We start from the raw sequence: 62,382 nt of genomic DNA, 5'->3' as shown, positions 1-62,382 counted from the left end.
GCCTCAGTGACTGTGGTTTTGTTTGTTTTCATGTTTGAATCCTTTTCCTTTTGTAATGCATTGTTTTCGTCCCCTGACGCATTGTGAAAGGATGTCTTTATGGTCACAGCTCTGACTTCATGAAACTTTCCTCATGCTCCTGAACTGGGAAGCTGAGACTTGTTATTAAGTGGTGTTTGCTGCCCTCATGTGGTCAGCGTACAAACTGCAATTTAAACGAGTAAGAGCAACCAGTTTCACTCTTTTCCTATTATATCCTCAGTGAAATCATGTGTGAATTTAGCCAAGCAGGAATACAGACAGAATTTGTTTACATTTACATCTTATTTGCAAGATCACTGAAATATTTCTTTCTTTCCCCCCACATTCACATCATATGAAGGTACTGAAATGCTGAATCCATATCTAAACAGTACGGAATGGAGTATCGCTCTTTCCATACTTTTGTGTTTTCATTGACTAATTTATTTACGCTCATGCCCAGTCGACAGGTATTTCAATATACAATAGCAGAAAAAGCACTTGTGAAAGTAATGTGCTTACAACTGGTTCACTCTGGTCATTGTAATAATGAGCCAGCCTGAAAATATCAAACAATATACCAAAGCTGTAACACTAGAACCCCTGAACAGGATGCAGTTAATAACAATCTAGTTACGCCTGTCAGTAAGGCTATGCCTGTTGATTATATTCATTCGTGTCTTAAATATGTCATATTTATCAGTTCTTTGTTAGATAAACAAAATACTAGAAGACTGAAGATGAATGTTAGATCCATAATTTGTTTGAGACACTGTTTTCATAGTTGTACACCACCACAGTAGATTTGAAATGGAAGAATATGTCACTGAAGCACAGGATTCCAGCTTTAATTCAATATTTGTTTGTTTGCAAAGATTATATTAACTATTTAGGAATTTAAGAAATTGATTTTAGTGGCTCAGAAATAATTGGACAATTAACTGACAAGCAGTTTCATGGCTAGGCAAGGCCTGTTCTCTTGTTATTCCATGGTAAATCAAGCAGTTATAATATAAATAAAGCAGAAATATTGACTTTGTATTTCATAATTACCACTGTAATTTTAAATATGAGACCCAGAGAGATTCCAGTTCAAGTAAGGGAGGCCATAATTAGGCTGAAAAATTATTAATAACTAAACAAACTTTAGCCATGGCCAAATAAAATAAAGCAGCTGAGACATACCGAACAACCAGAAAGAATAAATTATTATTATTATTATTATTATTATTATTATTATTGACAACACTCAAGCCACGAGTTGTCCTCGCAATCTTCGGACTGACTGATAGGAACGAAAAATCTTTGTTTCCTACGGTATGTTTTAAGGAGTGAACATGCGTCCTTGCGCTTTTCAGATCTTTAGCAGGAAGGCTAAGACGCTAAAAAATAAATAAGTAAATGCTTTTGTCTTTGGGGCTTCAGACGTCTATATGGAGTACTGTTGATTTACGCTTTTACACAGCTCAGTTGTTAGTTTGTGTACATGTCCCTGCTGTTGGCGTCTTTTGCGAAATTTGACGTTGTTGGTATATTTTCAATTTCATACACACAGGAAAGTGTCACGCATTAGTCATGTCACATGTAAAACAGTGTTCCAGTTATTTGTAATTTTGATTCTTTTTAGTTTGAGTTTGCCACATGTATTGATTGACTGATCTAGTTTGAGTTTATTCATCATTCTCTATTTTAATCTTTAGGTACAGTGAGACCAATGCATTGGTGTGTCCTGTATGTTCAAAAGCTTTTTCATTGCCATACACACTGAAGCAACATCATCTCATCCAATCAGGCACCCCTTCATCTGTAAAGTCTGGAGAGGGCTTTTACACAGGCCTGACTGTGACAAGACTCTGGCATTAGCAGTCATATATGGGGCCTCCTCCGGCTGTCCGAAAAATATGCCTCATGCAAATGATTGCCCAGTGACTCAGGGAAACATTTCTAATGTTGTGGGTCGAGTACTGTGGGAGCAAGCTGATTGTCCAAATGTGGACATCTGCAAGCACTACCCATAATGACTGCTTATTATTTAATAACCTTTGGATTCACTTACACACTCATAACAGACCAAAACAGTTAGAAAGAGGCAGTGAGTCAACTCAGATCTTTCCTGCAATGGCAAATATGAGAATGCACTTGGGACTGCAAAATAACTTTGAAACACCAATGTCATAAATGTCTCAAACCTTCTGCTCACTATCCAAATTACAGACATTTTCTTATTTATACTTGAAAGAAATCCTTCTTTATAAGCCTTTATAACTTATTATTAAAACTATAACCTAATAATAATTTATATCAACAAGAGCAGCAGTACATAAAACACGAAGGCTTGAAACGATTCTGCTGTGGGATCTGTAGAAGATCATTTCAGCTGGAAGTTAATTCGATACGCCATCACAAAATTCATAGGAGTCAAAAAGAATTAGAAAGTCTTCCCCCTGTGCGAAACAGCAATGCTGTGAAAATACCCAATTCAGAAACAATAAAACATTTAATTGAACCCAGTAATGCAGACTCAATTTCCCAGATTATGACTGTGAAACCAGAAGGGTGCAGTGAGTTTTGCAGCGATTACAATGGCTCTCTCCCTCAGGATGTTGCCTTAATCACATCAGGGGAAAGGAGCAGAGGGAAACCTGCCGTGCTACCAGCAAGCAGCGAATTAATGCTCTACATCAGTGCTGAATTTGTAGAAAATGTTTTCCTTCTACATTCAAGCTTCAGATAATTCATACAGGCCCTTTGGCTGTGAGATATGTGGAAAGAGATTTCATCAGAAAAGCCACTTGAGGTTCCACTGCCGCACTCATATGTGGTCTAAATACCACACATGGCAATCGCGTGATATCAACTGACCACACTGGCAAGTTAGCGAGTTTAAATACAAAGGTGGGGGCAGATTTCCCAGCTCACAGAACACTGCTGTGATACGTTTAAAGCCTAAAGACAGAGAATGACACAAATGTTAACACAGATGTGTAATATTAATAAGGTGAACCTGTGAGAAAGGTTTCCAGAGTGACTGTGAAAAATAAATAAAGTCCTAAATCAACACAAAACCCAGGTGGTGTACAGCACAACTGCTTCCACTGTTTTAAGTGTTTTCCGAGTGCCTCTAAATTACAAAGGCATGAGATAGTGCACGCAAGCAGGAAGCCATGTCATTGTCCTATATGTGGAAAAGCATGCAGACAAGCTTCTCATCTGAATACCCACAAAAGAACTCACTGAAAGGGAACTCAACCAAGCCCCTCAACCAGCAGGAGAACATCAGAAAACTGAAAGTGACACATGAAAAGCATTTTTTCTCAGGAATCACTGTTCATATGCCATCACAGAAAAAGTCTGCAAACACCCATGATACACTATCAGATTTTGAAGTTGTCCGTAATGGAATGAATGAAGTATCCTGCAGCACACGTGCAAAATCCATCATTAAAGTAAGTAGCCTTGTTAAGACTAACTCAGAAGGTGTTGTGTCATGTAAAAAAAAGAGAAGCTTCAATTATGCAGAATATGCTCTACAAACTTGGTCACTCATTGTGGGATTAGGTCATACAGGTGTGTTTTATTTAGCAAAATATTCCCACAGAAGGGTAACCTGATACCTCATGAGCAAACATGTAGGCACTGCAACGAAATTCCAAACGGTATCCAAAGTGAAATGAAAAATGCCAGCCTACGTCCAGATAAGTGTATTCAAACATGTATTCATTGTACAGATTTGGATGCCAAATCAAACCAAAGTCACTGTATGCTAGTACTTGTTACAAGTCATTTGCTAATAAAGAGGTAGTTCAGGGCTTGGAGGCCGTGGATGCTGATTGGCTGGCAGATCAAGAGGTAGCCTTGAACGAAGGGTAACGAATCGGGGAAAAAGCAAAGAGAGGCTACATACAATTTTAGCAATTTATTTCCCACTGAACTAGTTGTTGAAGTAGAGAATCAAAAATGCCAGCTCAAGTGTTAAGCATGAGAATAATGACTAAAGGAGTTAGAACTGTTTCAGGTTAGGGTTACTTGGACAGTACTCGTCCTGTGGTTTCAGGTTTTGTTTTTGTGGCAGACAAAAGTATCTGACAACACTTTATTTTGTGTTGTCAGATACAAGGGTTACACACAAGCTGCTTAGTGATGAATTGGTAAATTCAGTGGCTGAGAATCAGATCCAACAAGAAAATGATTGGTGTGCACCACTCAGTGTTTCTGAATGAGACAGGTGCACTGCGAGTTTTCTAAATGAAAAGGATCTTAAGCGGCACATTTGTTCAAATAATATTCAAATGACAGACCATCATTGTGGCATTTGCTTCAAAAAGTTTGTGTCTCTTTCTAAATTCGCAAAGCATTATGCTGTCCACACAGGACAGAGGCCACTTAGGTGTGGCATTTGTGGTCTTCCTTTCCCCCTCCTGCTTGGCAGCACTTTATTCAACATCCTTTGATAAAAAATATCTTCTTTGCGCATGCACATTCACTTGAAAATAGTCTATTTTGTTACGTGTTCCATCCCTTTTTTTAACCAATTATTTTTTCTTGCGTTGTCGCCAAAATAAAAAGCTGATTTAATTTTCCCAGCAGTTTCCATACGCAACAAATACGAAACCAGGGGGAACGGAACGGATTGCAAGCTTTCGTAATTAGGGGACGGTTTGAGGGACGTACCTTTTCAGGAAGTTAGTCGCACACAGCGCGTTTGATTGTGGAGGTACATAACCAGCAGTCCGACGGCAGTTACATTCATGCTGAAATAATAATAATAATAATAAAAAAGGTTAGTGAGCTAAATTCTGGTAACGTTATACCACTGAACTGGAGTTAATATTGAACGATTAACGAGTCAGTTGTGTCTAAATGCTACTAATTAGCTATATCACCTCATTGAGAATGCTAACAGTTACTAATGTCATGTTACTACTTTCTGAACTCGTAACTCTTAATTTGATGTTAATTAAAGTACAGGAAAGTCAGTTAGTTCGTGGTTATGAAACCTCTTAGTTTACTTTTTAACCGAGATTGTGAACTTTCTCAACAGTAAATTACCCTGTATTAGTCCAGCTATCGTATATTTACAAAGGCTCAAGTTGAAAACAGATACTTGTATCAGTCGATACTTTAAAACAAACGATTTCTGCGCTTTTTCTTCTTTTTCTCACAGTCGTCATTTTATTATGGCCACCATGGAGAAAGAAACCCCTGCTAAAAAGGCTGCTACTCCGTCTGTATCCCAGATAAATGCGGAATATGTCACGCAGGTAATCACAGCATTTATTTTCTGCATATGTGGTTCAGTACTGTGTTGTGAAGTTTTTCCATGATGCTGGTATGCTGAAGATAAAAAAAAAAGTGTCCTGATTTTCTTTTGTTGCATTCTTTGTCATGCTAAAAACATAAAGACAGCTTTGCATGGAGATAGGATAGGCCAAATGGCTGTAACTATGGCATATGTTCAATTAACAATTTGTTGCATCTTCCATGTTTATATTTAATACTATGTGTGATTTTTCACATTTCCCCTTTTCAGTTGTCTAACAAATATTGGGCGCCTCATGCAAAGAATAAACTACCTTTTGACCCTAAGGTGAGTTATTTGCGCTTTTGCAATTTAGAGGTGTTGGTATAACTTTTATTAGTGATAACCAGTCACCAGGGCTTTTGGCAAACAGTGTAACATTCAGTGATGAAAATTGCCACAGTTTGTGCTCCATTATAATGCAGTGCTTATAATTTGGATCAAGTTCAAACAAAAATAAAGTAAAGGTTGATATTGGAACTGCTTATTGGCCTAATTGTTATTTTAATCCTTGGTATCAGCCCAGAGTGGGAGCACTGTAAAGATTTGGTCATGTATCTAATAGAGATTGATTTATCATTTATCATATAGTTTCAGATAGTAAGTCAAGTCAGCAAACTACCAAGCGCATGTTTGTTAACGCTAAATTTCTGTGCTTTTATAATGCTTTGAATGTTCTTTGTGGGGGGGTTAGGTGATGGAAGATGTTTACGAGAAGGAGATTCTCAACTCCAAGTAAGTGAATTTTGAACTTTCTTCCCCTATGAAACACTTTTAAAAAAAATATAAAGGACATATTTCACTGTTCATTGTTTTTGAGTTATGCCCATTATATTTTCAGATTTGCCATTAGGAAAATTATGCTGCTTGAATTCAGGTAAGTTATTTTTACTGGATTTTCTTTATGTTATCATTTAAACAATCACTGGAAAAACAGTGATTTGACAACACTACTTGCTACATGGATATTAATTTGTTATTTCTAATATTTCAGCCAATACCTTGAAAACTACCTTTGGGTGAACTACACTCCAGAGGTTTCCAGCAATGCCTACATCATGTCCATTTGTTGCATTGTCAATGAGAAGTTCAGAGAAAATGTTCCAGCCTGGGAGGTAAAAAAAGCAGTAATTTGTTGAAGTTTAGCATAATTATCATTAAATGTTGTCTATATTTGATTGTGTTTGCCACAGCTAATGCAGGAGCTCAGCTTTTTACTTTTTCTATTGTTTGCTGTGTTTCAGGTTTTCAAGAAGGAACCAAGTCATTTTCCATTTTTCTTCAAATGTGTGATGGAAGCCGTTCTGGCAGATGAACAGGCTGGTCTTACTCTGAAGGAACAAACTGTGCTTCTAGTCTTTATGGACCACTGTTTCAACAGTCTGGTGTGTACCACTACACTGATATCTTATAACTAAATATTCAGAGAAGTTAGAGTTATTCTACTACCACAGTGATGTCTGTGTTATTGTGAGTCATCGGTTTATATTTTAAAGACAGTATTTATATATTATAAAATGACATGACTTGTCTATTTAAGCCAGGTTAGTGTCTTAAAATGTAAAGCCAATTACATGATGATTTAAATTAAGACACTTTCTTACACCATAATGGAAGCAATGTCAGCATACACTGAAGAGGTACAAGGTTAAAAAATGTTTGTATATCTCTTGGGAAATAGTTCTACACAACATTTTAATATGGACTTTCTTTACGTCCTAATAGTTTTTAAAAGGTTTTTAAAGAGCCCAGGTGACTATCTCTTGGACTTTCACCGTGATCATAGAATTATGATCACTGACAGGTCAGGTAAACATCACTGATTATCTCTTCATCATGGCACCTGTTAGTGAGAGTGATACGTTAGTGAGCAAGTGAACATTTTGTCCTTATAGTTGATGTGTTAGAAGCAGGAAAATTGGGCAAGCATAAGGATTTTAGCAAGTTTGACAAGGGCCAAATTGTGCTGGCTAGACAACGCTGGCAGAGCATCTCCAAAACTGCAGCTCTTGTGGGATGTTCTCAGTCTGCAGTCGTCAGTATCTATTAAAAGATACAGGGTCATGAGCAGCCAGGGTTCACTGATGCACGTGGGGAGTGAAGGCACCGTGTGGTCTGATCCAACAGTCGAGCTACTGTAGCTGGTTCTGATAGAAACGTGTGAGAATACACAGTCCATCGCAGTTTATTGTGTTTGGGCTCATCAACTGGACAACGGAGCAATGGCATAAGGTGGCCTGGTCTCATGAATCACATTTTCTTTTACATTACATGCATGGCTGGGTGCGTTGCTTACCTAAGGAACACTGGGTACCAGGATGGACTATGGGAAGAAGGCAAGCCAGCAAAGGAAGTGTGATGCTTTGGGCGATGCTCTGTTGGGAAACCTTGGGCTCTGCTATCTGTGTAGATGCTTCTTTGACATGGACCAACTACCCAAGCATTGTTCCAGACCATTTAGGTCCATTCATGAAAACTATGTTCTCTGATGCGTGTGGCCTCTTTCAGCAGGATAATGTGCTCTGTCACAAAGCAAAAATGGTTTAAGAATGGTTTGAGGTGTTGGCTTGGCCTCCATATTCCCTAGATCTCAGTCCAGTTGAGAATCATGTCCAATCCATGGAGGCCCCACCTCATACCCACAGGACCTAAAGAGTCTGTTACTAACATCTTGGTCCAAAATACCACAGCACACCTTCAGGGGTCTAGTGGAGTCCATGCCTCAACAGGTCAGGTCTGTTTTGGCAGCAAAAGGGGTACCAACACAATATTAGGCAGGTGGTCATGATGTTATGCCTGATGTACTGGTACTGGAAAGATAAGTAAGAATTAATGCAATTATCTTTACTGTCCACTAGATGGCAATAATAGACAGGACAAGTCAATTTGGGTGATCTCCATCTGTATCCTCTGCAGTTGCATTAAACCACAGGCAAGCACTGCGGATGTTTCACTTAAAATGTGCTGTGATAGCCTGCTGCCCTTTGATTGTATCCCATAAAGGCCTCTAAATAATTTAGTTGGAGACTCCTACTAGGGATTGAAGTATAATATATTTTTTTAAGTATAATGCACAAAGCATTTTGACAACCCCCACCTCTCACACTTAATCTTCCCTCATTTTTTTTCTTTCTCTCTCTCTGCACTTTCCTCCCAGGAGGTAGATTTGATCAGAGAGCAGGTGCAGCAGCTCATCTCTCTGCCAATGTGGATGTGCCTCTTACCAGTAAGATGTCAAACTATTATCGTAATTAAGAAGCTGTGGTGTTTATTGGCACACCAAGTAATGTTTGATAATTCTAAAGGAATGAATTGCTTCCTTGCTATGAGACTAATCCCTCTTTACACTCATTTGTTACTCATTTGTTTCTGTGATTTTTACAGTCCAGACTCCAGCACGAGCTGAAGAAAGTTCCAAAGCTGCAGAAGTTCTGGAATCTAATCAAAAAGAAATCTGATAAAATGGATGCTGACACAGCTGAGCAGTAATGATATTTGTGTTCAAAGAAATCTATACAGATTTAGAGAATCTGTTTCTAGGTTGTTCTGATTTACTTTCTTCGTGTTTCCTCAGGGCAAAGAAGGAGAGGACCTTCCTCTCGGCTCTCATTAAAAAGTTTCACGGAGTTCTTGCGTCAATTCCACCAACAGGTAAAAAAATGCTTGTATATCTCTTGGGAAATAGCTCTACACAACAATTTAATAAGGACTTTCTTTACGTCCTAATAGTTTTTAGAAGGTTTTTATAGGGTCTAGGTGACTATCTCTTGGACTTTCACCGTAAATAATTGGTCAGATCCATAAATCTCAAAAACATAAATGTGTTTAAGCATTCTCTTTGTAAAATTAACAGATACATCTGTGTGCATGGCCCTCTTTTATAAAGCTTAGTCATAGTAAGATTGTACTCACATGCACAAGCTTTATTTCCACTCTGGTATTTATCCATAAATATACACTCCTTTACTTAATCATTTGCATAATTAAATGCTGTTTGCACCTCGAGCTATTAGACACAGCAGTGAATTCCACAGCAAACAGAAGTGCTTTTTCACTGTAAGTGTAACTAAGAGACGGAGATGTTGGAGAAAAAGAAATGTGTTCTGTTTATTGAATCATGGTTTAAAGTAAAACTGCTGATCTGAGAAATGCAAGCCAGATGAAAAAGTGGACTTGATTTGCTATACAAATATGAAAATAGAATAGAATAGAATAGAATTCAACTTTATTGTCATTGCACATGCACAGGTACAGGGCAACGAAATGCAGTTTGCATCCATCCAGAAGTGCTTTAGTGATATAGATATATTACAATATATATTAGCAATAATATAGATATGAGTATATTACAGAAATGGGTCTATTATGGTATGTTATAATGTACACGGTATGAAGTATGTTGTGAATATTCTATAACTATAAGTATGTACAGGCTGTAGTGAGTACAAGCTATGTACAGGATATGAACAGGATATAAATATGAAAAACTATACAGAATATGAAATAAATAACTTTACAGAATCTGGGATATACAGCTATACAGAAATGGGAACTATGCAAGTTGTAAACAGTTGTAGGATTAAAGATTATCGAATGTACAGAATGATTATTTACACAGAGCTATACAGTAGTGCAGTTAAGATAAGTGAGGGTGTAGATAGTTTCTACAGAGGCTATATAAAGTGCTGGTGGTTGTGAGTGGTGGTTCAGTCCATGTTATTATTGTGTTTGAGGGTACAGTTGTCCATTGTGGGTGTGTGTATGTTCAGTCCATGAGTTTAACGTGGGTCAGATGTCAGGAGGCAGAGTTCAGGAGTCTGACAGCTGTGGGGAAGAAGCTGTTCCGGTACCTGGTGGTCTTAGTCCGGAGGCTCCTGTGGCGCCTCCCAGAGGGCAGGAGGGTGAAGAGTCCATGTGATGGGTGACTGGGGTCTTTGATGATTTTCCCAGCCCTTTTCAGACACCGCTTCCTGTAGATGTCTTTTATGGCAGGAAGTGGTGCTCCGGCGATGCGCTGGGCAGTTTTCACGACCCTCTGCAACGCCTTCCGGTCCGAGGCAGAGCAGTTCCCGTACCAGACTGTTATACAGTTGGTCAGGATGCTCTCGATGGTGCAGTGATGGAAGTTCACCAGGATGTCTGAGGACAGGTGGTTCTTCCTCAGAGTCCTCAAGAAGAAGAGGCGCTGGTGAGCCTTCTTGACCAGCTTGGAGCAGTTGGTCGTCCAGGTGAGATCCTCGGAGATGTGGACTCCCAGGAACTTGAAGCTGCTCACACGCTCCACAGCCGTCCCCTTAATGTGGATGGGTGGATGTGGGTCAGCATTCCTCCTGTAGTCCACGATGAGCTCCTTGGTCTTCTCGGTGTTAAGCAGCAGGTTGTTTCTGTCGCACCACTCAGCCAGACGATCCACCTCCTCCCTGTAGGCGGCCTCATCGTTGTCACTGATGAGGCCAATCACCGTGGTGTCATCTGCAAACTTAATGATGGTGTTGGAACCATCAGCAGGTCTGCAGTCGTGGGTGAAGAGGGAGTAGAGAAAAGGGCTCATCACACAGCCTTGTGGTACACCGGTGTTCATTGTGATGGTAGATGAGCAGCGGTTATCCAGCCGGACATGTTGGGGGCGGTTGGTCAGGAAGTCCAGTAACCATTTGCAGATGAGGGAACTGATACCCAGGTCTGTCAGTTTCCTGATGAGTTGTGAGGGGTGGATTGTATTGAATGCTGAACTGAAGTCTATAAACAGCATTCTGGCGTAGGTGTTGTTGTTGTCCAGGTGTGAGAGGACAGAGTGCAGTGCGATGGAGACTGCATCCTCTGTACTCCTGTTCCGGCGGTATGCGAATTGGTGGGGGTCCAGGGTGGGGGGGAGACAGGATTTGAAGTGTGCTAGGACCAGTCGCTCTAAGCACTTAGTGATGATGGGGGTGAGTGCTACTGGGCGGTAATCATTGAGGCAAGATGGGTTGGAGTTTTTGGGTATCGGGACGATGGAGGTGGATTTGAAGCAGGCCGGTACCACAGCGTAGGCCAAGGACAGATTGAATATGTCTGTGAGCACTCCTGCAAGCTCCCCAGAACACGCTCTGAGAACACGCCCGGGGATGAAAAAATTACATTTCTTTATAAATACGAGAACCCCGTGGTACGATATTGTCACAATTCATTACTCATGATATTTTTGTTATTTTTGTTGCAAAATGAAATTGCCAAGCATGCCGACACTGTCACTAAAACCTGCCATAAATGTTGCCAAAGTTGGAGTCGGTCTGCAGTTGAATGGGGGTCAAGTTGTCAGTTGCATGCAGTAACTGGAAAATCACAAATCGCATATCTGTTGCTTTTTGCATCGACATAAATTCCCATTTAACTGTTACTTTTGTGCTTACGAAACCTTTTGTTCTATTAGCAGCATAACCAGAATACAACCAGCTTGCAGCCGGTTGAGCTGAGTTCCCTTGAGTTGTGCTCACTGACAAAAACTCATTAAGACTGGCAGTGTCAAGCTGATTTGTCTACATTTATCAACTAAATAGCAATTATTTGCAAACCTTTGACAATCTAGGACGTGACCAGTGTTGGATGGTTTTTCAGTTGAGCTGATTTAATTAAGTTTGCTAAGCTAACTCAAGATGGTGGTGCATGAGATGAGCCCTTTTGTTTGCTATTAGCAGTGTTTTAATTCATTTAATAAAATATTGAAAATTTGGTGTTAATACAATGTTGCCACAAAGAAAATGCGATTCTATGCTGTATCGGTGCGTGTGAAAAGCAGAAATGGCTAATTTGACACAACATAATGCATTATGTTTTCCAGCTATCCTTTCTTCTCTCTCTTTCTTCTCTCTTGCCTTGATGCAGTTTTTAAGAAGAACAGATGAGATTTTAGTGCTTAAAGGTCAAGGTCATCATGACCTCCAATGCATGAATATGCTGACTATAATGAAATTCCACACAAAAGTCTAATAAGATAAAATGGTCAACTAATGCTTTTTTTATACCCAAAAAGGTCAAAGGTCACTATGACACCGTAATGTTCTGCACAAACACCCTTCTAGTTTTTACAGAATGCCATATCTCAGGAGCAGGAGTGAAATTTGTGAGAATATTTAACATTTGATTAGATACTGGATTGTCTTCATATAATCTCTGTGTGTTATATGAGTCTGGATAGAAATGGATGTAAACTGTTGCCAGTTGCAGCACGCCTATTCTTTCTTTTCGAGTCGTGCAGCTGCCCAAGGAGGATGTGCTCCAGCTGCCACACAGCCAACGGCGCTCACCGCTATGTTGTAATGCAGGCCGACACACAGGCCCCCCACCTGAATGCTAAAAACAGAATGTGTGTATTTGTGTGTTTAGATAGAATCAAACCTGACAGATTAGATCAGAATCTAAAACCCAGTAGGATCCACATCACTCCAATACTTACTGCATGGCTCAACTTCTAAGTGTACACACACACTTACACACCAGCATGCCTAATGAGAGCTGGGGACCCAACATGCTGCTGTGCGAGCCGTGCAGCATCTCGTAGCGAGGCTCACACACTCAGCATGGCACTTTGGCGTTGTCCATATGCGTTTGCTGTCCTCGTGTCCTTGTTGAAAACTACACATCGCCCTCTACAAAGCAACATCTAATATTTCCTGTCTTTTTTGGGTTTGTCTATTCATCATATTTTATCTTTTGCTGTGAATGTGGATTTCCTGAGCCAAAGTTATAACCTGAATTATGCCCTCTTATTTTCCACAGGGCCTGTACCCATGGACCAAGTGCATTACTGCGAGAGATTCATAGAACTCATGATTGATTTGGAGGTAAAGCACAACCTTCTTAATCATACATTTCTCAGCCATGTTAATTTTTTATTTATGTTGAGAGATAATGCATTCATTCTTAGACTTGTTTCTATGGGACTTTCAGTACATGTTTGGGGACATCCAATTCCCTTTTTAGAAAAATGATGTTTGAAGGAACAATTTATTTAAAATATCCTTGTTTTGTTTTGGGGGGATATTTTTGGTTTGTTGGTGTCTTTAAATTTATAACAGATTGCAGATTTGAATTTATTTTCCAATGTCTGTTTTCTGTTCTTAATTTAACTCCCGTGTGCTCGACTGTTGCCTGGAAACTTGAGGAAAAGGTCTTGTAGGTGAGAGATAGTTATTTAAAAGTGTCAGTTTCTTTCGGCTGTGAGCTGCAGCGTTATTAGATGTGAGATCTACAAAAAAAAATGTACTCCACCAAATCTCAATGAAAATCATGGTGTACTATTTGCAGCTGTTTTTTTTTTTCTTCATATTTTGAGGCGGGGGAAGCTTCTCCTGGAGAAAAAGTAAAAACTAAGAAAACTTTATTTAGTTGCCGTAGATGCCATGCAATAGAGTGTATTCAACTGTGGAAATCACGATGCGTTTTTGTCACAGAGTCAGGTTTTTTTTTTTTTGGGGGGGGGTTTTTTAAGGTGATGAAATAGCTTTTAAAGATAAGAAATATTTTTGATGTATCCATTTTTTAAAAGAAATAATGAAGTGACGCAGAACTTCACATAATTATTTAATTCCTGACTAATGAAGGTGGTGTTAAGACACAGTGTCACGTAAGATTTTTACGCCTCCTGACTGGGCAGACCTGCTGTTACTAGTGAGTGAGCACAATGGATGTCATCTGGCCCTCTGCTGACAGGCTGGCCTTGCTGTTTCTGGCAGTGGCTACTAGCTGGCCAGTTGACTGTCCCTAGACTCATCTCCTGTCCTTCAGCACTATCATTGTACAAAGACTCAGTTGCCTGAAATCCATACTTCTACTCTCTGATGACAATATGAAAATGATTGCAGAGAAAAATACACCTATTATCAAGCCAGTTCTGTGTTGACTGTCAGAACCGTGTTGAGATCAGAGATTGCTGTTGCATATAAAGGGTATCTGTTCTTTCTCTCTTTAGGTCTTACTCTTACTCCAGCACATGCTGCCTTGAACATCACTTTTCCATGATTGATATAGATATTTTGTTTGTGTTTTGCCTCACAGTTTTGTATTTCATATTTGGTTTCACATTAGTGTTCATTTTTCCCCTTTGCAGCACTCTTTATAGTGTGAATCTGTATGCTCTAGTCACTCTCTCACTCAAAAGTGTTCTTTGTTATATTCTCACCAAAGCAGGTCTGTTATCTCATTTTGACAGGTCTCCTCTGTTCTTGCCTTTATGTCATGTTCCTGTGCTGCAAGCATCAACCACATAAATAATGAATATAGACGAGAGTTAGACAGTTTTTGCCATATTGTCTTCACATCTTTCTGTCAGAAAGCGAAAAATAAGACAAACTGTCTTATGTTGAAAAATAACCTCAAGACGAAAAAACAGCAATCAATAAGATGCCTTGATAATCACGATGCTGAAAAATATGGTTGTTCGCAAACCAGTAAAGTTTAGTTTAGTGTGGTTTACTTTGTTATCGTTTGGAGGTGAGGATTTATTTCCACAAACATGGTTTCATGTGTGTATAGGCACTGCTGCCCACCAGGCGTTGGTTCAATACAGTGCTGGATGACTCTCATTTGGTGGTCAGATGTCACCTCTCCAGCCTCACAAAAAGAGAGAAGGAGGGGCATCTCTTCTGTCAGGTACAAAAATAAGCAAATATGCATTAAAACTTGTCAATGACAATATTCATGTTCACAAAGAATTAATTGTTATTTCCTCATCTTTCTAGTTGCTGGACATGTTGAAGTTCTACACTGGTTTTGAAATCAATGATCAGACAGGAAATGCACTGACTCAGAAAGAGATGACCACTTTGCACTATGACAGAATCACCTCACTGCAGGTAAGAATTATATAAAATGATTTTCAGATATATGATTTCATTTGCATAAACTATATGGATAAAAGTACTGGGCCAGCTACACAGCAGGAGCTGTAGGTGTAATGCTTTGAAGCTTCCAGCACACAGTGCTGATGTTAATACCAGTGGTGGTTTAGAGCTGTTGAGTTATTGAGTCTATTGGCGTACTTTTATGCACCTCAGCACTCTGGAACCCCGCTCGGTAACTTCATGTGGACTGCTGCTTCATGGCTAAGTTACGGTGTTTCCTAAATGCAGTAATACTACTTACAGTTGAATATCGAATATCAAAGAGGGAAAAAACTTGTTGCAGGGGTAATATAATACTACATACAAATGGATGCACGGTTAGGTGCTTGAGTTATACACCTGTGGTAATGGGACTGAAAAAAACAGAATTCCATGTAATGTAATGGAATACTTTTGATTTTCCAGCATGCCTCATAAGCATCTTTAGTTTTATATATCAAAGTAACTGTTGCAGAGAGAAATGTATGTACCAGAGTATCAGATCATTTTTTTTCATAGTTGTAATAAGAAATGAACTCTTTCCTCATCTTATGCTGAATGTGAATATAATGACTGAATAAATAAGAATGAATGTAAAGTATTCAGGACTGTTGATTTTTCTATATATATCTTTATAAATCACATTTTCAGTAACTATCTCAAGAAACTATTTCATGGAAAAAACAGTTATGTATTATAATGGTGATGTGTATCTAGACATCAGTGTCTCATAGCACTGCTTATTGGGTTCTGTCTTGCAGAGGGCAGCCTTTGCTCATTTCCCAGAGTTGCACGACTTTGCTTTATCCAGTGTCGCATCAGTAGACACCCGAGAATCCTTGACCAAACACTTTGGGCATCTCAGGTAATTAAAATCATTTAAAACAAGTAGCATGTTGTAAATGATGTGATGGGAGGATATGCATCATAACTGCTAAATTAGCTAGCAATGGAACATTGCTTTAGCTGGCATGATTGCTAATGTGTAAATATTTTGCATGTTTATTAGAGGCTTTCTGTGTTCATCATTCTGCCTTATTTTCAAGTACCTTTTGACCTCGAAAGCTCAAATTCTCCGCGTATAGGTCCAAAAGAATCAGCTCCTAGCGTATTGCTACCATGTTCAGAGGTTCTCCTGAACACCATAAAGTACAAGTTACAATTGAAACAAAGAAGGAAAAAAATGTAATAATAATGAGCAATATAGTAGGATTTTTGCTTACACAACAATCCCACCAGCTGAGGCCCATGTCCATGATTATCTTGCTCCTGTGTTGTAATATAGCAGCTCCACCATTGCTGTCTGACTTCCTGCTAAATGGCAGCTAGTGAACCCTTGAACAGGCAGCTGGTACCAGCCGGAGAGAGAGGCACGCCTCATTAATCTAATCGATTTGCAGTGGCTTGAGAATAAACTCTTGGAACAGCTGTGTTTGTCAGATCATATTAGCTTGCCAAGGAGCCAAAAAGCACCCTCACTTTGATGAACTGGCCTGTGTGTGTGTTTTCACTTGTTCACATGTATATGAGAGTGAAAAGAAACCGATTCATTAGTAATTTGTAATTACTTTAAGATTTTATCTTTCTTGAAGTTGACATTTTCAAATTACTGACCAAAACTTTTTTTAAGGTCTTTGTGTTTGGCTCGGCTTTATTCTATTTCACCAAGTGATTACTATTTTGTTTTTACTGTATGGAAGTTCTTTATTTGTGATAGTTGTTTAAACAACTCAAAATTAGTCTTAGCTGGCAATGTCTCCATATACATATTTCTTTCCACATCAGTGGTGGATTATAAAAGCTTAAACCCCATATTAAATTTCTTTGAATCAGGCAAAGGGATATGAGCCGAGCTGAGCTGAATCAGGTAAAGACTTAGCTGAACCATTTTGTGCATTTCTAGGAGCAGGAGCTCTGCTCCATTTTTCCATAGAATTAAGGTTTTGAATATAGCAGGACGGCATTGTTCACTGCTCCACAACTGTCACCAAAGCAGCTCCTGGGTTACTCCAAATATACGATCAGATTTAACGAGGCACTTTTCATCCAAACAACTCCTGCTAATGCCAGTTTTTTCCAGCAGTACTACCCATGGGCTAAGCTCCCAGTCACCTGCCGCTCTGAATTTATCCACTAAGTCCCCAAAACACACAAAAGCTAGCTAGCCCACACTTATACACACCCATACTATTACATATATACGCAAACACAAATAAACACTTTTTTTCAGGTATGTGACAACAGGTGAAGTGCCATTTGTGGCCATAAATGAACTGAATGATATTGAATTCAAACAGAAAAGAATCCTAATTGTGACAAATGTTAACCTACACTGCACAGCATATTAAAATAAGGAGTGTGATTGGTGCTCTGGATTATAGTCACTGTGGAGATGTTTGTACAGATGTTTAGATCCTTTTTATCTGTTTTTTTGTTTTTTTTTGTTTTGTTTTGCCTCTGGGACAGCTATGACCAGTTGCATTATGGTTTTAAGTAGTTCAACCATCAGTACCACCTATCCCTGTGAATGTAATATCTCCACAAAATGTGATGGAAATTCTTGAAATTAGTTGTTATTGGTCAAAAGTCAAGGTCACACAACACATTTTTGGCAGTAACATGAGAATTCTTAGGTTTTTTTCCCCCAAAATCTCGCTCAGAAAAGTGTGTAGACATGATATATAGTAAACTTTAGAAAAACTCCTGTTATGCCCCCCCCCCAATCTGCATTTCTTATAGTAAGTTGTTGTGCTGCGTTTATTTTGTTGCTAGGGGAAGGAATGTCCACATGATCCATGGCAGGACATCCAGTGGGCCACCAAACTGCATCATTGGCAGAATTGCCACCCCACTGCTCGAGCGTGGCATCACAAGTAGCAAAATGCATGCACATACACGGCTACAGTTGGTCAGTCCACGTGTGGCTGCCCAGGCCTGTCAAAGTGTGTCCAGACCTTGTCCCTTGTTGGGCACCAGACCCTGTCTGTGTCACAGTGTGTCAGCCTGATTAAAATAGGTTGTATGCAGAGAGCCACACCTCAGCCTTCCAAAGCGGAGATGGGCTTTGATTTTCATAATCCTGTCTCATCAGTGCAGCTCGACCCCTCAACATACATGCTGACAGAGCAGGAATGCAGTGTCAAAGCAAACAGAAGCATTTTGTGCCACAGTGCTAATAAGCACTAATAAGACTTTGATGAGGCTCCTATTCTAACACGTTTACAATGTTACCATTTAGTGGATTGAAAACCATCCATGAGTGCCAAAAAATAAATAAATACTAATTTGGAATTGTCAGACCACAGGACAGTTTTCCACTTCACCTCATTTTGAAAAAGTCTGTTCTACTGTAACAAAAGGTGGCAGCATTTCTTTGTCTTGTTTATATTAGATTTTTCTCTGCATCATAGACTTTGCAGTTTCTGCACATTTACTCATGCAGTTAATGACACTGACAATTGTTGTAGGAGCATACCCAAGCACATGGAGGGATTCCACTGCAGAATGGTGTCTTATTTTAAGTAATGCAAGATCATGGCATTTCAGTATTGTGCAAGGTAGATTATAAAATCACTAATGTCTTTGCAGCTGTATATTAATAAACACAATTAATTGTTGAGGATTTTCCCCAACACTGTTGCACCTCTCTCCATCTTCTGAAATATTATCTTTGTACTTCTTTGAATAAAACAGGGATTTGTGTAGATTGTATATAGATGTTGGACAAATAATAGTAAGAATGTATTCTTAATTGAGAAATCCTATGGTTGGTATTCTTATAATCTTTATCACTCGAGTCTTTACCAAACATTAGACAGGATTTAGTTAATATTTACTTATTGTCATACCTGCTCTAGACAGAAGTGTTGCTTCTTTTTCTGATTTTTCTGTCTCTGTAGTCCCAATATGCTCCACAAGGTGGCCTCTTATTTGTGCCTGCTGCCTGAACTGCCTGAAGGGCAAGACACCACTATTGAGAAAGCGGTTCTGCTTGAGTTGCTGGTAAGTGCACTGTTGGGTTTACTGGGTTATGTATGTGAGCATATCAGTGTTTTTTTTGTTTCATTTTGTTTGTTTTAATGACATGTTTCTTGAAATTTAAAAAATAAAATATTAAAATATTTATTCCAGGATTTGTAGGCAATGGTTAACGCCTGAGACTTTAAATTAACCCTTTAAATAAACCTATACATCAGGCATTGGTTATATGGCAACTGAGAATATAAAAGATGTATCACTGGTGTTTATAAACAGTTATTTTACAAAACATTCACTGGTCATTTGGCAATACCGTATACTAGGATTGGATTTTACATTTTAAAATAATTAATCTCATTAACTTCAAATACATATTTGTCTCTCCAATACACACTTAACTGTTCGTGGCAGACCTCTTCATCAAAGTGGTTATTTCAAAGCACAATTACACATAAGACGTGACGGAGAAGAGCTGTGTCTTATTTATCTGAGTCAATTTTTGCAGGAGACTCTTTGAGGGCTTTCATTTGTGTGTGCATGAAGTTACGCCCTAAAACCAACATCCTTGCACAGATAGATTAAAAAACAAGTGTTTGCAGGACTGTAAGCTACAGCAAAACAGTTGACTGAACACAGTCATTACAGACAGCATATAGGATGAACCAGTTATAAGGATAGCAGATGACAGCATTTTTTTTACAGTTTATTTTATTGTTGATATTATTTGTCCTCCCTTTATGTCAAGGAAACAAATAAATCCTTAGTATAAGTAACTGTTTTAAATTGTTTCAGCTCTGCATCACATCTTCAGACATCTACTCAGTGCAAAATGTTTCTGACACATCAGATAAACATCAGACATCTGTAAACATTGTGTTATTTGCATGGCCAAGCAGCTCCTGTAGGTGTAGGTGGCACAGTACTCTTTTTCCATATAGTGTAGATAAATGAGGCACAGAGAATCAAGAGTTCAACAGAAAAAAAACCCATTTAATTTGAAAAATGAAACTATATTAAAGGCCTATAACTTTATGTCTAAAGGAGGAAGTAAGATTCCTAAACATTGGGCCGATAGGGCAGTGCAGCATTTGCTTATTGACATCTTCTCTCCAAACATGTTCTCAGTGTCATTTTTCTCTCTTGCTGTTTGCCATCCACGTACAGGTGTCTTGTCATGAGCGCAGAATCTCTCAGATTGAGCAACTTAACCAGATGCCCCTTTATCCAACGGAGAAGATAATCTGGGATGAGAACATTGTGCCAACAGAGTATTACTCAGGAGAAGGTGTGTATTATAAATGAATGTGTGAATTGTTACTGAGTTAGTATGTCTGTGCATGTATCTATGTGAGTTGACATGAAATAGAATACATGCTACTATATCTGTCTAATCTGTGCCTCATATTTGCATATACTAAATATATACCCACATTCTGTGATATTCTGTTATATATGCAGTGTTATAACACAAGGTCTCACAGACGTTTACATCTGAACATGCAGACATCAGTTATTAGTTTTGTTCTGTCTTTTCAGGTTGTTTGGCTCTACCAAAGCTAAATCTCCAGTTCCTGACACTCCACGACTACCTGCTGAGGAACTTTAACCTCTTTCGTCTGGAGTCCACCTATGAGATCAGACAGGACATAGAAGATGTGATTTGGCGCATGAAACCATGGTGAGATGTCATCAATTTTGTTGGCAGCACAGAACACTTAATCTATAGTGCCTTATTGTTTTCTTGATTAAAATATGCAAACATCATTGAAAAAGTAATAGAAAGACATAGTTTGAAAAAGGAATGATAAACATTGGTGTTTCTTTTAATGCAAAAATGAAGCATTAAATAATCTATAGCATACTTTGTGTTTTTAGGTTAATTAATGAAGAATTGTATCCTCTGTCTACCTGTCACGTGGTGGCGCAGCACATTGACAATAATTTATGGCATTTGGTTCACCACATTTTAAAACCCATTGCTTAACATAATAAGTGCTCCCATTATGTCAAGTGATGTAGCAACTTGCTTGTTGTTCCTGCAGAAGTAACTAAGTAAGCAGTAGTGCCATGTGTTGCCCTAAATCCAGCTGATTTCCATTCTTGACAACAGCCCACAGCACTTGTCTTAAGTTCTTGTTGTGTTTGTCTTTCTAACAGGCAGTCAGAGTATGGTGGAGTGGTGTTTGGAGGCTGGGCGAGGATGGCTCAGCCAATCACCTCTTTTTCCATAGTTGAGGTTGCCAAGCCCAACATCGGAGAGAGCTGGCCTGCTCGTGTTCGCGCAGATGTGACTATCAACCTCAATGTACAAGACCATATCAAGCATGAGTGGGAAGGTAAAAGTAGCGGACCATTATAAAGTCAAACAAACTGATTATGAAATTGACCCTATTTCAATAGATTAACTACACATTCCATATTACCTTGGTATACTTTTAGTTTTCCTGTTTTTCCCCTCTGTACAGTTCTACAGGGGTTTATAATCACCATAAAGTCTTCCTGTACTGCTGTTTTCTATCCTGTCAGGCTCATGACCCTTTTTTCTGACTTTACCACAGAGCGTTTGTTTTATTTCCTGGTCATTTTTCTTACTATCTCTCAGTGTGGTTGATGAGGCAGCTATAGATAATGTCAACAGGAGCTTGACAGTTGTGATTCACAGGGAACATAAAACACACACCGAGGCCTCTGACTGGCTCTTTGCTATAGCTTTCCGGAAAAAGATGCCAGCTCAATGTTCCTAAGTAAATGTATGCCAGTGCATTTGGATTGATTACTAGCGAAAATGAATGCTATAGGGGGAAAAAAGTAATCGCTATATTTCTAAAAAGGTGATTTTCTGCTGGATTTAAAAAAAGCAAAATATATATATATATCACAAACTGAAAACTCTGTTCTCTCTAAAACTACTTTTATAGTTTTATTTATATTTTGTATTTCAGTAAGTGTTAGATATTACATCCATTCTTTACTTCCAGTAGCTCTTTCCCTAGAGCTTCAGGTTTTAATGATCAGGCAAATGTTGACATGGTGGTTCATCTTCTTCCCCCACCATACTACATTCTCCCATCTTTTATCTCTAAGTCATTTCCTTTCCTCTTTTTGCTATAAGTCTAACACCCATAAACCTTTTTCCCCCCCTGCAGGTCTGCGGAAACATGATGTTTGCTTTCTGATCACGGTGCGCCCCATGCTGCTCTACGGCACACGTTTTGACCGGCGTCAGTCATTTGTGGATCAGACTGGCCTTGTGTATGTGAGAGGCTGTGAGGTGCAGGGTATGCTGGATGACAAGGGGCGTGTCATCGAGGAAGGTATGCTCATATGTGTTTGCGCCTGTATACGTAGGCTCACACACACACAGCAGTGACACCTGACATCCATCCACCTATCAGATCTGTACACCGTCAGCCCTAGCAGCTAATCCTCAGGAGAGGGTCAGACTGGTGTTGTCATGGTGACTGTCACTGTGAAACCTGGCCTTTTTCACCTTAAGACTTCATTAACCTGTGGTCAACAATGACACCTGAGAGCTGCTGGCTCTCCTCTTTGTTCTACTTATTGGATTTAACTGAAGGGCTTGCTCTGGTTTGCTTTATCTATAAGAGGGCACTTAATGTACTTGTCCTGCAGAATTAAGTAATGTGGTACATAAGCTACAATCACCTTAGATGAAAGTATTGCCAACAGCAGCAGATTGTGAAATTAAAAAAAAACATTTCTGCAACAGTCCTTAAAGTAATCTTGGCTGATTCCGTTTTTGGTTGCAAGTGTGGGAGTCAGAACATGTGTACATGTGTTGAAACATCCTTCCCTTATTCTTTCATGACGTTTTATATATGCAGAGGGGAATGGCTTTAGAAATAGACATGCTGGGGAACATGTCCTGCCAATGTTGGCTTGTTTAAACTTTCAGCTTCCCAACAGGGATAAGTGGTACTTTGGCTTGCTGTGTGGAGGGGAGATGTCACATAAATCACTGGGCATTTGGTGAATGTACGGGGGGGGGGACACAGGGCAACGTGTGCATTTTGGGACACTCGTAGCTAACTGACATACCATTTTATAAAACTGCTCAAGTGTAGAACATTTATATGAGCTACGATGGTTTAAATGTATTTTTAATGACTTGAACAATGTATGTCCCTTTATATTAAGTATTGAGTTAATCCCACCTTTTAATAACTGACAACTTAATACAAAGGCATAAATATATTTCATAACAGCTGAGACACCTTACTCCAGCTCGCTACATTGTTACTGAATAGTGTGGAGGGTGTAGCTTCCACTCTTAAGCTATCACCACACTCATTTTGGTAAGGTGGATTTTATTGATCCCCACATAACTGTGCACATTTGCACATGGGAACACATGTCAGAATTGGAGTGGATTGGTTTCTGCTATGTGCCCTGCAGCTCCACACAGATTCTATTTAGAAATCTGTGATAGCTGCACACTGCACCACACAGGCCCCCTAATGGGAATAGGCCTAAAGCCCATGGCCAGTCAATCAAGTGTAATGTAATTCCTCTTCCTGAGAAGGCATTGAAAGTCTTAGCTCTTTTTAAAGGGTTTTATTTTTTAATTTGAGAATATATGAGTTTAATTACTTTGACTTGCTCACAGTGACTCACTTAACATTGATCTTTATTCTTTTTCTCTGTCCTTAGTTTTACTTTCCTGTGTTTAGGATTAGGATAAAACTTTCTAACAATGTTTCTAAAATGCTACACTGTTTCTGATTTTTTTTAAGGTTATTTTTTTCATTATTTCATTGCTATAATAAATAATCCTTGGTACTTTGGTTTAGGTCCTGAACCAAAGCCCAAGCTGCGTGGAGATGTCAGAACATTTCGTGTATGGCTTGACCCAAACCAGTACCAGCAGGACATGACCAGCAGTATTCAGAGTAACACCGAAGACCCATATGAGACTTTCAACATCATCATGAGACGCAAACCTAAGGAAAACAATTTCAAGGTTTGGATTGCTTTAGCTTCAGACCTTGAGTTCTGCTTCTGTCAACATCGCCCTGAGTGATGTATCACTGTCTTTAGTGTTCTAGCTCTGAGATTGGGGCCAGGGTGACTCTGAGGTTGCCACACAATGAGTCCTTTTCAGTGGTCCCTCTAACTCTCGTCCAAGGCTTTTCTTGTAGCAGTAAACTCGCAGTGTTTCAAAATGTTGAGATGCTTTCTGTGAACTAGCTTGACTGGGGTACACAGTCAGTGTAACGTGTTCTTAGAAAGTTAACAAAATGCAAACCTCAAGTTTTGATTTCAAGACCTGTTACACAGATTTCACATCATGGAATTCAGGTCATGATAAAATCAAACATGTGAGTACTGAGACCTTTATTACTGGTTTTATGTAGCTTGGCGTCATTAGATTGTTAACTGGCATGAAGAAAACACCCCCCACCATCTCTTTCTTTAAAAGCTTTTCATTAGAGCATTTCAGATCTGCTAATTCTAATTCTGCACATCAGTTTCTGTCTTTCACAGCCACAGCAGTTACAGATGTTTTTGCTTTTTTTCTGAATTTGAAAAGCGCAGCAGCTAACAGATATTCAGGCAACATCTCCATCTTTGAAGCATGACAGACCTAAAAGTAAACACGCTTCCCCGTTTGATGCACAAAGTATTAGACAGTTTGCAGCTCATTAAAATATAATTGACAGACTTATAAATTATCTGCTGTCCCATCAGTCTGCCACAAAGCTATTCTTACCCAGCTAAACTGTTTTTGTGTCTGTTTTGTGCTCAGTGTCATCTGTAACATGTTTCTCTCTCTCTGTTTCAGGCTGTGCTAGAGACCATCAGACATCTGATGAACACAGAATGTGTCGTCCCAGACTGGCTTCATGACATCATCTTAGGTTATGGTGACCCGGGCAGCGCACATTATTCAAAAATGCCCAATCAGATCTCGACGTTGGACTTCAACGACACCTTTTTGTCATTGGACCACTTGCGTTCATGTTTCCCTGGTAACACCATAAAGGTCACTGAGGAGAACCCTGAACTTCAGGTTCCCCCATTCAGGTGAATTTTAAAAGAAAAATGTTTTGTTTGATCAATCTTAATCAGAATCTGTTTGCGTAACCATATTTATATAATTGTTTATATATTATTAAACATGTCATAATACATCATATTTATCCTTCTTATTCTCTCTTTTGCTGTATCAGAATCACATTTCCCACCTCAAACACAGCAGACAAAGGAAAGAAAAGAAAGGCTGATGAAGAAGTGGAAAACAAAGAGGAAGACAAGACCTTGATTGTCGAACCCTATGTTACCCCCAATCGTGGGCCATATCCCTACAATCAGCCCAAACGGTGAGAGATCAATACTCGAACCTTTCCATTTATCATTTAATAAGATTTACTGTCAAGTAATTGTACAGTGCACTGATTTGTTTCTGTAATGCAATTACACCTTCTACTCACATTGTATATACTAATATATTCTTGAGTTCCACACCTATTTATTTTTATAATCTTATGCATATTAAGTCCTTAACCTGTTATTCAAAGACTTCATGTCAATATAAGAAGTGTGGAGGTGCAAATCTCTAAGCTATGCGCATCGTAGGTACCCTACACTGAGCTACTAATCTATTCTGATTTCCGTTTCCATGGTATCTGATGTGTTTAGGATGTAATATTGTGGTGCTGTTTTGGTTGGTGTTATGCATGAAATGAATGGGGAATAGAAGGGGCTGTAATATTCCTGTACTAATTACAACAACCCAAAATAATTGTACTACATGAAAAGTTGAGATTCATCCTGTGCTTCCTGAGCATTTTCAGTTTTCACTTTGATATTCAAATCTTGATAGCAACAGCATGTCTGTGGGGAGGCCCTGACTTAGCAATCTTTCAGTGTGGTCTCCAAATGCATCTCAACACTTGCAGCACAAAGCATCTCTTAGAAAAACAAATGAAGTCATTTGAATGCAAATAGGTTTATGCTTCCAAGGGTATTCAGTATCAGATTACTTGATTCATAAATTTCAAGCATGTACATGTCTTACAGGAACACAATTCCATTCACTTCTACTCAAATTGAAGCCATTCGAGCCGGGATGCAGCCAGGTCTAACAATGGTAAGAATCCAGTGTTTGATTTTAGTTTCAAGATTGTGTGGAAGCTATCTATTTAAAATGATATTTTCTTATTATGTATTTGACAAAAAAAACAACTAACTCATCCCTGTCTTGTATACTTATGGAAAACATCAAATTTCACTAAAATTCTCTGTGTACTTTTGAGGAGTACATATTGACTATACCAGCGAAATAGTCAAAATAGGATTAAAGCCACCAGTTGACATGCACAACCACAAAAATTTCACCCCAACCTGCTATTTTTATGTTAAAAGTTGTTTAACACACTGTTGTGACAAGAGTGCTGTTCTGTTGTGGTGACTGGAAACTGGCAGTGGGATCAGAGTTATTTATTGCACAGCTAGCTGAGGTAAATATGGCAAGAAGGCTATCACCAGAGCCATAAAACAACTCTGTATGCATGCCTTCATCTGCCACTCACTTCACCCCTTCTAACCTTCCTTCTTGGCATATGTCACAGTCATTAGCAGCCATAACAAGCACACACTACCTCCTGGTCTGCCTAGCTTTCATGTAGAGAAACGAAGGAGCTGATTACGCACTGATTTATGCATGAATGTGTAATTGTGCTTACTAATTTTAGCAGATATTACTCACCTGAGAGACCCACACTAAGACCAACCTGTTTCATGAATATTAATTTAGTAAATTTAATGTGCTGTTCCCCCCCAGGTAAGTAAATTTGGAGCTTATTATCATGATAACCTGTAAACCAGGAGAGGCTTGAAAATATTTATTCCTTCTCTGTTCCTCCTACGACTTTCTTCTTTGTTTCGCTAGCTATGTTCCCTACCTTTATGTGGATACCACTGGCTTAGGTCTACCTTTGTAATCTACAGAAACGTTGCCTTTGCAACCTAACTTCCAATTTCTTATTTTTTTTATGTCCTACAGTTAAAATGCTTAATTTCTTCTGACATAATCCCATTCTTACTTCGTTCCTCCAGGTTGTGGGACCACCGGGTACTGGAAAGACCGATGTTGCCGTTCAGATCATCTCAAACCTGTATCACAACTTCCCTGAGCAGAGGACCCTCATAGTCACACATTCAAATCAGGTCAACACTCCCCTCCATATACGCACACAGCATAAGATAAGATAAGATAGAACTTTATTAATCCCTCGGGTGGGTTCCTCTGGGAAATTCAACTTCCAAAAAGCACAGCAACGACCGAAGTTACAGTTACAGAATTGTTATATATATATATATATATATATATATATATATATATATATATATATATATATATATATATATATATATATATATATATATATATATATATATATATACACACACACACACACACACACACACACACACACACACACACACATATATAAATACAGAGACAAATATAAATAAAATATACAAAGGGGATAAATAGAATAAATAGGAATAAAAAATAAAAATACAAGTGAATTGCACATTTCAAGTATTGAGTCTATTGCACTGTTGACTATTTACAAAAAGTATTGCACAAGGTATTGTACAGTGAGGTGAAGAGGCACTACAGCTTAGTTGTTCCCCCCTCCTTTGTCCTCCTGTTTCCCCTCCCTCTCCCCTCCAGAGAGGAGTTAAACAGTTTGATGGCGTGTGGGACAAAGGAGTTTTTAAGTCTGTTAGTTCTTGTCTTGGGGAGAAGCAACCTGTCACTGAACAGACTCTTCTGATTGTTTATGGCCGTGTGCAGAGGATGCCCAGCATTGTTCATAATGTCCATCAGTTTCTTTAATGTCCTTTTCTCTGCCACTGTCACCAGAGTGTCCAGCTTCATGCCGACCACAGAGCTAGCCTTCCTGATCAGTTTCTCCAGCCTGGATGAGTCCCTCTTTGCTGTGCTGCTCCCCCAGCACACCACAGCATAGAAAAGTACTCCAGCAACCACCGACTGGTAAAACATCCTCAGGAGCTTCCTGCAGATGTTAAAAGACCTCAGCCTCCTGTGGAAGTACAGTCGGCTTTGGGCTTTTTTATACAGGTGCTCTGTGTTGCATGACCAGTCCAGTTTATTGTCCACCCACAGCCCGAGGTACTTGTACTTGTTGACCACCTCCACCTCCTCCCCCTCTATCTGAACCGGCAGTGGACCTTCTCTGGACCTCCCGAAGTCCACAACCAGTTCCTTAGTCTTTGAGGTGTTGAGTTGCAGGTGGTTTGTGTGACTCCATGCGACAAAGTTCCTCACCAGACTTCTGTACTCCTCTTCCTGATCATCCCAGATACACCCCATGATGGCCGTGTCATCTGCAAACTTCTGAATATGGCATAATTCAGAGTTGTAGCAGAAGTCAGAGGTGTACAGGGTGAAGAGAAGAGGGGACAGCACAGTTCCCTGTGGTGCTCCTGTGCTGCTGACCACTGTGTCAGACGTGATGTCCTTCAGCCTGACGTACTGTGGTCTGTCGGTGAGGTAGTCGGAGATCCAAGCCACCAGGCAGGGGTCCACCTCCATCCTGTTCAGTTTTTCCTGAAGCATACAGGGCCGGATGGTATTAAAGGCACTGGAAAAGTCAAGAAACAGGATCCTGACCGTGCCTTTTCCCCCATCCAGGTGTGAGTGGGCTCTGTGTAGGAGGTACAGGATGGCATCCTCCACTCCGACACCCGCCTTGTATGCAAACTGTAGTGGGTCCTGGGCATGTTGTACCTGTGGTCGGAGGAAGTTGAGGAAGAGCCGCTCTAGAGTCTTCATAAGATGTGACGTCAGTGCCACCGGTCGGAAGTCATTCAGCTCATTGGGCCGGTTCTTTTTGGGGACCGGGACGATGCAGGATGTCTTCCATAGGGCGGGCACTCTCCCCAGTCGCAGGGAGAGTGCATCTCCACGTGCAAGTCTGATCTCTGAAAAGTTTCTAGAACACATCGATCAACTAAATGTAAAGTTGTCAAGAGAATTTAAAGCTTGTTCTCAGAACTGCCCATTAATCAGGCAAGAGTCATATTCTAACCATGGAGGAGAAATTAAAAGCTAAGCTCCCTTGTGCCTTGGTCTTTTCCCCTCAGTATTTAATCATAAAGTAATCTTTAGCTGCTTTAAACTAAGGGGAAGCATGACAGAAGGAACCTTAAACACCAGAAGTATAGTTTGATGATAATTATTTTCCTGTATAAGACACTGCACACCCTCCCAAATTATTTTACTGACTTAACATAAGTATATTACATACAAATGAAAGAGATTTTTTTTCATTCCACATCAGGCTTTGAACCAACTCTTTGAAAAGATCATGGCCCTAGACATCGACGAGCGCCACCTTCTGCGTCTGGGCCATGGAGAGGAAGAGCTGGAGACTGAGAAGGATTTCAGCAGGTGAGCAAAGAAGATAACAGACAAATGGGTACAGCTAACCAAACAGTACTGCATATGTGAAAACTGAATATTTCTTGAATGCACCATCACTTGTGGGAAATCATGTCTCAGAGTTACAGTGTATCTAAATTGCAGAGGCAACTCACATCCATTAATGCCATCTCCCACATACACCGTAGGTCTGAGTCAATGCACTGACAAGGCTGCTACACTCTCATATGTCAGGCTTTGGACCTGGTTTATTTTCACTAGGCATTGTTGGACTCTCAGTCCTTTCCACCAGCCTAAGGGATCTGTCTCAGCAGCCATGCACTTAGAAGCAGTACATGCCCAAGTAACCCATTCATAGCTATTCTGGACCACAACAGTTGATTGGTTGGTTCTGCCCCAGTTTTTAAAATAAATTTTAATAAGATAGCAGCAGGCCATGTAGAGAGAATTATATGGATTTACCACTGTTTGGAGCATTTGCATGTTTCCCTTAATATTACAGGATATTTACCGTACGCTGTGATAAAAAGCACCTGGTGATGACATGTTGTGAGCTGGCACTATAGAAGTCAAGTAAATAACTTAATACATAGTAAGAAGTGTTTAAATAAATAATTAAGATCATTAGTGATAAGTCAGATGGAAAAGTAGCAGTAGTAATGTCCTTAATCTACTTCAAGAATAGAAAGATCTGTTTAATTAGGAATTATCAACAGTGTAATAAATTCATAAATGAATCAAAATACCCAAAACTTAGGAACGTTTATTTTTAAATCAGTGGTGATTTGACATTATCTGAGTATAATCAAATACATGCACCACCCAGGCTTAACACTAGCTGTAAATGCAAAAATGGAGGCAGGACACAGAACACACCATAGATAAGACTCACTGGTCGTCATAAGGAAGTCCCAGTGTTTCCCAACTCTCTTATATATGCTTGTTCCTAGTATGTCTAATGCCTTTAAGGATAGTGACTCAGTACTATTGAGACGTAGTAAGATAGCATGATAGCAAAAGTAGGTGGGGGTCATTGTACTCATGGCACACTTCAGAAAACCAGAGTATCACAAAATACTCAAAACATGTACAGTTTTATATAATCACTAATGTATTTAACACTTTAATAAATGTACCAGCCGGAAACTTTTTTTTCACCACAGGCAGCGCTCTCCTGCCACCTCCTGAATATAAATAGCTCAGTGTCACTGAATTTTAATACATTTTTTATGCTGTTACTATTTAAAGTGTTCTTATACCCTACAATGTTAATTACCATCTCATCCATCCATGGCATTGAGCAAATTGCACCCTATAGCTCTCAGCTTTCCTTAAGGAGCGAGGGAGGAGTTACACATGCCTCTCATTTGCTGTACCCTTTGTATGACTGCTGTCTACTGGGAGTGCATGGCTGTAGTATGAATGATGATTTATGGAAACTGGGCATCCGCACATGAAGGCAGTCTCATGCGTTCTTAAATTATGCAGCAATTATAAAAGAAAGAGCTCTAGCTAGCTAGCAGCAGTTGACATGTTCCCGCTTGCCCAGTTGCCTCACAACAACATGCCGACTCCACACTTCTTCCACCCCACTGACACCAGAATGAGGAGAGAGCCAGAGAGTTTTAATTAACACTGTACATGAGATAAAAAATAGACGGCAGTGCTTTTCTGAGTGCTTAACGAAGAGGGAAGCTACAGCCTTAATTAACAATGCCTCCATGCATTTCATGAAAAATTTTGTGCCATTTTAATGAGTTTTAGAAGGGGGATCTTGGTGATGGCTTAAGGAAGCCCTTGTTTAGTTTTGGATGGTCTACATTTGTCTCCCAGGTTGTCAAGATCATTTTATGATTCCAATTTAGGGCAGAAAATGAAACACACCATTCTCATTCAGATGTTTTACATTTATCAGAGTTTACGAAAACACTAAGACAGACTTGTAGATTAATGTACATTGCACATGCACTATACCTTTGTATCTATTTTAGGCTTTTGGTGAGTGTATTACAGGTGTGTCATCCTAAGAGGCAACGTCACTTCTCACTTTTATTTAATTTTACTAAGGCAGAGCAGTGTGATCGTCTTTGAGTCATCTGCTGACCGAGAATCTTTGGAGAGGGTCTAAAAATAGTGTTCACCTCTAGTGTTACCCGGTAACCCCTCCTTCTTCCTGTCTGTTGTCTCACTGCCATCTGATGACATTTTTCAGCAGTATTGTTTAGCTGCATAATGAGATGTATGTTAGAACGTAGAAAAGGAAGTATATCCCCAGGTGACCATAATCAGACAGCCAATATTCTGCACAGTCAAGTCAGTAATCACAAGACCCTGTCTCACATGTTTGCCATTTGCAGTCTGAGGTTTTCTTATTGCTCAATTGTACGTTTAACTACGCGCTGCTATGAGTCATGCATGCAGGTCACGAGACATGCTGGTTTAGGTCATGACCATTGTTGGATTTATGTAGAAAGCAATTTGTTACAAATTACTTTTCTGTTTCTCCTGGAGATTGGAGGGTATGGCTTTTTAAATGCCTGTTAAAAATACACCCTCAAACCTTACACATACATAAAACCCAATCAGGATGATATAAATAAGATTTATTATTTAAGTTTTACTACAAAACCAGCAGTTAAATTGAAAGCCAGCGCTAACAGAAAAATATGGACGAGCAAACAGATGTTCCTCTGCTATGTACAACAGTTTTACTCATCTCTAATTCTGTTATGTGGTACAAATTAATTTTCGGCCATTGAACGTTAGTGTAACTAATCAAACATACCCTAGTTATTATGCCATGTTTTTTTTTCTGGGTGTATATAGGAAGTGTGATTTAGATTAAATATCACTCTTGTGTCATGTTGTGATAGCTTGTTATAGCTGGCTCATTGTTTCAACTGCCTTCTTATTTTTACAGGGGTTAACCATTTAGATTGTTGACTAACACTCCTGTGCTCTCCTCAGATATGGAAGGGTAAACTACGTCCTGGCCAGAAGACTGGAGCTTCTCCGAGAGGTGGGAAGGTTACAGGAGAGCTTGGATGTCCCAGGAGATGTTTCTTATACCTGTGAGACTGCTGGACATTTCTACCTCTACCAGGTAAGACTGTGAATAGCTGCAATCTAAATTAGCAAGTATAGGCAATTGTCCACTGCAGACATCTGTGTTTATCCTCCAGTGTCAGAAACACCTGTAGGAACTCAGGGTAGGGGGGAAAAAAGATCTGATACTTTTCACTGCCCCAAAAAATTGGTATCTGGCCTTGATGTTGATAAACTTGCAACAAATGGTAATTTTTAAAAGACAGTAATCAGTGAGAAACAGGATGGAAAACTCAAAACATCAGCATCAACATTCTAAAAAACTACTGTGCTGATAGAAAGCAATTCAGTTTTCTCAATTGCTTTATTGTTTTGATATCACACACACACACAGTTATGGATATGACTTGTGTTGTTTTGGTGCACTCAGAAGTTGAAGTCAAGGGCAAAGCTGTCACAGGATTATTATATAACCTCATGACCACGCAGCATTTGAAACAGAAGGGCCTGGTTTTTGAGGCTGTAAATGCTGTAAATGTTGCCGTGCCATGTCTGTTCTTGCAGAGAAAAGGCAGTACATGTGTTTCTGTGATATAGAAAAAAAATTCACGTGTAATGTTGGATGTACTTCTAACTCTGATCTTTTATTCATTTTGTGTGTGACTTAAGTAAGGGGAAAAACCACTTTCAGATCCATCCTTCTATTAAGCATTAAGCACCATTTGTGTAGAGATTTTGAAATTGATTTTCAGATGGAGTTAAGGAGATATTTTGCAGAAATAATTAGAATGGATTTCTGTAACGACCATCCTCCTCCTCAGACAGTTGATGAATGAAATGCAGACATTATTGAAGTTTCCATTCTCCTGGCAATCTGCTCTTTCTGTCAAGAATATAAATATTTAGAAACGCTCTTAATGCTTTCTGTTTATTCCTGTCACCTCATCATTACTGTCCCCTCAGGCTGCAGGAGAATTTCCACTGCTAGCAATTACCTACTACAATTTCCCCAGTTTCAATAGAACAATTCCAAAAATAAACATTTTTGACACAGAAGTCCAAGGTTTCACCTTCAGTCAGGGCTAAATTAATGTTGTGTAAAAATATTCTTGTTTACCCCTCTAATTAAAGACTGTAATTGAATCTCAGTTGTTCAGGTAAAATCTATTGTGTAGGCATCCAGAACCAAAATGATCAAAATTACGGTGTTACTGTTCAGACATTTTCAGACCCAACTGTATAGTTCTTTGTCTTTTGAAGATGTTGTCAGGAGGTTGTTGGTGTAGTGATAACTTGACCGTGAGCATACTTCCTTGATTATTCATGTGAATGTGAGTGATTGTTGATAACAGTGACTTTGTACATATCATTAAGGTTTCCATGGTAGTCCTAATAATCTGTGCAGACAGATACTCAACATGCAATTAAGCTCAGTCCTCTAGCAGACTCATTAATGCTATCCCTAATGTTGTTTTTTTAAAGGGGTATTTATAGAAATAAGCTACCCTGCTGTTTGGGTTTGGTTATTAGATACTCAGCAGGAGCACCTCAGCAAGAGTGAGCCTATTGCTTCTCATTTGTTCATTTTTGCTTGTTTATCTATTTTTCTATAGTCTGAATTTAAGCTTAGCAGAGCCATTTAAGATTGGCAGTCCTCCTCCTTCTGCTGTCCAAAAACAAATGTTGTATGAGAACATACAAACATCGCTCATGTGAGAAAATACCCCTGGTCATTTTCTGAATGCCGTGGCTAAGTAAGGCTACTTTTTGAAACCCTTAATTAGTAATCTCCCAAATAAAATGCTGCAGACCCTTAAGAGTTTATTGGTGTGAACAGGTGTGATTTTCCTCTCAGCATAATCTCAGGACCACCTGTCATGCATAACAGCCCACTTTAAAGCAATTACAGCTTGCTAGAAAAGATTCACTCTATTGAAGGTGACAAACACTTGCAACTCAAACCCGAATAAGACATAGATGCCTGATTCTCGGGTGTATACTAAATATCACTACTGGGACTCTTTGAGAGGGTGTTCTGTGACTGTTGTCTCTCCCCATAACAGGTGATATCCCGCTGGGAAGAGTACATGAGCAAAGTAAAACCAAAACAGGGCAAGAACGTGGAGGTGGAGGCTGTTGCTGCACACTTTCCTTTCCACAAGTACTTTTCCAATGCACCCCAGCCTGTGTTCAAAGGTCGGTCATATGAGGAGGACATGGACATCGCAGAGGGCTGCTATCGCCACATCAAGAAAATATTTACCCAGCTGGAGGTAAGAAGATCGCAGGGCCAGCAACTTTACAAGCTTTACCTGCTGTATTTGATTATTTTCATACCAGCTGTCTTTCCAGGTATTGCACATTCTCTCTTGCACAAGTAACTGCCTACCTGGCCCCCACATTAACAGACTGTTGTCAGCTAATAGTGACAATCCACAATCCTGGATGTGTTTATTCTGAGTTTAAAATTCCGCCTTGCATGTTATGCCTATAGATATGCTCATGGCTCTGTGTTTTTCCTCTGTCACTCTTTTTCACACCCCTTCACGCTCTCAAACACAGCTGAAAGTCTGTTATTATTCCTTCTGAGCCCATCAAAGTGTTTCTGTAGGGATAACAAAAACATTTCAGATTTATGGGAACACCAAGGTGGTCTCCGAAAAGCAATAAAAAAGTTATTGGCTAGAGGTAATATCCCAACATGTGTTGTGACCTTGATTTATCTGGCTGGCCTCTGTATCACTGCATCACAGCACCTCCTCCCTCCTCCCTCCTCCCTGAGCCTCACCCATGCTGCAGTGTAATCTGTACACCCATTAAGAAGTATTGCTCTGTGTGGTGCAGGGTAGCAGAAGCAACATTGTGCTGAATATGCTTATCTGTCTACCTTTTCAAATGTAAAAGCAGTTTTGAATAAGCTGTCAAAGGAATATCCTAAGAATGTATTGCTAGGCAAACAGAGAGAGAGAGAGGGAGACAGTGTGCCTCCTGCGTTCATGTATAGACATCTGCTGTTTACTCCTCTGCAATTCCACCGTTTCATTCCACTTTTTAACTTATTTTTGGTTCCCTTTTCCTAGTTTTTTTCAACTTCTATGAATTCTAACAATCTTAATATCACTCCTCAACTCATTTGGTACCATGGGGTTTAAAAATAGACTTCATCAATATTCCATGTTTTGATTAGTTTAATATTAATGCTAAAATAGTAACACATTAAATATTTATACCATGGTGCTGTCCGAGTCTCCTCTCCTCCATCCCTACCCTCCAGAGCTAGTGTACCAACCTGAAAATAGCTTGCCTGTTTACCATTACTCCTCTTCTGTGCATCCCCCCACAGCTTTCTGTAGTGTCATCATATCACCACCCTGAAATGAACTGCTTTGTTTTTTGGGTTACAAAATCCTCCAAATTTTCCTTTATAGTGTAACCCATGTAAGAAAATCTCTGCTAAAGTGCTCCTCAAGCCACAGCTACTGAAAAACAAAATACACCCCACATACTTCACAGGAGAGCCCTGCGGCTGGCTAGTCTCTATCACTGCATCATGGAAAAAGAGGACACTCACTTCTAATGAGAGAAGAAAGCAGAGGGATTATGTTAATTATACATTTCATTAAAAAGTGGAGTACTGTAAGTTTCCAGTCATTTAGATGTCCATCATGACTTTGTTGAAGTTTAGAATTGTGGTTCATCTTCCGGGTGTCACTTTGAATTAGGCAATTCAGCAAAGAAAAGTAGAGTCAGTTGGAGAAATTCAAACATTTGGATGAAAGATAAGCCACTCAGTGTATCGTGATGTGTGCTGACTGGATTTCTGAATATTGAAATGTGCTTTTTTTAAATTTAAGATTCTATTATGTTACAAGAGATTTTTATATTAGCCATCATCTGTCATACTAATTGTTCATTAAAGTCATCCCCCACACTAGTATGAAAAAAACCTTTAAAAATGACTCAATACAGAATAAATGTCAGCAATTTTAATTCTTTGTGATAATATTTTACTTTTTTGTTCCCTATCAATCTGGTTTATAACATAGCTCTGTGACGTCATTCCTGAGTATCACTTTTCTTCTATCCGAAAAGGAATTCAGGGCCTTCGAGCTGCTAAGAAGTGGACTAGATCGCTCCAAATATCTGCTAGTGAAAGAAGCCAAAATCATTGCCATGACCTGCACACACGCTGCACTCAAACGTCACGACCTAGTGGAGCTGGGATTTAAGGTAGACTTTTGTCAGTTTAAAAATACATTCCCAATAATCTGGTTGTATTTTGTCTGGATGCAGTTAGTTTATTTATTGAAGTTACATCAAGCTGTTCCTTTCTTTATTAGTATGACAACATCCTGATGGAAGAAGCTGCACAGATTCTGGAAATTGAGACTTTCATCCCTCTATTACTACAGGTAACCGAAATGCTAACTTGTTTTGACTGTTAATCTTGACTGAAAAATTATTCTCACAAAACCTGCCAGGATTTGTCATTGTGACTGGTTTGTGTAGTTTAATCTTTACATCAGTAGCCTTTTCAAATTGACTTTCCCCATTAAGGTTTTCCTAATGGGCTCCATAAAAATGGTGTTGGTCTCTGGTAGCTATGACTAACATTCTGTGTTGTAATTTCTGTTTACGGAAAAGATCATTAGGCACACCAGCCTATCCAGCAACCTTGCCAGAACTCCTCATTATCTCTCCTCACCACTGTGCCAGTCAGAGGCTTTGGCCAGGATCATTGTCCTCCACTTCCCTTTTACTACCAGCTTTTCAAACACAACCAGTGATCACACTTTAAAACAATCTTAGACAATGGGTGGGATATTAGATCTTTGTGAGGTCCAGCTCCAAATAACATCACTGCATTTTACAGTATGACACATTATATGTTTGTTAGAGTAAGCATGCCAGATGATGATTTGGAAATTAAAATGTAAACCTAAATTAACTGTTGCACCTTCACTGATCACTGTATATTGTCACAGTATCTCTATTTTATTATTATTATTATTATTTTTTACTGCTTGATCATCTTATGTTCCTCTATCTGCAGAACCCAGAGGATGGCTACAGCAGGCTAAAGCGCTGGATCATGATTGGCGACCACCACCAGTTGCCCCCAGTCATCAAGAACATGGCTTTCCAGAAGTACTCCAACATGGAGCAGTCTCTCTTCACCCGATTTGTGCGCCTAGGTGTGCCCACAATAGACTTGGATGCACAGGGCCGTGCACGTGCAAGGTGGGTCACCAAGCAAAATACAATCTCACTACCCACAGGGGCTCACAAGGATTAAAAAAAACGTAATGTTTAAATGTAATTCGGAAACAGTTCTTTAAACATAATTGAATAGTAATTTAATAGTAATTATTCTTTCTATATACCTTTATGCTTTACAGTGCTTTATTTTATGGATGCAAGTCAGTGGTCTTAACCTTGATTCAAAAAAACTCAGACTTATTAACTTATTGCTTCAGAATGTTCAAGTTTGCATTAAACCTGAGCAGCTAAATCTAGGTAAGGCAGTCTAAGCAATGACCATGAGACCTCTTACTGTTGTTGCTAAAAAAAAAAACTTTCAGACTGGCCACAGCGATGGCGAAATGTCCAAATCATTAGCAAACAGTTAAAGATAAATCAGTTCATTTTAGTATATTTAGTTATTGAGCCTTTGTCAAAAGAAATGTTTTTGCTTGGTAATGGAGAAAACATTTGTGTAGTAATGCCGGGCAAGCAGGATGGTCAGGCAGACTCTGTTTAAACAGCCAGAGTTGGGAAATGATACCTTTACTGGATTTACTGAGAAGAGCCCATCTGTTCTCTGACTGCAGACTGCAGAGCATAGCAACATAATCAGAATAACACCTGTTATCATGGTAACATGCACAAAAATGACAACACCAATGAAGAAAGATCAAATGCCTGAAATCTGGCGTTTTGTGCATCAGTTGTCTTGTATGAAGCAAGAAGGAAAAAAAATCTGCTTGTTCTCTTTTGACGTGAGAAAAAAAGTCCAGTCCAGATATTTGGGATGTTAGTTCACAGGACATAGCTCAGCCCAAGATGTGCTGCATTGTTTAAATAACTGAGCGAGGTTATTTCTAACCCCCAGAAATTGAATTAGAATGGAGAAATTGCAATATTTTTCTTTATTTACTGTAAAATTGATCTTGCATTTCAGTTTTAGTTGCATTAAACACAATAAATATATCTGCCTTGCCTTAAGCTGTGGGAACCCTGATTGTGCTGATTGATTAAAATTTCCAGTGGTCCTGTCAGGGAAACTGTATTACAGTAACACAGATGTGACCTAATGCGTGTTTGTGTTGCTATCTCACAGCCTGTGCAATTTGTACAACTGGCGCTACAAACACCTGGGAAACCTGCCTCACGTTCAGCAACTTCCCGAGTTTCAGGTGCCCAACCCTGGCCTGACGTTTGATTTCCAGCTAATTAACGTGGAAGACTTCAATGGGGTGGGAGAATCTGAGCCCAACCCTTACTTTTATCAGGTTAGTAGATCACACGAATGAACACACTTGATGTAATCCTTGCACATCCTTGTATGCCATTTGTCCAACATATTGCCAATATCTTAATACTAATTTTAAAAATGTAAAAACAACAAAGTATGAGCTACTTCAATTGAAATAACTGAATACTCCAAACAGAACAGCATTATTATTTTGTGTATATATGTAGCACAGGTACAGAAATTGTTTGAATAGCTGAAATGGTTCATGTTACACAAGCTGTGGAACTACACTCCTTTACAAATAAACACATTCACACTTCCAGCAGGAAACAGAAGCATATTCTCTCTAGCCCCCATTTCCTCTAAATTGGTTGTTGTACAGCAGTTCATTCATTTTTAAATTTCACTGGTTCAGCTACCAGTCCATATAATATATTCATCACTCTGCTTAGTGTGCAGCTAACATTGGCTGCCCAGCACAGACCAGGCGGTTTGTCCTTCACACCGGAAGACAGACTGTGTTTCATCCTGACATTGCTGAGGCACAAAGACTGTGTCTGGGCACAGGGCAGGGTTGATAGGGGTGTTTACTTTTGCAGTGCACCAGCCCAAGAAGTAAAAAAACAAAAAATAAATTACATTTCTCCAAGAAGAGAAATAAAAATAGTATCGCTTATAGAAATGTAAGATACTGTAAATAAAACATATACTTAAAAGAGTTTGTAGTAATCAGAGCCGACAGCACTGGATTTCAGATAAGGTATCGTGTGTAATGATTGAAATATCAAATTGAAGCTTTCAATTTAGAACCTGCATACCCATTAAGTGGATCATATTGCTTCATGAATCTTGCAACTACATTCACGCTGTGCACACTCAAGTCCCTAAAGCTTCTTATTGTTCTTAATTCAGCACCATGTGTGCTTCTCGCGGTACCAGGTCACATGAACCTCAACTCTATTTGCCAGTTGCCATTTTGAGTCTCCTCAAGGGAATCTCCTCAATATCATTCGTTATGCTTGACAAGCACACACACAGATGCACTTTCCTGGAAACCAAAGGGGATCAATTTGACACTAGAGGAGCAATTGTATCCAGTGTACACTGAATACATGTCGCAGCTGAACAAACACTGCCACAACCACTGCTTTGTGGTTGCGCGTGAACTGTGCAGAACCCATACACAAATACTGTGTGCACAAAATATAGTACAAAGGGTCTTTTTCCCGTGCTTTGCCTCATTTGCTAAAGCTCTTTCCCTGTTGAGTCTCAGCCAACTGAGACTCAACCTCACTGTTGTCAAATGGCTCATGAAGAGTAAGATGCCTATCTAAATCCACATCTTCTGTTTGGAAATTGCCTCCCTCAGCCACTAGGCTTGTTAGTTATAGAAATTTCTGCTCTACAAGCTACATTTTAAATTGCATAAGAGCAACCTGCATGGTGGAGTTTACTTACAGGTAGCCTGAATTTATGCCTCTCGATATCAATAATGTTCTTGTATCTACTCTAAAGTGTATCTGTATGTAACCCTCTCTCCTCGGTGCATGTTTGATCATTCTATCCTATCTAGTCCTTTTGCAGTCACGAACCACTGGCTCAAATTTCAATGGCTTAGGTCTGACCTTGTAATAGTTGCCAGCTTCTTTTGGGGTTTAGGCTTTAGATCTGATGTATGTTAGACATGCAAATGAAAGACACAAATCTGGAAGCGTCACAGATTTTTACTTGAATGTCTATTTAATTGTGTGTGTGTGTGTGTGTGTGTGTGTGTGTGTGTGTGTGTGTGTGTGTGTGTGTGTGTGTGTGTGTGTGTGTGTGTGTGTGTGTGTGTGTGTGTGTATGAGATATGCATTTTTGCCTTTTGCTACATGATTGTGGTTTTGTAGATGATCTGTGATCTGTAAATGCAGAGGGTTAGAAGTAACTTTGCTGGAGAAGTAAGTTGCGATTTTTAATTATCTGTGCCATTTGTAGGCAGGTAATAAGGGACTAAGAATAAAGGATGTCATTGTTTTTGATGTGCTAGCTCAGGAACTGTTGATGAAGCTGCATACATTATTATCAAAGATGCGAGGCAGCAGTCCACATTTAATTGAAACTGAATGAATAATACATGGCGCTGCCTTTATTTCTTTTCTTTTTTGGGTTTTATTTGAAGGACAGAATGTAGCCTTGGAACCAGGGTGCACAGGCTTGGGAATTTGTTGATTGTTAATTTGGTGAATAACGTTTTACATGTATTCACATTGGGAGAAAAACTTTGATGTAGTTCTAGGTCCTTTGTAATTGGAAATGAAAGAGAAATCATTATAATCATTATATCAGATAGGTGTAGGTAGTAACATTGTAGCCATTGTCAGTGTGGTTATTTGAATGTGTGTTTCTATCTATGAAGCACAGAGAGCTCCTGTGTTGTGCATAGTGACAAAAAGGAGAAAAAACACATGTTTGTGAGCATTTTAAATGTACGTTAGGTAACCTTTTTCAGCAGTTAAATGCTTTTCATTGCCAGTTTCTGAGTGATTGCAACATAAAGAGACTGTCCCTGACTCTCCTAGTTGCCTCAGATTGACTGGGGACTAATGTCTGTGTAAACGATGGGGTTGTGATTTTCCGTGAAAATTCCAGAAATCTGATGTTTACACTTGCTTCTGATCACTTCAGTGCCTCTCGTCTGCTCACAGCGTAAACAGAGAGCTTCAATAGCAAGTGGTAGCTTGGACTCCAATATCAACAAACAAGTTGGCTAATTATTCTAAATTACTTAAGCTGCCAATTTTGTTTTAGCTAAACTTCACCACATTTGTGCAACATAGCAAATTTGCAGCCAAACACTAGCTTGTTAAATGTATCTTGCCTGCTTCACTATGTTATATATACTTCAATATGTATGAATAACATTCCCTTCTATGATGAACAAGCAGTAGGCCATTTCACTGTAACTTAGTTACACAACATGTTTCTGGTGCTGACAGCTGTTTCCTGTCAAAGTAAAATTTGTTGTCATTATACTAATACTCAGCTTATATACTGGTCTCATAATGATGTGCAAAACACATGATGCACAGTAGTATACAACAGTGCAGGACAGGCTTATTTATGTATCATCACTTTTTCGGCTGATGCAAGCAAATGGTGTGCAGGCATGTGTTGTGTGTGTGTGACCAAGAGGCTGCAATTTACTCAATAGTCCCTGGTGTCATTATAAAATATGGTGGTCTGAGGTTATCAAAACCTCCTTTAACATGGAATTCATTAGGGACTGAGTTTCTTCTGGAGCCAGCTATAAGTGGCAGTTTGAGGGACTGCAATATGTACCACTTTAGCACAAGTTTCATTTTTCAGCCCCAGAGGTTGGGCAGCAATGGTTGTTTATTTCAGTAATATAATGTTATTCTGACCAAGCTTTCTCTCTCTCTGTTAAGAACCTGGCAGAGGCAGAGTATTCTGTGGCTCTATACATGTACATGCGTCTGTTGGGCTACCCAGCTGAGCGCATCAGCATCCTCACCACCTACAATGGACAAAAACACCTGATCAGAGATGTCATCAACCAACGCTGTGCTGGAAATCCAGTGTTTGGTCAGCCCCACAAGGTAAGCACCATTTGAAACAAACCAATTAAGAAGCAGCAGTCTTTTATGTGTCATGTTATCAAAGCACAAGCAAGAGGTGATTAAATAAACACACTGGATTATTGGACAGGTTTTGTAGCAAGTACTGGGTTTTGCGAGTATTCAGTCAAACTTATATATAACCTATATATGTGTAGGGCTACGACTAGCGTGTTGGAAACACGTATCACACATGACATGGATAGTTTTTTCACACCTCCGGATGCCAGCTGCAGTTATTGCACCAACCTCTTATCCTCCATTGCACTGGGAAAGATATTCACAGCTCTCCAAGCATCTTGGAGGGATTTCCTTAAGTGTTTGTCACTCATTAACATTAATGTGAAAACTGTATTGTTTGTCTGTTCATTTTAAGAAGAGTTTTATATTTGAACTGGAGTTTATCCGTGTATAACTTAAAATACTATTTGAATTTTAGTGAATCTCAGTTTTTCACGGTGGGTAAAAGACAGAGTGGTAACAGGTAAAGCAAATTAGAGGTGTGCAAGTATTTGCAACATTTGTTTGACTGACTGTGAATACAGGGAGAGTCTGTTCATCCCTGAGGGATACAGTTAGGTTGTTTTTTTTCTAGCCTATATTATTCCCCCGAACTTCTCGTCTCTCCTCTTTTCCTTTCTTTACAATGTGTTAAGTCAGCAACCCGCCGGCACAGTTTCCCATCCACTTTCTGTTTGTACTGCTAAATGCTTTTACTCACTAGCCTCAGGTTATGCTTTCCTCGCGCTTCATTTTTTCCCACTACACACATTGTCTCACCTTTCTTTGGTCTCTGTTCTTTTAGGGTTTTCACACACTTAACAATGTCACAGACTCTTTCGGCATTCCAGTAAGAGTGGAGTGAAAATGGCATATCAACAGTTATATAGAGCATTGTTATGTCAGGTAGCATAGGGTCAGCAGCAGCACGCCTTCAGTAATATTGCGATCGGTTTAGTTTAGTTGTGCATATTCTTTGGTATTTCTTTAACAGCAGGAGTGTTAAAGTGAGGTGGCTCTCAGAGCAATAATCCAGGTCCATCCAATCTCTATTTTAGAAGACATGTATTTTTATTTCCCACAAATGCCCAGAAAATTTAAATAGTATGTAACTTGAATCTTTTTGTTTATCACACAGTATTTTGTAAAGTTTACTGTCTACTCATTACTCATCTGTTCCTGCTGAGTACATAAAAAGTGAATCAAAAATATACATAGGCCGTTTTTGTCCAAAAGCAGGCAGACAGGAAGCAGGTTCTTCCAAGTATGATAGCAATTTGGAGGTTAGAATAGTGGTTTGTTATAGCGTCCACTGTGATTCAGTCTTTACTCATTCCATACTGTTGTGTCTGTATTTTTTGCTGTACAACCCTACCTTGTTGTTTTGTTTTGAAGTACATTCCCTGCACTGACAGCTAGCCAGAGATTTTGCTTAGCCATGTGAAATGTCCTGCAATGTCAAGACATAAAGCATCATTCATTGTGCTCATGGCCTTAGTCAGTATGCATGCCTAGTAATAAAGTGACAGGAGTGACAGGTTGTTAGATTTGCTGAGATGAAAGATGGCCAGAGACAGAGAGGGATGAAATAGAAAGATGGGCTCTTGTGGGAAAAAATGCTGAGCAGCTGAAAGGTCATGGCGCTGAGCACTGTGTCCACAGTGTGTCTGACAGTGTGTCACAAAGGGTAAAATGGCGCAAATGTCAACATCCAGCTTACTTTACTGTTATAACTTTAATTAGAAAGAAAAGCAGAGGAAGGCCAGTTAGCACAACCCATATGGAAAAGAAATAGTAAAAACTTATATGTGATTACTCATGAAAGTGGCCACTTTCATGAGTAAATCATATAAGGCTTACATGATTTACTCATGAAAGTGGCCACTTTCGCATTACTTTCATACATTGTTTAAGTAAGTATCAGAAATATACAAGTTTCATTATATAATTTTTCAAGGGATCTTATATCTGTTTTCACACTTATATGCTTTTCATACAAGTTTCACACAAGACAGATACAAAGTTTATAAGATTTATATATATCTTTTCCATATGGGAAGTCACAGTGCCAGCGTCAAACATGCTTGCTCAAGGTTTTTACCAAATCCCAAACAACAGTGTGCGTAAATACAGCATGTGCGCAAACACTTTTTATTTATTTTCCTGAGTTTTACAGAAAATATCCATTTGGTTCTCTTTTCTTTGATGAAGAAGTGCTGGAAGTCTGACTGTTAGAGTTTGACTATTTCGTTAGTAAGAAGATACATCAACTGGATCAAGAAGAGATGAATGCAGAGTGACAAAGTACCTATTTAAGGTTTCAGTCCTTATTCTGAATGACCCTCTGCAGTTGTCTAACTCTTCGCCTTGACCAAAAACACACAGCTTTCATATACTGAGAGCAACAGTACTAGCCTCTTTGACAACATGAAATGTGTAGAAAAGGTGTCTTAACATTTCCTAGCGTCATATTTTTTGTTGGGGTTTTTTCTTAGACAGGTCTGAAATCCTGAGACACATGTAGACTCGAACACACAAGCAATACAAAGCTGTTAACTCTGGCGTCCCTGCCATTCCTCTTGTGAAAAATTGAATAATCCAGAGGTCTGACTTGTGCACATTCCCAGCAGTAATTACCATAAGTAAGACAGAGTAACAGAAAATAAGATGGGAGAGATCAGTGGTTGATCATCATCTAATAGTGTGCTATTGTCTCCATAAGAAGAAGGCATGTTGGAAGAAAACATTTGGCAGTGCAATAGCTGTTTGTGTATCTCACAGTGTATTCGCTGTGTGTATTTCCTTATGTCCTCGGACATGCATGTGCTACAATGACACGACCTCTGTAATTCTCTCCCTGGAAGATTTCTCATAAATAACTAAACACCATGCAGAATGCTATACCTCGGGGAGAATTTCGACCCGGGCTTTGTTATCACTTTCTGTAGGCTAAGAATAACTCCCTCTCTAAAGAACCACATTTGCTGCAAACCAAGATTCACCGTTTCTCATGTGTCAGTACGTGCATGCATACCATGGATGTGTAATTTGAGCATACGGCCAACGATATCTCCTGCTATTGTAAAAGCAACATATTGTTGCCTCTGGCCTTGCACCTGTTCTACATAGCAACAGGGAGACGTAAATAAATACCTCATTAGTCCCATCGCTTTCGATTTTACACATGTTACGTCCCCCCCACCATGGCGGAGGCAAAGGTAGGAAGGAGACAGCAACACTGGACAACCACAATCAATGAAGGAGGAAGACCACAGAACAGTTAAGTATCAGGCAGGATTTATTGGGTGCTTGCCTGGATAGTCAAATTTAACAACAGTAAAGAGGTGGGGGAGGAGGACTGGGCGGTTGATCCAAATCAAAGAAAGTAATAAAACAAAAAGAGGTCAGTAGCTTCCAGGGCCTAGCCTAACTGAAAGAAAAATGCAAAACAAAAGGCCTACCTAGCTACTCGATAAAAGTCAGTGAAAACATACAAGGGTGGCATCAACCGCATAACCTAGTGTGACTAACAGAGTAAAATCTACAACCAGTGTATAGGGTACCCCGGCTTACCTGTCCAGCCTCCCACCACACACAACCTAAAGATGCCTGTTCGCAAATGTTTGTCAAAGCAGAAGCCAGCAGCCACCAGCTGGCCAGGGAGCGGCTCCTTGTAGTGTTCCTTGGAGTGTGATTGGCCAACTGAGCCCAGTCCAGCCAATAGACACCTGCCAATCAACTTCGAACTGGCCAATCAGAGGAGGCCTGACGCCTGAAAGATGAATAGAACACAAAACAGAGTACAAAAGCAAAGCCACACCCCTTGGCACGTAACACTCTCACCCTTCAAAAACCAAACTTAGGGTTTGGTGACCTCTCTAAACAGCACGGGAGAGTGCGTCTGCTACAATGTTTTCTGAACCTTTTTTGTGATGGATTTTGAGGGTATAATTCTGAATAATCAGTGACCAACGCATAAGCCGCTGGTTGTGATTATACATCTTGGAGAGGAAAACTAAAGGGTTGTGATCTGTGAATACTTGGACTGACCTCTGACCTGACTCTGTATAGACTTAACACACACACACACAGTCTCCCCACATTCCCTTCCTCTTATCCAAAAGGAGTTTTGGAGAGGTTCACTGAGGGTTGCATTTAATAATAGGTGGTAACCACAACCACAGGATGATTTATTTAGCATGGCTAGTTACTGAATGCTGTAGTTCTGGGCCTGTATGGCTCCTCAATGGAAGCTGATGTCCTATTGATCCATTTTAAAAAGCGAAACTATAAACGACAGGCCAACTTCTTTCTGCCTGGCTATGAGTTTTTTTTTAGCATGTGTCGTATGTAACTATACAGAAGCATTTTTGTGCAGTACTTTAAAAAAAGGACTTAGTAACTTGGCTTTTAAACTCAATTTTTATTTGGTTCTGTTACCATTTGCAAGATAGGGGACACTCCAGCTCTGATGTGTTTTTCCTTGATCATTCTAATACTGTGCTATCAGATTTAAATCGGTTATTGATTTAACAATTATTTATATAGATGGATGGATGGATGGATGGATGGATGGATATATACACAATGGGGATGGAAGGAATTATTTCTACCCAAGGCATAATCACTCAATTATTAGTAGTTGATTAAAATAATTTAGCTCTGTTATTATAATTCTACTTAATATTTTTCCGGAATAATCTTTAAACATTGCAGCTTTTTTCCAGAGCAGCATACTTTAACCAAGCATTAACCAGTAACATCTCCATGTAACTTCTAACCAAAAACAACAGGAGCACCCAGCTATCACACTATTTGCATTGACATCAACTTTTCAGTCTATAGTTACACACATGCTGTTTACACAGTGTAGACACTGTGTAATGTGATTTTGGACTCAGATTTACATCCCTAAGATATTTCTAGTCCAACTCGGAAACACCACTAAAAATAGACACCGAGTGAAGGCTATATGATCATGAAAGAGCTTATGAAGTTGGAGCATATTCCATGTATACACTCTCCAACACTGTCAAGGCTGTGCACACTCAGTGTAGGTAGTACAGTATGAAAGTTTTCACATTCTTGCATCTCATCAAGACCAGTCCTTGTATCGAGTTTGAAGTGCACATGCTTTATGATAGCGTTATTACATAAAGTAACATGACTGACAAAGTCAAAACACAGCACAGTTCTTTATGTAGTTGAATAAGTACACTTCTCAGCAAGACAGGATTACTGGGGTATAAAAGCAAATTGGCTGACACGGGTTCCCTTTTGCTTAGAAAAAAAAAATTCCACAGAGAAAGCCACTTCTACATTTTCTGTCTCCTTGAAATAATCTCTGATGCAGTCAAGTAGTCCCCCCTCCCCCTCCCAAGTGGCCCTGATTCCCAGGAGACCAGGTAAGAGGCTGCTGGTGGCAAATGCCCTTTAAGCCGTATTAACCCTGCTGGCTGCCCGTGTGGCCCACAGCGATAACGGCAGCAACAAGAAAGTACCTTGCCATCTCTTAACGTTCACCCTCAAAAAAGAAAGAAAAGGCAAAGAAAAAGAATTTAAGACGGAAAGCAGTCTCGCTCATGTTTTTAAACATTTCAGCTAAATCCCTCCACCTACCTAAAATGCAAACACTCATTTACTTTGCAAAGCGTATCCGCTGCCGGAGCTTAGTTAGCATATCTTTGATATTTATGTGCATTTGTGTGTCGTGTTGTTGAATAATAAATATGTTTGTGTCTGTACAGATTACGACAGTGGACAGGTTCCAGGGTCAGCAGAACAACTACATCATCCTCTCCCTGGTCCGCACCAAAGCTGTGGGACACCTGAGGTAATTACTTCTTTGCATGCCAAGCAGGAAAAAAAGTATCTGATCCAAAATAGCCTTCAGCTCTCAGCAGCTATTCTGCTTTAAAATACTTGTGTAATATGAAATACACCTAAGATAAACATCCTCCAGGGAAATAACACTGCAGAAAAGCTGGCACTTAATTCTCGTGAGACAGCTGCTCTCAGGAGGCTTTCTCTTTTTGTCATGTGTAACTACTGAATAAAGTTTGCTGAGGGAAATAACAGTGTTGCAGTTTTGAGGTAAGTATGAGCTTAATTATGATGCAGGGAGGATAAAGGTGCTTAAGGACACATCTATGGAGCTGACTGTAGTTTTTGTTCCAATTAAGAGAAATAATTGTGCTCTGATGATTAGGTTGACAATAACTAACAAAGAGCTCAGTTCTGAAGGCAAACTGTAAAGCAGTCAGTATGATGGATAATCACTGCTCTGCGACACGCCTCTTCATGGCGTCTTCTTTCATTGGCAGCTTTGTTTTGTTTTCTCTCTGCTTTCTGTTCATTTGGCTATGGCCTCTTTGCCCCATGTCACTGAATTAATTTGTAGTCAAATGATCTTTCACTTCTCTGCTGCTGTGAGATTCCAACAACCAAGGGTTTTATACCAGGCATATGATCCACAGCACTTCTACTTGACATGCCGGCCGCTGGCTGTGATGAACAGTAGCTGCTGTTGCAGTTGCACTGCTCACAGCTTTATCAGAGAATTGGACAGTCTGCAAATTGGAACCCGAGTGCAAATTATAAGCCATTCCCTTTGTAGCTCTGTGCACCCCACCCATCACCGTGGCCATTTAGCTAGCACAGAAAACACTTAAAAACTCTATTTTGTTCTTTCTTCATCTCACAGATGGAGCGATTAATTGATGTAGCTGAAAATGAGAAACTGCAGCTGACTACAGAGAAGGGTGCTTTATCTTGCTGGCAGTGCCTGCTCTCCTCTCTGTATCATTCATTTGATCTTGTCTTTGACTCGATATTACATCCCACCTTTTACACATTCTCAGTGTAGCAGTTTTTCAGTGCAGGGAGCGTACAATAGTTCTAGAGCTTCTATTCTCCTTGAATAAGACTTTTGGTAACACTGAGCTTCAAGGCCCTGAAAACCAAGCTGTCAGTCACTGATAATGTTTGTGGTTATTTCATATAAGAATGTTTGAATCAACCTTTTTGTGATTATTCTGTCGGGCTGCATCAAATTTCAGATTTGCTTTTTTAATTGTTAATATGTATTGTTAACTGTGAGGGATGTGAATAAGAAATCAACCACCATGAGTCAGTCAGAATAAACCATTAATGTAAAATATAACAGAAAATGTCTAGTTATGTCTGTTGCTATAGTTTTTCATAATGGTCATTCATATGTTGGCTTCCCTGACAGCTTGTGAATGGTCAGCTAAGTGGTTGAGAGAGCAGTGCTTCATAGGAGCTCCTAGTGCTGTTCATTGTGTTTTTCTTATAATGGGATCACTGCGGTGTACCACTGGCTTTTACCTCACAATCCTCCTCCCCCTCTCTCCCCTGCCCCTCTCCTCATGGCAATCCGCAGCCGTGACAACCACAGGGGATGCAGCTGACCATATGATGAGCTGACCCTCGCTTTGACAGGGGAAGCATTCCCGTGATACACACGGGCACGCTCACATGCAGGAGCACACACTTTGACAGGGCAGCACAAATTCAGAGATGCTCTGACATGCACGAACACACATGTCATGTCACAGCACAGTCCAGGTGGGCGTCTCTCCGTAGTGCCATGTCCACAGGCTATCGTGCTTCATGATTGGTTCATCTGCTCCACATGTCTGTGCTCATTGGTCTAGGCAGCGGTAGTTTGTCTCTGTGGAAATGTTTCATTTTGTACTGTGCCCCCATTTTTGCCTGAAATGTGCAGTAATTTTCACATTAATCTATAGGCTGCTCACGTTTACTCACTCGTACCCTGCACAATGGCTCCCATAAGCCTTTTTGTCATATTCACAGAACTCATCATGCATATTGCAAAGATTAATCCTCTTAATCTCATGAAGTGCTCAGGTGGACTCCACATTTCATATTTTTGGCTATACTTAAGAGTAGGCTATATAGAAAAACATGGCTGTGTGTCTTATTCATCAGCATCAAAATAAAGACTTTTGCCAGAGCTGTTTGAGTAAAAACAGCTTCTTCCTCAAATGCTTTCACCAATGTTTAATCTCACACCACAGACTTACAGGTCAGTTAAATAGTTACATGTTTTTTTTTTATAAGCAAATTTAACTGTGCAGATAACTGAGACAATATAAGGATTCAATAGGTTCAAAGGGAAACCCCTTGTAAATGACTCATTCTGTGGTGTTTACAGTTGTCCAAATCTTCTCCCTCTCCTCATGTATGTGTGTTTTGTATAGAATGCTAATGTATAGTATAGTGGGATGTGTACTACGAGCAGTGTTTTTGCAGGGGAGCAAAGAGACAAGTATTTTGGCTAGTACAGCAAGCCAGAGAAAGCTCAGAGAAACGACTGCCTTTGTCCTTAATCTCTTAATACTACTTGATGGCATAAAAAAGTAACCTATTCCACCTACCCTTTCCCGTGCTCTCCTACCTCTCTGACTCCTTGCCTGCAGTGCTTATCCATGCCCTTTGTCTTCCATTTCTGTATTTCTCTCTTATCCTCAGTATTTTTCCCACTTAAGTAGTGCCGCTTATCCTTCACTAAACCTCTTTCCTCGTACACTACGGTGCCTTTTCTTCTCTTCCCCTTCAACCATTACTCGGTTCTTTCACTGTGATCTCTTCACTTCAGTTTTTGTTTTTTGCCCCTACGCAGGATCTCTTCTCCTCTTTACAGTTTCACACATTTTACCACCACCTCAAGTCAATCCTTTTTTCTGTCTCTCCACAGGGATGTGAGGCGTCTGGTGGTAGCCATGTCAAGAGCCAGACTGGGCCTGTACATCTTTGCCCGAGTGTCACTGTTTCAGAACTGCTTCGAATTGACTCCTGCCTTCAACCAGCTCACTGCCAGACCACTGCAGCTACACATTAGACCACACGAGTACTACAACCAGGAACAGCCTGTAAGCAGTCATACCCATGCTCATGCTGATCTCATAAAACCTACCATATTAGATCTGCCCCATTATGAGATATTCAAGTGGGAGATATGCTGATAAGAACTGAGCTTCTTTCCCACGGTTCAGGCCAGTGCCTATTTCCATAAAATTCGTGCCGTCTTCACCATCCCACCACGTCATTGCCGCTACAGCCCACTGGCTCGGTCTAATTCCCCCCTTTTTATATTCAGAGTGGAATCTTTATTCCACTCAGAATATTGGTCCTCACTGGTCCCACTTCTTACTGCAGCTTTACCCAGTCTGGTAAGAGCATTCTGCAGACCAGCTGCAAAGATGAGAAACACAGTTATGGCTATAATTAACCTCAAAGGTCAGAAGACAAAACCACCGACTGACCAGCATGAAACGACCATTGTCTGGTCACAGTGTCTCACTGACAGGCGTGTTTGGCAACAGTGATGTCTAAAATACCCAATAGCCTCTCTGACACTAGAGTGTTCATCCCCATGGGGGACAGTTCTTTCGGGCACACACATGTGGCCCCTGCTTAGCCCATCTATCTAGAGTCAGTAAACCCCCGCTGCTTACACGCACATGTAGATTAAAAGTCAGACTTTGTCAAGCAACACTCAACTGGAAGTGTCACGGGCTATTTAACGGGGCTAACTCAGAAGCTGCTATAAAAAAACAAAGCTGCCTAAAGCTTCATATGGAAACATACATATTCGATCTATAATCATATGCAGTTATCATATTCTCTCCCCCAGTGTTTTTAATGAAGGTTTTACTGCAGTGAAAGCACACAAAGTTAAACTGTGGAGTAGTATACTTTGACATGATGCCCCCAGGGCCTCTGTGGGCATCTCCCCTGTATTTAAGAGGCATCCGCCAAGCAGATTGAATATTCTGCTTGCCTCAGTCTTCAGTTTAGCCTGCAAGACTCTGTCTGCATACTAATATTATCAAATTAAAAACTCTGCATCCCCGACTTCTTTGGTAATACATGAGCAGTGATCACTGGAGAGGGAAATTTGTTTGAAATAACCAGCGGGTAGCAGTGGGCTGCTGAATTGTAATTTCCCTGCACATTTTACCTCGGATCAATACTTAACCAAGTCCGTGTGCCTGAAAGAGTGATCCCTAGCAAGACCGATAAAAGTTCTTCATTATAATTCCTCTCTGATCGCATCCTGGGCTGAAATCAAACTTCTTTTGTTTCTACCTTTCAGCGAGATACTTCTGGACAGCCTGACCAAATTGTGAAGAACATGCCGGAAATGGCCAACCTGGTGTATAATATGTACATGCACATGATCCAGACCTCCCAGCAGTACAGACAGGTAAAGACCACAAAGTGGACTGTGTGAAAGGAGCCATATAAATCAACCAGCAGCACACCTACTATGTTTATGATACTGCGATATCATAAAAGTTTCTTCTGTGATACACCTGAGGCAGTTTAAAAACTGGCAACCATCCCGCGTTGACACGCTTACAGATGTCATCAACTTTCCTGGCAGCTGTCAGCGCCTGTCCCCAGCTGCCATTTTTGTATTTTTAATCTTTAACTTTTAATGGAGTACAGTAAATAGGTCAGATGTAAGAAATGTAGAGAAGGAACGGGCTACACAGAACAATGTAGTTTTTCAACATACATTTATCATCATTTATAGAGAAATAATAGTAGATACTAAAAACATGTGTACTTAAAAGGAAGAGACATTTTATTATAAAGCTATCTCTATTAAAATACCCTCAACAAAGAATATGTTCCTGTAGATACACCTATATGTCAAACACTTATTTGCCACGCTGTTACGAACACCTAAATCCAACTAATGCATTTTGAGTGCTGCAGTAAATCCATGAAGATAGTGATGTTTATTTTTTCCTTCATATGCGTAGGCGTGTGTAATGTAATAGACGTTTTAGAGGCTGCTGTTCATAGTGGTGTTCAGTGGCATTGTGGTAGACTGACAGGCTCTGCAAAAAGGACTTAAAGAAAATTGCAAAGGATGGACTCCTTGCAGGGTTTTTGTATAAGATTACATCAGTTTTGGCCGTGTGCTCTTTATAATCAGTTAGCTGAGTATATTTGACAATATAATGCCAAAAAAAGTGGAAATATTTTCCTTTGTGTTTTGAACATTTCCCTTTTCTTTTGGCTTCTCAGCAGCAACAGCAAGAACTGGCTCTGCCTCCAAAACAGACCCAAAAAGATGCTGGCGCTTTGTCGACCACTGCTACATCTAAGGAGCCACAGGAGGAAACCCCCATGGAGCAGGAAAACCCAGAAGGAACGGCGAGCACAGAGCCAAACTCGGAGGACGCCGGCGAGAAGGAAGGAAACAAGGATACTGACGGCCATGCTAAGATGCCAGAGCATCCTGGTAGAGACAGCGACAGCGATGGAGAGAGCGCAGATGAGCAAGAACAGTAGAACATCCTGACATGGGACTACCGTAGAGGGAACAAGTGGATCCCCTGAAGAGAAATGTAGTGCTTAGTCACCTATTTTAAATCTGTTTTCTACTGAGAGAAGATCATTGTGATGTTTTGTTATTTTTTTCTAAAACATTTGATTTTTGTTACTATCAGTACTTTATTAAAAAAAATCTATTCAGACTGTGGCATCATCATTATACTAATACCATTCTATGGGTGTCCCACACACAACCAACACATACAGCTCTGTGCTAAAGTATTAATCCCCTCCTCATTTCCCCGCAAACATTTATATAAATACAGTATATAAGGCAAAAAAAGAGTTTGTACAATTCTAATAAGATTGAAAGTCAATATTTGGTATGACCACCTCTATTCTTTAAACAGCTTGAACTCACTTGCAATTTTTTTAAGTAGTCTCCAGGCTTCTTGAAGGACATTCAAAGCTCTTTGGATGTTGGCTGCCTTTTGTTCCATATCTGTCAAGATGATCCCACACTGATTTAATAATGTTTAAAGTCCTGGCTCTCGGGGAGGGGTCAGTCCAAGACTGATAGAAAAACACACAGAGAAACACTATCTTAGTGCACTGGCAGTGTATTTGGGATCATTATCATGCTGAAAAAATATGATATTTCCAATCACATACTTTCCAGATGGCATTTCATTGTGGATTAGAATCTGATGGTACTTTCCTTTGTTCAGAATTTCATCAATTTTGACAAAATGTCCAACACCACTGGCTGAAATGCAACTCCAAACCTTGAGAAGTCTCCACTGTGTTCTACAAAGGATGATCTGATATCCTCGTGTTGGTGTTGTTCCCAGACCATCATGAAAATGTTGTTCCAGGTTCAACATTGCAAGTGACCAATCACATTGTTGTGACGTTATTCCTTTGCGCGCCAAGCCATTCGTGCATTTATGAAATTCCAATGTTGCAAGGACAATATCAATTCTGCTTACTGTTTATGAAAGGGTTACGATTAGGGTCAGGGTCCGTTGATCGGTGGACAGAGGCGGTTTCACGCAGCTTAAGTACAGTTTTTTGTTTTACGCCGGTTTTTCCCGAAGTCGCAAAAGTATGACGTCACAACATTCTGATTGGTCACTTGCAACGTTGATCCTGGAACAACACCAACACGACGATATCAGATCAACCTTCTACAAATGTCTGCAAACACTCACTGTTGTTCCCTTCCCTGATCTCCTCTACGTACTTAAAAGGATTTAAACCAAACATTTCACATGTTTGGAGTCATTGCTCCAAAAGACCTGTTGTCACTGAGTTTCAGTCCATTTCTGGTGTAATTTGACATACCTTAGGTTTTCCCCATTATTTCTCTTCTTTTAAAAGATGGTTTCTTTGACTGATAGAATCTCTGTCATGATACTTTTATATATTCATCTACTTCATTCTGCATAAAGTACAGCTCAGATTTCATTGGCTGAGCCTGTATCAGCAACAGAAGCTTCAAAAAAGCTCCATTTGTAGGTCAGTCACTATATCCAAGTGTGCGTGTTGGGGGATTTCAAGTTATCTGCCATTCATGATTTGTGCACTAACAGCAAAGTGTTTTCACAGCTGAATAAATGTTAGGGTTAACATATGATGACCAGATTGAAGAAAACAATCAAGCAGGCAAACTATATACACTGAACAAAAATATAAACGCAACACTTTTGTTTTTGCTCCCATTCCCCATGGGATGGACGTAGAGACCGAAAATTCATTCCAGATACACAATATAACCATCCCTCCCAAACAGTGGTCACAAATCAGTCCAAATGTGTGGTAGTGGGCACATCTGCTATATTGAGATAATCCATCCCACCTCACAGGTGTGCCACATCAGGATGCTGATCTGACATCATGAGTAGTGCACAGGTGTACCTCAGACTGCCCACAACAAAAGGCCACCCTGGAATGTGCAGTTTTGTCTCACAGCAAAATGCTACAGATGCCACAAGCAATGAGGGAGCGTGCAATTGGCATGCTGACAGCAGGAATGTCAACCAGATCTGTCGCCCGTGCATTGAATGTTCATTTCTCAACCATAAGCCGTCTCCACAGGCGTTTCAGAGACTATGGCAGCACATCCAACCGGCCTCACAACCGCAGACCTCGTGTAACCACACCAGCCCAGGACCTCCACATCCAGCAGGTTCACCTCCAAGATCGTCTGAGACCAGCCACCCAGACAGCTGCTGGAACAATTGGTTTGCACAACCAAACAATTTCTGCACAAACTGTCAGAAACCGTCTCAGGGACGCTCAACTGCATGCCCGTCGTCCTCATCGGGGTCTTGACCTGACTCCAGCTCGTCGCCGTAACAGACTTGTGTGGGCAAATGCTCACATTCGATGGCGTCTGGCACGTTGGAGAGGTGTGCGCTTCACGGATGAATCATGGTTCACATTGTTCAGGGCAGATGGCAGCTGAGAATGTCCCAGTTCTTGCATGGCCAGCATACTCACCGGACATGTCACCCATTGAGCATGTTCGGGATGTGCTTGACCGGCGTATACGACAGCGTGTACCAGTTCCCACGAATATCCAACAACCTCGCACAGCCATTGAAGTGGAGTGGACCAACATTCCACAGGCCACAATTGACAATCTGATAGACTCCATGCGACGATGTGTTGCACTGCATGAGGCAAATGGTGGTCACACCAGATACTGACCGGTTCTGGGTCCCCAGACCCCCAATAGCGCAAAAAACTGCACATTCCAGGGTGGCCTTTTGTTGTGGGCAGTCTGAGGTACACCTGTGCACTACTCATGATGTCAGATCAGCATCCTGATGTGGCACACCTGTGAGGTGGGATGGATTATCTCAATATAGCAGATGTGCCCACTACCACACATTTGGACTGATTTGTGACCACTGTTTGGGAGGGATGGTTATATTGTGTATCTGGAATGAATTTTAGGTCTCTACGTCCATCCCATGGAGAATGGGAGCAAAAACAATAGTGTTGCGTTTATATTTTTGTTCAGTGTATGTTGACTTAAAACAGCCGGAACTTGGTGATTTAAACATCAATAAATTAATTAAAATGAAGAGGTTAGCACAGTCCACAACCCTGCAGGCAAAAACACAGACCGGAAATTAATTCACTGTCATGCACCAGAGCATTTTATTTTTATTGTTACATCATACCTCAGGCAGGTTGATGGAACAGGTCAGCTGCACAGCTGCTTGTGCCTGGGTTAGTTAAAAGACCTGATGGAGAACCATGTGTTGCTGGATGTGGAGTAACATCAGTGGAACTCAGTCAAGTGTGGAGCCATGAAACGTCTTTCTTATTTCCTGTCTCCTGAGTGCAGGGCACTCTGGGTTAAGGTATAAAGTAGGTATTCTGGAGTCATAAGACACGTGTTTCTGTTGACTAAGGAAAGGATTAGAATGAGTGGTTAGATAAGAGGTTACCTCTGTTGGCTCAGGACTTTGGGCACATATAAATTGCTGAAAGTTTTGACATGGAGCCAACAACAATATCTGTGTACTGTGTCACATAAGGATTAAATATTTTATAGGTTTTACACTAAGAGTGAACAACTAGCCTAGGTGCAGATGTATCAAATATTCTGTTGCATTACCAGCTCCTAGAAACCCATGACACCAGGCATACTTTTCTCTTGAGTCACATGAATGTCTGCATTGTGTAATATCCTGCCTCTATTAAACTTCTGCTTTCAGCTTGCCTCGTGAGAATCTAGTTGCCTGTGGTACCTTGTTGTAGTAAATTAGAGCTAACTGGTGGGACGTGGCTACTGCTCACACACACACACACACACACACACACACACACACACACACACACACACACACACACACACACACACACACACACACACATCATCATCATCATCATCATCATCTCTGTGAATCTCCAGGAGGATCAGGGAGATTTTCTACAAGCAAGAAGGAAACCAGGTGCACACGTCCTCCAGAACCGTTCTTCTTTCCTGCTGAAGGTGAACATGTCTTTTGTACTCACACGGCAGGTATTCATTGGGTTAATAGCTACTTTGTAAAGCTCTCAATTCTAACCTTTGCTAAGGGCTGATTCATGAGTGAGACTAACAGCATGCAGTCGCACTGTGTTGAATAATCATTAGCGTTTTGCTGACTTGTAAGGTGAATTTAGAGGTTCTGATAAAATTGACATCTTTTAATAGGATCAGATTTAGGGTGGTTTATTTGTGTTTGGTATTTGGTTATTTAAAGGTGCTTGTGATCAAATGTAACAATGCAAAAGCAAAAAAAAAAAAAAAAGCTGAAGAAGAGGAATTTTAATTATTTTCACATCATGTTGCTGTAATCATTGTACTTTAGTGGTTCCTCTACCTCGTCTTTTTTTTGTTTGTTTGTTTTAAGTGAGAGCGTTTACTGAAGCACGGGATCCACCATGGGACAAACTCGTGTTGAATCTTTAATCTACTGCCCAACACTACGTGACAGCAGTGTCACAACAGGAAATTACACATTACATAGAGTTAAGACAGCAAAGCCTGGAGGGGAAGAGGATCTGACCATTGTGTCTTAAACCTAAACTAAGATCAAGGAATCTGACAACACACAACACTTTCGCGCTCGTAAAACCATCAGTTTTACAATCTCAACTTCAAGGCCTGTCCTTGGGGCAGATCTTGTACAGTTTTATTGGACAAAAACATTTACAGCCTGATTGCTCAGGCATAAGATTGCATTTTGTAAAATAAAAAACTTTTCTCATAATTAGGTTTTTACACGTTTTTGCTGCTATACTAATATAAATCATCAAGTCAGATGTATGCACACTTTGCACAGTACAGTATACTTGTTATGAGTTATGATCTCTGCTGATCTGCTCATAGTGGCTGACTAATGTGCCTGCACAGGTCTTCAGCATTGTGTAAGTTTTGACCTCCAGTGGGTATGCAGATCTGGTGATTACTACCAGCTTAGCGTGCTTTGTCAAGACTGGTGCCTAATCCTGTACATACAGATCATTGACATGACACATTTCAATCTAATAATCTCCTGTCATCACTAAAGAAGCACTGCCGCTCACAGGAAACACAGTAGCCACTGAGGTGACTGACCCACTATTGTATGCCATCTAAAGTGCTCTTTACCGCACAGTGTGTTAGAGCTGTTTAACTAAAGTAAAAGCATTTGCCTTTGGAAAGTGTGCCCACCTTGGGGGAAATCATCATTCTAAGCTTCTTCTCTTTTTTTCCAGACTAAGATGGCCACTTGCGGGTCATGTTTCTGGTGCATCATATGGCTCATTGTTCTGCTGTTCATTGGCTGGCCCATCAGCATCGCTTTAGGGGGTCTCTACGGCCTCATCAGCCCCCTCACCACCTGCCTTGGTCTGGACCGACTGTCTGATTTACTCCTGGAGGGAGCTAATGTGGGCAGAACCTGTGCCAATAACATGAGGCACAGCAAGCCTTTGTGTTGAAATCCATCCTGTCTGATCAGGACCAGAAAAAACAGAGGTCGAAGCCTTCACCTCAGGAAGAACTGTTAATGTCTGATTTATGTGGAGCTATTCCAGCACGACTGGTGCATAATTCCCTGAGAAACCTTCCAGCAACTTATGTCACAATAAGGTCCAGAAAGTCCTGGAAAATTGATTCCTCTCTCACTGGTAACATGTAATTAACTACAGATTTTAAATTTGCATGGGTTTGTCAGGAAGAAAATAGGCTTGCAGTGCATGGTCTGTGTTTGCTGTTTAATTCACGATGACGCTGCGTGGAGACGATAAGAACGAAAATGCCAATTTAACAATGAAAATATTTAGACTTGGTAATGTCTGTATGGAAATATATGGAAATGCGATTAAAACTGCTTTGAACTTGCCCTTCGTGTTTGTTAATTGACTTTTGGTGCACGTATTTTGAGGAAAATCCATGCCGTGAAATACTGAAAGTAAGTGGGGAGAAAGAGAGAGCTGCAGATTTGAACAGATTCATTTTACATTTCCTTCATTGAGTTTTATCTACCTGTGTTTTCACATTAGGGGGTCGCAGATGTTTGAGTCTCATCACAAAATTAATTAAATTGAAGTCAAGGAGACAATATTGAGACATGCTCTCTATGTCATGCCAAGCTCAACACAGCTTTCCACACACGATTTACTTTCCAGCTAGCTTTCTTCTGATTGGCTGCCCCTCACAAACAGTATGTATGGACAGCAGGTAAGTGGGGCTTTGGGGCTCGCAACCATTGCCATGTTGCTAATATGACCACATTAAGGATATCCCTTCTCTTTGACATCATACAGAGCCGAGACCTGTCTGTTTAATATGAGCTTCCACTGCTGTAAAAGTATGCATACGACAAGAAAATGAGGAAAACCAAAATGATGACTTTAAATGATTGTTCTGGCCACCTGGAGGCAGTGAAGTAAGCAGTACACACAAATATTAGAGTTTTTAAAGACATGTATATAGACATACTTTGTTCAGCCACTGTCAGCTTTATCCCTGTTTGGAATTTGATGGTCACTGTTGCACGATATAAGAATTTATTATTAGCAGTAAAAAACGTTTAGAGCACTTCTGATAACACAGCACCAAACTGACCACACTAAGTCAGCAAAACACTGGAAAAGCACTCAGAAAATAAATGTTAAAATAAAATGATTTACTGGCAGAGAGCTGCTAACCCTTGCACTTGCGGGTAGATCATAAACTTCTCTATCCGCTTCTCTAGTGTCAACTTTCCAGTGATAAATGGAGTGTTCAGAACCATTAGCTCAAAGATTGTCTAAGCTACTTCTATCTGTACTATTATTTCTACAGAGGAATTTGTAATAACTTTGAGACTGCAACTGGCACTGGACTAAACAATAAACTTGTTATGAAAGTTTTGAGGTTAAGGTTCAGTGTATAGACCCAATTTTCCTTTGCAAACATACATCTTAAGTAAACACTGAAAAGTTAAAAAAAAGAAAAAAAAAAAAAAGAAAGGGAAAACTCTCCAAAGAATTACCGTCAAGGGGGCTCAAAGTGCTGCAGGGCTGAACAGGCGTTTTGACATTGTGGGGTCCAGTCTGAGGAAGTTATTGAAAATTTTAAAAGTGAAAGCCCAAAGGAAAACTTAAATGGTTCTCAGCCTGGCTTTGTGAGCCAATTATAATTAATCTGAGCTATTTCATCCGATAATTGGATAATGTGCTGTTTGCTGAGCTTTTTGGACTTCATGCAACATAAAGTCCAAAACTATTTTACGTGATTAAAGGCTAGAGCTAGGTCACTGGACATTCAGTATTCAATAAACACATTATCCACTGTATAAGATAAATAGAGCCAGGTGTTAGACTAGCCAATGTGAAGATGTTGATCTTGTTCAAATCTCTGTATTGGCAGAAGGCAAAAAAGTAACCAGTATGTTACTTTTCTTTGATTAATAACTTTCAGATAAAACCGTACAACCATATACAGTGGGGCAAAAAAGTATTTAGTCAGCCACCGATTGTGCAAGTTCCCCCACCTAAAATGATGACAGAGGTCAGTAATTTGCACCAGAGGTACACTTCAACTGTGAGAGACAGAATGTGAAAAAAAAAATCCATGAATCCACATGGTAGGATTTGTAAAGAATTTATTCGTAAATCAGGGTGGAAAATAAGTATTTGGTCAATAACAAAAATACAACTCAATACTTTGTAACATAACCTTTGTTGGCAATAACAGAGGTCAAACGTTTACTATAGGTCTTTACCAGGTTTGCACACACAGTAGCTGGTATTTTGGCCCATTCCTCCATGCAGATCTTCTCGAGAGCAGTGATGTTTTGGGGCTGTCGCCGAGCAACACGGACTTTCAACTCCCGCCACAGATTTTCTATGGGGTTGAGGTCTGGAGACTGGCTAGGCCACTCCAGGACTTTCAAATGCTTCTTACGGAGCCACTCCTTTGTTGCCCGGGCGGTGTGTTTTGGATCATTGTCATGTTGGAAGACCCAGCCTCGTTTCATCTTCAAAGTTCTCACTGATGGAAGGAGGTTTTGGCTCAAAATCTCACGATACATGGCCCCATTCATTCTGTCCTTAACACGGATCAGTCGTCCTGTCCCCTTGGCAGAAAAACAGCCCCATAGCATGATGTTTCCACCCCCATGCTTCACAGTAGGTATGGTGTTCTTGGGATGCAACTCAGTATTCTTCTTCCTCCAAACACGACAAGTTGAGTTTATACCAAAAAGTTCTACTTTGGTTTCATCTGACCACATGACATTCTCCCAATCCTCTGCTGTATCATCCATGTGCTCTCTGGCAAACTT

The 62,382-nt window shown here is 40.0% G+C and overlaps 1 protein-coding gene across 2 annotated transcripts; it reads left to right on the top strand.

The window, feature by feature from the left end:
- The first annotated feature begins 4,677 nt into the window (after window positions 1-4,677).
- On the top strand, window positions 4,678-54,283 carry aqr (aquarius intron-binding spliceosomal factor). Of its 2 annotated transcripts, none has more exons than XM_086274725.1 (36): window positions 4,678-4,801; window positions 5,186-5,282; window positions 5,552-5,608; window positions 6,015-6,055; window positions 6,162-6,197; window positions 6,315-6,435; window positions 6,565-6,705; window positions 8,478-8,546; window positions 8,705-8,805; window positions 8,895-8,971; window positions 13,079-13,143; window positions 14,834-14,950; window positions 15,040-15,153; window positions 15,942-16,045; window positions 19,080-19,182; window positions 20,323-20,443; window positions 20,695-20,836; window positions 21,316-21,494; window positions 22,305-22,472; window positions 23,970-24,139; window positions 24,962-25,203; window positions 25,350-25,499; window positions 26,200-26,269; window positions 27,238-27,348; window positions 29,496-29,605; window positions 32,564-32,699; window positions 34,705-34,914; window positions 36,734-36,871; window positions 36,982-37,053; window positions 37,695-37,882; window positions 38,982-39,153; window positions 42,545-42,715; window positions 48,481-48,566; window positions 51,474-51,648; window positions 52,875-52,985; window positions 53,822-54,283. In XM_086274725.1, exons 2-36 carry the CDS (start codon window positions 5,199-5,201, stop codon window positions 54,083-54,085), a joined length of 4,416 nt encoding a protein of 1,471 aa, XP_086130851.1. In that variant the 5' UTR covers window positions 4,678-4,801; window positions 5,186-5,198; the 3' UTR covers window positions 54,086-54,283. The 2 variants fall into 2 exon arrangements, with proteins under 2 accessions (XP_086130851.1, XP_086130850.1); XM_086274724.1 differs by having other exon boundaries at window positions 53,819-54,282.
- Window positions 54,284-62,382: the final 8,099 nt, after the last annotated feature.

The sequence above is a fragment of the Aulonocara sp. 'chitande type north' Nkhata Bay genome, linkage group LG19 (assembly GCF_057382095.1).
Source record: "Aulonocara sp. 'chitande type north' Nkhata Bay isolate Kocher_YH1m ecotype deep benthic linkage group LG19, A_spYH_male_GT1.1, whole genome shotgun sequence".
NCBI lineage: Eukaryota > Metazoa > Chordata > Actinopteri > Cichliformes > Cichlidae > Aulonocara > Aulonocara sp. 'chitande type north' Nkhata Bay.
This window is presented reverse-complemented; position numbering and strand designations above follow the sequence as displayed.

What these genes read in the sequence shown, in the direction of transcription:
- aqr (XM_086274724.1), top strand. Translation starts at nt 5,199, where the DNA reads ATGGCCACCATGGAGAAAGAAACCCCTGCTAAAAAGGCTGCTACTCCG. An exon ending in TATCAAGCATGAGTGGGAAG is followed by an intron (nt 21,495 to 22,304) that starts GTAAAAGTAGCG and finishes CCCCCCCTGCAG; the next exon opens with GTCTGCGGAAACATGATGTT. An exon ending in ACTGAGAAGGATTTCAGCAG is followed by an intron (nt 29,606 to 32,563) that starts GTGAGCAAAGAA and finishes TGCTCTCCTCAG; the next exon opens with ATATGGAAGGGTAAACTACG.